The sequence below is a fragment of the Papaver somniferum genome, chromosome 3, assembly GCF_003573695.1.
Source record: "Papaver somniferum cultivar HN1 chromosome 3, ASM357369v1, whole genome shotgun sequence".
Classification (NCBI taxonomy): Eukaryota; Viridiplantae; Streptophyta; class Magnoliopsida; order Ranunculales; family Papaveraceae; genus Papaver; species Papaver somniferum.
In genome coordinates, this window is record NC_039360.1 from 199,087,957 (window position 1) to 199,160,045 (window position 72,089).

The 72,089-nt window shown below is 36.0% G+C and overlaps 1 protein-coding gene across 2 annotated transcripts; it reads left to right on the top strand.

Annotated features, from left to right (window-relative positions):
- Window positions 1–29,447: 29,447 nt before the first annotated feature.
- LOC113358401 (WD repeat-containing protein 91-like) lies at window positions 29,448–36,859 on the top strand. Of its 2 annotated transcripts, XM_026601960.1 has the most exons (17): window positions 29,448–29,699; window positions 30,447–30,764; window positions 30,945–31,336; window positions 31,453–31,575; window positions 32,183–32,324; window positions 32,415–32,692; window positions 33,144–33,202; window positions 33,303–33,397; window positions 33,983–34,085; window positions 34,177–34,271; window positions 34,352–34,414; window positions 34,553–34,628; window positions 34,732–34,840; window positions 35,016–35,128; window positions 35,495–35,553; window positions 36,181–36,289; window positions 36,532–36,859. In XM_026601960.1, exons 3-17 carry the CDS (start codon window positions 30,946–30,948, stop codon window positions 36,664–36,666), a joined length of 1,950 nt encoding a protein of 649 aa, XP_026457745.1. In that variant the 5' UTR covers window positions 29,448–29,699; window positions 30,447–30,764; window position 30,945; the 3' UTR covers window positions 36,667–36,859. The 2 variants fall into 2 exon arrangements, with proteins under 2 accessions (XP_026457745.1, XP_026457744.1); XM_026601959.1 differs by lacking the exon at window positions 30,447–30,764.
- Window positions 36,860–72,089: the final 35,230 nt, after the last annotated feature.

Genomic DNA, 72,089 nt, shown 5'->3' on the forward strand with positions numbered 1-72,089 from the left:
TAGCGAAACAAGATGTTGCGGAATCACAAACAATGAGACGAAGATGCTTGTGATTACTTTTTATATCTTGCCTATCGGAGATATCAATCTCAAGCCAATCAATCTGATTGTACTCGGACGATAGAAGATGCAAGATCAGATCATACGACTACGATAAAAGTAGTATCGGTCTGGATTCACAATCCCGATGAAGTCTTTAAGTCGTTAACCTGGTTTTAGAAGAATAAAACCAAAGGTTAAATGAGAATCGACTCTAGCACACAAACTAGTATAACACGTAAGGTGTGGGGATTAGTTTTGCATGATACTAGATTTCTTCTTTATATAGTCTTTTAAATCAGGGTTTGCAATCAATGTTAGCTTAGTAACAAAGCATTCAATATTCACTGTTAGATGAAAACCTGATTTAGATTCAAGCTAATATTTCTCAACCGTTAGATCAAAAACTTAGCTTGTTACATACACTTGACAATGCACGCTTCTAGGTTTGTTAACCGTACCCAAACGTATGCACTTGTTGGTTCAATAACAGTTAACCAAAAGGTTATCCATATGAGAATTTCATATTAACCATGTTCTTCTTCACCATAACTAGTTCAAATGACTTCAAAATGAACTAGTTAGAGAGTTGTTCAATTGCAAGGAAATCTCATGTACCACACAAGACACAATTGAAGCAAAGATGATTTGATTCACTTGAATTGGTAGTGGAGTGCGGTATAATTTTTCCAACAGGCGACCATTGCTGTTAGGGTGAAATTTAGTTTTATTGGAGGTGTTGAAGAATCTGAAATGGCGGAGGATTCTTTGTCTACCTCAAAAGATTCTTCGGTAACTTTCTTCTGAACATATATAACCAAGTTGACGTAGAACTCTACGAGGATTATACATCACAAACCCTGTATGATGATACAACGGTCCGTTGTAGGTTGACACACTTGAAATTTCGCGTTCGTCAACATCATTATCGTTGAGCCTTAGGTATGGGTCAAACACCACCTTTTCCTCTGTCATAACATCCAACTCTTCCCTAATCTTAGCAACGAACGACTCTTTATGCTTTTGTTGAACTCCAGTGTAAGGGTATCTCCTTTCAGTATGTAAACGATTATGCCATTTTGAATCCTCACTTGTCCTCAACGTAGGAAAATGGTCATAAACCCATGACTACACAAAAGTGAATGATACATACTTGGTTATGCTACCTGGACAGTCGAATTATAAATGAAATTTGAAAAATCAGCGAAAATTACTTGGACAATCAAAACATTTCCTCCAACTTGAAAGCAATTCCATCTTGCAGCTTTACCAAGATTATCAAACAAATAAGAAAGGGTTGTAGTGGCCCATGAGTAATGCGGTACCTCGTTATTCATATCAAGATAAGGTGTCTTCAACAATTGGAGATAAGAAGCTTTGACCCAGTTACCCTTAAAATCGGGAAAAATGTTGGTGCCAAGACCATACAACAAATAAGCAATAGTTGTATGCCTAATGCTATCTTCGTCCATCAATACATCTTGTTCCTTGTTTTTGGATCCTTCGAACATTTGCCTCAAATTATTCAATTTAATATTTCTTGCAATGTTGACTGCTACATTTGTTTCATTCCTCTTTCTTACCCTTTTTGCTCTAGGTTTGTCTCCAACTGCAAGTTTAAACTGCACTTCCGCCATTCCCTTGTCCCACCCAAGGCACTCTTTAGCCAAGTCACAGAGCTTGTAAAAAGGCACTGAGTTGTTAAAACCTTCAAAAACAGCTTTACCTTCCGCGGGAAGCCCAATAATTTGATTAACATCGTCAGGGGTGATGGTCATCTCGCCGAACGAGAGATGAAAGGTGGTGGTTTCGGCCCAAAACCTTTCTCTGAATCCAGAAAAAGTGACAATATCGAAGTCCTTTTGAGAATACTCAAATGCAGGCCATAAACACGAACCTTCTACCAAGGCTTTAACAACATCACATTCATCATCCAATGGCCAATAAAGAGTTGTTTGACGCTTCAGTTTAGGAACCGCTTTTGTATGATCCTAGACAAAACATGAAATTATTAAAGAAAGATTAAATAATGGTAAAAAAATTTGAGAATCAACAAAGTTAAGGAGAGATCTTTACCTCTGCTACACAAACTCTTGTACCCCATGAAGTTTCATAACTAAATAAGACTTCGCCCCCATCTCTAGGCAAACCCCAAGCACTTCCGCCCGCCTTGGGCGGCATTAACACCATAGCCTCGATCACTTCTTTTGCTGAAGGTGGAGCTTTATACTTCTTCTTTACTTTGCCTTTGTCATCATTTGTAGGTGGAAGATCACCTTCATTTGTAGGTGAAAGATCACCATGTTCTTCAATTTCAGGATTGCTTTGTTGAGAAACCGCAAGTGCACGTTCAGTCACTTCTTCTCTTGGTCCACCAATGACGATACCTTTGTTCCTTTGTTGAGAACCCAATGCAATCTTGTTACGAAGCGTTAAAGTCCACTCATGAGATGATGTTACTTCTTGCATTCTCTTCTTCTTTTCATTATTCTTATCCTTATCCTTTGGTTGTCGATTCCTAAAAAATGTCAACAACTATGTTTAATACATACATAAACAAAGCTGAAAATTCAGGTGAACTTACGGTTTGGAAAACCAACATACAGTCTAGAAATTAGTTAACCTACGGTTTGAAAACCAAACTGTATGCAAACACAGTCAAATATACGGTTTGAAAACCAAACAGTATGCGAACTCAGTCCAACCTACGGTTTGGATCTAGCAACCTACGGCAGGGAAAAAATTTACAAAATTTCCACCTACAGTTTGAAAACGAAACCGTACACAAACCCAGTTAAACCTGCGGATTGGAATAAAAAACTTACGGATGGGAATCTAGGTTTCACAGCTAGTACGCAAACTCAGATGCCTTTACGATTTGGAAATTACACCCTACGGATGGGAATCTAGGTTTTTAATTTTTTGCTTACTGGTTAACATACGGTTTGAAAATAAAACCGTACGCAGAAGCAGTTAAACCTACGGTTTGAAAGCTTGATTTTTTTCAAACCGTATGCAGTGTCTATGGATTGGAAATTAAGAACTCCAAACCGTAGACAGTTCTGAAACTGTTTTTTTTAAACCTAAGTGGATCGATTCTATCTATTCTTGCAACAAAGACCAATGAAAGAAGATGGATTTTTTTATTCTTACCTTATTGAAATCATTGCGGGTGTTTGAGATCTTTCATTGTTCAAATATTCATCTTCATCTAATTCCTCACTTGGTGTTGCATGTGATTCATTCACTGATTTTGGCTTCTTATTGCTCTTAGGATCGTTTGTCCGTCCCATAATCTTTATGGAAGTTTTAATCGACAATGAATAATATTGAGAATCGGCGATTAATCGAAAAATAGGCGATGGAGGTGATGGAGGATATGGAGAGGAGATGGAGAGTTAGAGAAGAGAAACTGATTTTGGTTTAGGTTCAAGTATCTAAGGGGGAAAGGATATTTTGGTATTTTTGAATATGGTTTAGATCCCTCTTTATCATCTTTTAGGACGCTAGAATTCTTAGGAGCCCTCAAAATCTTTTTCTTGGAGCCCCTATAATAAGTTTCAATTACAATACTCTAATTTCGTTAACTCTTTGCAATATTCTAATTTCGTAAATTGTAATATTTTAGTTTTGTTGATCGGTATCTCTTTGCAACTTGCGTTTCCCCAAAGTCTTTCACAGTTGAGAGATGACCGGCATAAAAAGGACCGTGGAGAGGTTAATTCGTGAGTGTAAAAATAAATTCCATTATAGCTTATCGTTAGGTGTTACTACTACCCACGCTCCGAGTTCAAATTCATCTGCATTCCTATTCCTACTCATCGAATAGGAACTTGGTCTTTGAATGAGATTTGATACATCCTACAACCTTTGACCAAGTTGAACGAATTGAATGTGGAATGGGAACCAAAATCTATTTAGGACGAGGGATGTTCAAGTGGAATGATAGTGATGTCACTCTGCTAATCAAATGCGAGGGTCATTCTACTGATTCGGCTACTTGGGAGGATACAAAAGACGTCCTTCTCCATTTTTTCAGAACTTCAGGCTTGAGGAAAAGCCACGTTTGGAGGAGAGCGGGATGGTGGCACACCAATACTAGAGTTTTCTCTTTTGCTGTTACATCAAACTTGATCTAGCAGCATCATGGACGGCCATTTGACTATTTTTTATGTCAGTAAATTCTTAGCTGACGAAAGTTATATTCTTTTTCATAGTAGCCAATGAAATTGGTTGGTCGTATTTACAAGAACAAATCATCTAAAATGTTTTATATTCTCATTTAAAAAACTAAGTCATACGAGCCCTTACATTGAACGGTGACTTCACAAGTTTTTTCAACTGTGAACAAAACCTACCTTTCATATTGAGTCTCACAAATTTTACACTCTCTTACATTAAAACTTAAGTGTCTCGCTTATACAAACTGATATACACGTTTAGTTGTCTTATATGATCTCATATTGATATATTGTTAGTCTTTATATTGTACTTATAGTGTTATTTTATGTGTTTTTAGGTATTTTTGAATAATAAACTTTTTGTGGAAAATTGGCTTAAAAAGTGTTAAAGGCATCCGAGAAAATTGATAAAGAAACCTTCAGTTGCTAAAGGCACCCATGTTTTTGATAAGTGGCGCCCCTTCTTTTTTTCCTGGGAAAACAAAATTTTATGAGAATTTTGTTTAAGCAGAGATAGATATCACGTGTAATAAAAGACAATATCTTGTGTAATAAAAGAGATATTTATGTAATAAGAGTGAATATCTTTCCAAGATTTGATTTATCAATTAACAGAGTTTAAGTTGGAGAAGGAAATGTTGTGAAGAATAAAAAAAATTTAGGGGAATAGGTTAAACTGTCCCCAAATTAGTAACCGACATACTAATATGTGTGGTAAGGCTCAAGACACCATGGAGCATATTCTTTGGCATCGTGTTTTTAGTGAAACTGTATGGCACTGGCTGTGTGGGATTTTTCAATGCTCTTGTCCTCAAAGTTTTGATGAGATTCTAAACTTTGCAAAAGGGAAAAGTCCAGTTGTTAAAGAAGTGTGGTTCATATGTTCTTTCAGTGTGATGGTTGAATTGTGGTTTACAAGAAATTCTGTGATTTATGAAGATGCAATTCCGTTTGTGGATAAAATGAAAATGAGAATCAATAGATGTGAAAAGGAAGGAAGATGCGGAATGAGGGGTAAGATGTGGGGTACTATGTTTGATCTGCATGTAATGCTTCATTTTGGCATCTCAGGAGTGAAAACAAAGATTGTCAGAGTGAAGCAATGTTTCTTTACATTTCCTAATCTGAACCAAACACTAACTTGTTGTGATGGGGCTTCTAAAGGTAATCCAGGAATGGCAGGAATTGGATTTATTTCCACAAATCATTATGGTGATTGTATGGGTGCAGCTTTAGGGGGTCTGAGGATTACCACAAATTACTTGGCAGAGGTGATGACACTGATAATTGCAGGTGAGTGGGTTGTAACCAAAAATTTGGTGGATGTGTGTTTCAGTTTGGACTCTAAGGTTGTGATAATGGCATTCTTAAATGAAAAAGTACCTTGGATAGTGAAGAACAGATGGATTAAAATTAGAAGATCTATTCCTGAAATCACTTTTAGACACTCATATAGAGAGATCAATTTATTTGCTGTTAAAATGACCAAGAAAGGAGTACTGTTGAGCAGAGGTGAAGTGTATTAATTTGAAGAAAAGCCTCAATTTCTGGGAAGACTTGAAAATGAAGATGATGCTTACTTTATATTTTAAAGAACTGGCTTCAGTGGTTAGCTGCTTTGCCTTTGGCTATCTCTACATTCTTTGTAAAAATGTCGGGCTTAACATGATGGGCTTATAGTTAATTTTCCTGTTTTGTTTCTTATTTGAGTTTTATACCTGAAAATGTGTGGGCTTTCTGTAACTTGTAAATGAAAATTTTTAGCAATAAAATTTCATGATTAAGCAAAAAAAAAAGTAACCGACAAACTAATCAATACCCGTTTTTCCAAACTTTTGAAACTAGCATTGCCGTCACAACTCCCGTTCATAAAACGTTAACTTGGTGGGTCCATGTTGGAAACTCTAAAAGGTCGACAACTAAGTGCTACGTGGATCTAGCATGATAGACAAATTATCACATTTACTCTCAAGTCAAAAGGGAAAAACGTGGGATACGAATCAAACCAATCTTCTTCCCATTTTTCTTCTTACACAGTTCCTTCTTCTTCCCCTTTTATTCGCTCATGAATCCACGAACTGTAGTGGCGGGAATGAAGATTCGAGATGCTAAATGTTAGAGTACCGCTCGGTCTACCTCGCATGCGTTGCTATCTCAAGCATGTTTGTCAATGTTAGTGATCAAAACTATAAGTCTTGATTTCTAGTCTATTGTAGCTAAGGTCTCGGACTAGGATAGAAAGTGTAGTTGAGCTCAAGAAATCCATCGTGATCATCATACAAGACGAAGGACTACTCAAGGAAATGGTGGATCTTCATCGACTAAAAGGTATGTGGAGACTTGAACTTATCTATCACTCAAAAGTCTATCTACTCTATCTCCTATCTTGAGACAAAAGTCGTTGCACTATATAGAATTTGATTATACACATTTGCTATTTCGAGCCGAGTTTATCTCGCCTATCTATTTCTCGAAATATGTGTTGGTAAGCTTTCTGTAAAGACCCTCAAACTTGTCAACGCTATTAGACCAGTCAAGTGGCGAATTAGCCGATACGAATTAGCCGATAATAACTCGATCAGTTTAACACGAACGTTAATTAATAGAAATTAATCTAACAACGATCTAAATACGAAATTAGTACTGACAAATAGGTCTCGAAAAGTTATGCGAGATGGACTACTCGAACGTGTCGTTCGGATACTGGATGAAGAAGAAATCATCAGATTAGCATAAAGGGTAAATTAGTCTTTTTTCATAACACCGACCTGGGATTTCCTTGTCATCGGATAGTGGGTGTTTAGTATTCCCCGTTGGTATTATCTACCAAAACCAAATCGAAGAAAAATAATTTCTTCTTAATTTTTATCTTCTTTTTCTTCTCGTTTCTCTTTCTTCTTTTGCTCCTCCATGTTCTTCCTCTTTCCTTTCTGATAATCTTAATTCAAGGATTGAGTTTGATCTTAGTAGAGTGGATCTTAGTCAGCGTAGTATGTAGATGATACGAGAATAAAGATGGAAGTATTGGAAGTTGATTTACCGCTGGAAGATGAAGTAAAGATGAATTAAATTAGGGTTGTAAAGTTAATTTAGGTTCTGAAGTTAAGAGATGAAATTACAGCTACGGCTGGATGAAGAATCATGGGTGTTGGTTCAATTGAGGATCTGAAGTTGTTTTAGAGAAGATTCATGGAATTCGTGTTTCATAGAAGTTGCAGAATAGATTGAGAAGATGAAATGGATGGGTAGTTGAGTTTCTGATAGTCAAAGAATGAAGGGGTTATCGTTTAATTGATGATGTGAGTCCGTGTTGTTGATGAATCAGGAAGTTAAGGTTTGGTTCTATTTTAATGAAGGTTTGGGAATTGAATTAGATTTTGATTGAGAAGTAGTGTTGCTGATGAAGGATAGGGATCGATTAATCAGTAAGAATATGTTGAAGCTATTGTTGGTGTTGATTAATCAGTAAGAATATGTTAAAATCATGTTTATATAAACTAAGGAATGCAAGTTTGCAAACCGTGGCTATACAGTTCATAAACCAATTCGAGTAAATCAAATCGTTTTTGCTTCAATTATGTCTTGTGTAGTTACATAATATTTCCTTGCAATTGAACAACTCTCTAACTAGATCATTTGAGTCATATGAACTAGTTATGGTGAAGAAGAGATTGGTTGATATGAAAGTGCTCATATGGCTAACCATTTGGTTAACTACTATTGAACCAACAAATGTACATGTTTGGGTACGGTTACACAAATCTAAAATCGTACATTTCATTTGTGTGTAACTGATAGACGCATTTATGTGTCTAATTTGTCCTCAATGTTTCGTATTGTTGGTACTCGTTTTCGTCCTTATTATGGTGTTTTGTGTATTTTTTAGGTATTTTTGGAAAATAAATATTGTTGGAAAAATCGGCTCGAAAAAAATCACTCGGAACACCCCCGGAGGACACTTGTTATACGGAGCCCAGATTTGGCTAAGGGGCACCCCAAAAAGGAAGTTGCTATTCGCACCCCAAAGCTGGTTAGGGGGACACCATCTTCTTCATTTGAAACTTAGAAATTGGCGGGAAAAATGTGGCAGCTCTCTGAGAATGTTTCGATCGAAATTTGAAGATGTTCTAGGTGGACTAAAGGGATGAAACTTCATGGGTAGTTGTGATATGTCATAAAAGAGCTGGTATGGGTGTTTGTTTCGATCAAATTTGGCTGGAAAATCCGTGACAAGGAATCAGCGCAGCCCGTGCATGAGAAGAATAGTTCACGGGTTTTGGAAGATTTATGCATGTTCTGCTCGTGTATGATGACTCTAGCAACACTCTGGACCGTGAAGAAGATAAATGAGGATATTTTGCAGCTGTAGAAACACGTGAGAAGCTAAAACAGGGAAGAAAATATTCCTAGAATATTTTTCTTCACTGCCGAGTTTAATGAAATTTATGAGAGTTATGGCGTGATATTTTGCTGCTGTTGAGTATATATAGGGTGAGGGGATCATAGAGAAAGGAGGGGGAGAGATTGGGAGAAGTTTAGAGCACCACAGAGTAAAAAAAATCGAATTTGCAGAGAGACCACCTGCTGCTGCTGCCATTGAAGAACACTGAAGAACACGAAGAATGGACCTGCACCAATAGTCGTTTTCCTACAGTAATAACGACTCACACCTGTGGGTCGTACATCAGGCAGACTTATTTGCTACAACGTTTGCGACACAGCTGCAACAGTCTTATTTTGTGACTGAGGGTCGTAGCTCTCAGGTTTGTAACAAATATAATTGTAACAAACCCGGTTTTATTGAATTTCTCATATTCTTATCATTTGTAAACCATTTTTGAGCATCAATGAAATTCTTTGAGAGGTTTTCCAACATGATGAACGGCTAATTCTCTCGTAACCAAGGAAATGGATGAAACTATTCACACATGAACAATGGGTAACTATTTCATTTTCTCTAATATTTAATTATAATTCACTCAATCACTGCTTTTGCAGAGTTCTTAAAAGTTTACATAATTTTCTTTATTAGTTGTGATTCAATTAGATAGGTTATGCTTTGGTTAGATAATCTATGCTTAAGGGATACAATTAATGTTTGAGAATACGTTTGATTATTTGTGGATTAAGAAATAAAGGATTAAAAGGATAATTAGAGTTATGAAATATTTGACATCATTCATGTGTAATAGTGGATTCTAGTGTCTTGGTTACCTCTCGCCCACTTTGTTAATATTTTTGTATATAATTTTATTAAATCTTTAAATTTAATCTTCACAAGTCCGAGAGTTTGAACCTCATTACTACAACAACAATCAAAATTAATAACAGTAACAAGCTAGGTTTTTCGATCTAACGGTTGAAAGATATTAGCTTGAATCTAAATCAGGTTTTCATCTAACGGTGAATATTGAATGCTTTGTTACCAAGCTAACATTGATTGCAAACCCTGATTTGAAAGGCTATATAAAGGAGAACTCTAGCAACTGGGAAACCTAATCCCCGCACCTTCTCTGTGATACTAGTTGCATAGCTAGAGTCGATTCTCCTTTAACCTTTGGTTTCTTCTTCTAAACCAGGTTAACGAATTAAAGACTTCATTGGGATTGTAAAGCCAGACCGATACTACTTTCTCGTAGTTGTGTGATCTGATCTTGCATATTCTATCGTACGAGTACAATCGCAAGGATTGGCTTGAGATTAATATCTCTGATATGCAAGATCTAAAAAGTAAGCACAAACATCTTCGTCTCATCGTTTGTGATTCCACAACATCTTCTTTCGCCACGTCGATTAAGATTGTTGTGAGGTGATTTATAGTACTAGGCTGTTCTTCGGGAATATAAGTATGGATTATCAATTGGTTCTTGTTCACCTTGATTTATCAAAAAATGGAACAAAAACTCATAGGTATTTCCGTGGGAGACAGATTTATCTATTACTATAGACTTTTTTGTGTGATACAGATTTGTTTATTAAAATCTTCGAATTTGGGTTGTAGCAACTCTTAGTTGTGGGTGAGATCATCTAAGGGAATCAAGTGCGTAGCATCCTGCTGGGATCAGAGACATAGGAACATAATTGTACCTGCTGGGATCAGAGGCGTAGGAACATAACTGTACCTTGGATCAATGTGAGATTGATTGGGGTTCAACTACAGTCTAGACCGAAGTTAGTTTGAAGTAGGCTAGTATCTGTAGCGGCTTAATACAGTGTGTGTTCAATCTGGACTAGGTCCCCGGGTTTTTCTGTATTTGCGGTTTCCTCGTTAACAAAATTCTAGTGTATGTGTTATTTCTATTTCCACATTATATTGTTTATCTTTATAATTGAAATATCACAGGTTGTGCGTTAGGATCAATCAATTAGAATATCCAACCTTTGGTTGTTGATTTAAATTGATTGACACTTGAATATTGGTATTTGGTACCATCCAAGTTATCTCTCGTTGATAAAGACTCGCAGATTTCTATTTGCTTGAGTATAGATCAAATCGAGAGATTGTGATATTAACTCTTTGATGTACTTTTATCTAGATTGAGTCTGACTGTCTAATTGATTCTCTAGAAAGTATATTGGAGTTTGTCCATACAGATTTCTAAGAGAAATATTGGATGTGGTTGTTAGACCACCGCTTTTTCACTAAATCCCACGTATTACCCACTAATTCAGTATCTAATCCATTTCCCCTATTTCCCTATTATCAGTTTTTTCCCCAAAATTTATTCCTTATAAATAAGGGATTGTTGGTGAATTTTTATTGCACTCGATTTTAGTTCATCAGCAAGTCGTAGTGCTGAAAATGGTGAAGAAAAAACAAAGGAACTTCAATTAAGGTATTACATCCAAATTTTGTATGTTTATATTGCTGATTTTTTCTTTGATTTAGAGTGTTTTTTGATTTGTTATATACTAAAATGGGTTTTTGTTGTTGTTGATCTATATGTTTGTATGTAATTTGTTGGTTTATTAGCATTCATGTTTGGTTATTGTAATTGATGGAAATTGTTGGAATCTTCTTACTCTTTTTTGCATGTTCATGTGAAATCCTACTGTGTACTTGCAACATATCTTATTTCCTTATTTTAATCATAAATATAGGAGTTCAATACTAAATAAGTTGGCTAAAGCACAACCAGAGCCAAACGTTACTCCGAAAAAAAGCCCAAGACTTATTGCTAAAGCTACGAATAATCTGAATTCAAGTACTAGAAAGGTAGTCCTAGATTTTGGTGATGATCCTAAGCCAACACAGCCAACTCAAGCAAGTTTATCTCTCTTGTATTTAAATTGAGACTCGCAGTTTGCTTGAGTAAGACTTAAATCGAGAGATAGAGATATAAACTCTTTGATGTACTTTTGTCTAGATTGAGTATGACTGTCTATTTGATTCTCTAGAAAGTATATTGGAGTTTGTCCATACAGATTGCTAAGCGAAATATTAGGTGTGGTTTTTAGACCCCCGCTTTTTAAATTGGTATTAGAGCAGGCAAACACGTTCAAGACCTCAAAAGTCTGTGTTTATAGCGATCTGACTCTATGGACAAGAGTATTATCTCTGATAACGCAACATCAGTTCAGATTCTCACGCATAAGTTTCAAAGTCCTGAAACTTTTGAGAAAAACTCTGACTCGTGTCCTCTGACTGAATCTGCATTCAACTGGGAGAAATACCTTGATGAACAGTTGGATGAGCTTTCGGATGACAGTGATCCAGAAGAAGGACAAAGTATTGATGAGGAAATCTCTCAATATATCGAGCTGTTTGACGATGCTCTGAAAGAAAATAAGTCAACAGCTTGCTTGAGAAAATACATGGCTCCTCTTTGTCAAGAAAACGGAAAGTTGATAAAACTCTTTAAAGGATATGATGGTGGGTATAAACTCTTACAACCTATCGTTAAAGATCGTGAAGAAGATGTACGCACAAAAAGGTCCGAATGTGATAATGTTCTTCGAAATATCTTCATGTTGAAAGAAAGATTTACAGAAGCTGAAGCAAGATATGAATCTCAACAAAAATGTTTTGACGACAAAGAACTCAGTCTTCTCGCCAAAGAAAAATCCTTGGAGACTGACCTTGCAGCTGCCCTTGATAAAGTAAAATCACTAGAAGAGAGTCTGGGTAGATTCAATTCTATCTCTATAAAATTATCTTCTATGCTTGGAGCATGTAAAGAACATCGTGATACACGTGGTCTGGGATATAAAGGAATAGACGCTCCAAAAACTAGTAAGATCAATTTCGTTAAAGCTATTTCTCCAGGTGAAAAATAATTGTCAGCTTGTAATGGTCCTAAAAACAAGGATTTTTCTCCTTCTAAATCTACTCACACGAGAACGGTTAAGAATAATTCCTTCAACTGCTATTATTGCGGAAATAAAGGACATTCCGAGAGAAGATGTCGTTATCGTCTGAGGAATGAAAAACTTCATAACATTCTTGCATGGATGTCTAAAGAAGTTATCAAATCCGTCTCTCGCATTGTTGGAGTAAAAGGGATTTTCAACAATCAAGAAAAATACTGTGATAAGTCTTTTCTTAATTGTTTTTTTGAAACGAAAAATGCCTACAATGTTAGACGGAAGAAAGACATAAGAGTAACTGACTTCTTAAATAACTCTGAAAAGAGAAAAAGGCATAGGAGAAAGAAAGAGAGGTCGAGTTCCTTGTCTCACCCTGAAAAAGGCTGCAAATCCAAGACACCTGCTCCAGATTTCATACATATCAATAATCGAGTCTCAGAACTTAAAATCAGCATAAACGGACTCAAAGTGGAGCATCAAGAAAACATGGAAAGCGGTTGGCTCAGGTACTCCTAGTTATTCTCTTGATGAAACTCCTTCAACTATGTCAAGTAAATTGTCTATAAATCCCCTTGAAGGAGACAAAGAAGAAGTCAATATTGATGAGCAAAATACTCATCTGGATACACCATGACTGCTCAATAAAGCATCCCTCTTTTAGATAAATAAAGATGCTCATAGATCTCAAGAAGTTTGTCTTGAGAAAGCTGTCAAGGTTGTATTATATATGACCTTAAAAATCTGTTGAGTCTCACTCCAGTTTTTGTCTTCTTGAAGAAAAGTCTGATCATCCTCTCTAGAGAAAAATTCCCTATTTAATCGTCCTCCCTCCAAGTAGTTGTTTCCTCTGCAACTGTTTCTCTTGGAATTAAGAAGTTCTTCCTTGCTCTTCCATTCTGTTTGGTCATGAAAAGTTTTGACCACAAGTACATGTATACCTGAACCACACGAACGTTTGTTTCCTAGGGTTTCCTAAGAAAATTGTATATATATACACATGTACCATACTAAGCTTTAGTACATATACGCTCTGTAACGTCAAGGTTCATCTACTTTTTGTACTTACAATGGATGGATGCAACAAGGAAGACAATGATAAGAAGGACAGACCTATCGAGTTTCACAAGAACCCTGTTTTCATAACCTGCTTTCATGTTGTTGATCATGAAAACAAGCTACCAGTTCAGATGTCATCACAACTGGTAGGAAATCTTCTTCGGGATTTTGAGGTCGTTCGTGAACAACTCGGAATTGCAACAAGGAATCTTGATTTTCTGAAAAATGAACTGAATAAAGCAACTGAGGAGTTCATCCATGTTCAAGCTCTAGTTGCTAACCGGGTTTAGCGTTTTTCAAATCATGTTCTCTTAAGAGACAGTTTTTCCTATTAAATCCTCTATTTTTCTTGTTTTATTTAGAAGAATAACTATAGTTTGGAACAGCCATTACTGTGATTACACATAGTTATGTCCAACGTTTTCATCTTCATGTTTTTAGGTTTATTTGTTTAAATTCTAAAAAAAAATATGTTTGGAAGATGATTTTTGCAGTATTAATCTTTATGGTTTTATATATTGCAATGTGTTATGGGATATGTGTACTTGTGTCCGTGACCTATGATTGTCCCATACTTTCTCAAAAGTAAAGTCTTTCATAAGTCGATATTCACATATTGATAAAAGAATAAATGGACTTTTGACAAATAACAAAAGTTAAGCCTATTATGTCAATTATTGATGGAAGATAGCTTAAAATATTTTGTTTACAAGTATTATGTCTATTGTATGTCATTGTGCAAATAGTGATGGAAAATAGAATGAATCCTTGTGTATTCAGCAGTATTGATCTTCTCTGATCCATAATATTTTATGTATTACTGTGAGGCTCCGTAAGGTGTCTTATGTTGAGCACTATCGACTGAGTTGATTATTTTCTTATTATTAGCTTAGTTGTTGCTCCGTGAGGTATTTTATGTCGAGCATTTTCAACTAAATTAATCATCTTGTTTGGTTATTTATTTGTTGCTCCGTAAGTTTTCTTATGTCGAGCATGACCAACTAAATTGATTATTTTTGTGATTAGTTTGGTTGTGTATTCTGATTAGATTAATTATGGGATCTCTTGTGATTAATCTAATTTAGTATTTTTTGAGTCTCTATAAGATTCGCTTATGTTGAGCACTTCCGATTAAATTAATCATAGGTTCTCTTTTGGTTAATTTAATTGAGTATTTTTTGGATTCAAATTCATACTTGTATGTAATTTGTTATGTCCAAAGAAATCCTTCTTTTCCTTCGAAATTAAGTTCACTCTTGTTGTTCTTTCGGGAATGACATCAAATGGGGGAGAGTTCTTTTGAACTTGTGCTTATTTGCCAAATTTTTGTGGGGAGTGCGGCTGTGGAATATTATAGGGGATATCTTGTATCTTTATAAACTCCTTGATGAATGCATTTAGCTTCGGATTTATGATTGCATCTAAACAATTTGATATATGCTTTCTTTGGTCATGAAATATCTCTTTCGGAAATTTCATTAGGATCCCGTTCTTGTACCTTTGTCAATTTTATTGACAAAAGGGGGAGAATTAATATATAGTTCACACTACAAATACATATGGTTTTCGGATCATTATGTAAGGGGGAGTGGTTTCCAAGTGAGATGGAGTATTGACTAAGGGGGAGTAATAATATCACCATAGTATTGTTGTCAAAGTTGTGATACAATTGAACTTTGATACTGTGTAATGATATTATGACATTGTATAACAATGACCGAGAACTTTGTTTTCTCATTGTTATAGCTATGGATTTTCAACAACGATGATGATGAACTTACAACCTTTGGGATCATTGGAGTACTTGGAAATGACGAATATTTCGAGTAATGTTGAAGATTAGGTATGTGGAATAGGAGCTACAAAAGTTTATGTATTTATTTTTGTATTCCATATGTATTAATAGTTTTGTCACTAAAATTGACAAAGGGGGACATTTTTAGAGCATTGATCGGTCGACCTCGCATGCGTTGCTATCTCAAGCATGTTTGTCAATGTTAGTAATCAAAACTATAAGTCTTGATTTCTAGTCTACTACAGCTAAGGTCTCGGACTAGGATAGAAAGTGTAGTTGAGCTCAAGAACTCCATGGCGATCATCATACAAGACGAAGGACTACTCAAGGAACTGGTGGATCTTCATCGACTAAAAGGTATGTGGAGACTTGAACTTATCTATCACTCAAAAGTTTATCTATTCTATCTCCTATATTGAGACAAAAGTCGTTGTGCTATATAGACTTTGATTATACACATTTGTTATTTCGAGCCGAGTTTATCTCGCCTATCTATTTCTCGAAATATGTGTTGGTAAGCTTTCGTTTTAGCCAAAATTATCTTTACCTAGTGACGAAAGTCATGTTATGTTTCACTCACTTTGAAAATGGCTTTGATGACGATAGTCGATTCTTTATGTCTAACGACTATTATAACATTATAGAAGAATGTTTCAGTGATTGAAATGAGAGTTTAGATTATATAACCAATGGTGGATATAAGCATTATTGTGGAAACACATATATGTATAAGTACTTATTCCTTGAACCTAAGTTTGCTAACTTTGTTGATCAAGAGAAGCGGAACTAAAGCCGTGAACTCAGTCCGCGAACTTAGTCTGCGAACCCAGTTCGCGAACTGGCGGAAGTTTTCGACCCGAGAAAATCTGCTGGAGTTTGAGAACTCTTTTTGTGAACTTAAGTCCGCGAACCCAATATGCGAACTTGAGTTAGGTTATATCTAAAGACGATTGTTTGTGAACTCATGTTTATATAAACTAAGGAATGCAAGTTTGTAAACCATGGCTATACAGTTCATAAACCGATTCCAGTGAATCAAATCGTTTTTGCTTCAATTGTGTCTTGTGTAGTTACATAAGATTTCCTTGTAATTGAACAACTCTATAACTAGTTCATTTGAGTAATTTGAACTAGTTATGGTGAAGAAGAGATTGGTTGATATGAAAGTGTTCATATGGATAACCATTTGGTTAACTACTATTGAACCAACAAATGTACATGTTTGGGTACGGTTACACAATCCTAAAATCGTACATTTCATTTGTGTGTAACAAGATAGGTTTTTCGATCTAACGGTTGAAAGATATTAGCTTGAATCCAAATCAGGTTTTCATCTAACAGTGAATATTGAATGCTTTGTTACCAAGCTAACATTGATTGCAAACCCTGATTTGAAAGGCTATATGAAGGAGAACTCTGGAAACTGGGAAACCTAATCCCCACACCTTCTGTGTGATACTAGTTGCATAGCTAGAGTCGATTCTCCTTTAACCTTTGGTTTCTTCTTCTAAACCAGGTTAACGACTTAAAGACTTCATTGGGTTTGTGAGGCCAGACCGATACTTTCTCGTAGTTGTGTGATCTGATCTTGCATATTCTATCGTACGAGTACAATCGCAAGGATTTGCTTGATATTAATATCTCCGATAGGCAAGATATAAAAAGTAATCACAAACATCTTCGTCTCATCGTTTGTGATTCCACAACATCTTCTTTCGCCGCGTCGATTAAGATTGTTGTGAGGTGATTGATAATACTAGGCTGTTCTTCGGGAATATAAGTCCGGATTATCAATTGGTTCCTGTTCACCTTGATTTATCAAAAAACGAAACAAAAACTCATAGGTATTTATGTGGGAGACAGATTTATCTGTTACTATAGACTTTTCCGTGTGATACAAATTTATTTATTAAAGTCTTCGACTTTGGGTCGTAGCAACTCTTAGTTGTGGGTGAGATCAGCTAAGGGAGTCAAGTGCGTAACATCCTGCTGGGATCAGAGACGTAAGAGCATAATTGTACCTTGGATCAGTGTGAGATTGATTGGGGTTCAACTACAATCCATACCGAAGTTAGTTTGAAGTAGGCTAGTGTCTGTAGTGGCTTAATACAGTGTGTGTTCAATCTGGACTAGGTCCCGGGGTTTTTCTGCATTTGCGGTTTCCTCGTTAACAAAATTCTGGTGTCTGTGTTATTTCTATTTCCGCATTATATTGTTTATCTTTATAATTGAATATCACGGGTTGTGCGTTGGGATCAATCAATTAGAATATCCAACCTTTGGTTGTTGATTTAAATTGATTGACACTTGAATATTGGTCTTTGGTACCATCCAAGTTATCTCTCGTTGATAAAGACTCGCAGATTTCTATTTGCTTGAGTATAGATCAAATCGAGAGATTGAGATATTAACTCTTTGATGTACTTTTATCTAGATTGAGTCTGACTGTCTAGTTGATTGTCTAGAAAGTATATTGGAGTTTATCCATACAGATTGCTAAGCGAAATATTGGGTGTGGTTGTTAGACCACCGCTTTTTCACTAAATCCCACGTATTACCCACTAATTCAGTATCTAATCCATTTCCCCTATTTCCATATTATCAGTTTTCCCCCCAAAATTTCTTCCTTATAAACCAGGGATTGTTGGTGAATTTTTTATTGCACTCGATTTTAGTTCATCAGCAAGTAGTGGTGCTGAAAATGGTGAAGAAAAAAACAAAGGAACTTCAATTAAGGTATTACATGATTTTGTATGTTTATATTGCTGATTTTTTCTTTGATTTAGTATGTTTTTTGATTTGTTATATACTAAAATGGGTTTTTGTTGTTGTTGATCTATATGTTTGTATGTAATTTGTTAGTTTATTAGCATTCATGTTTGGTTTTTGTAATTGATGGAAATTGTTGGAATCTTCTTACTCTTTTTTGCATGTTCATGTGAATTCCTACTGTGTACTTGCAACATATCTGATTTCGTTATTTAATCATAAATATAGAAGTTCAACACCAAAGAAGTTGGCTAAAGCACCACCAGAGCCAAATGTTACTCCGAGAAAAAGCCCAAGACTTATTTCTAAAGCTACGAATAATCTGAATTCAAGTTCTAGAAAGGTAGTCCTAGATTTTGGTGATGATCCTAAGCCAACACAGCCAACTCAAGCAAGTGTTGGTGATAATTTACATGTGCGTGGCAGTCAAGGCATTGTTGATCTTGAAAATGATGAGGAACAAGCTCGTTTCTGGACAAAAGCTTCAAAAAAAGTCACTAATTTAGAGGAAGCATTTAAGGCAACGCAGGAGTCAGTTTGTAATCTAGACAATTGGGCAGAGGACGAATGTCATCCTGAAGATGCACCATGGACTCAACCACTTATGTAGTGACGGTGAAGATGCTACGGCGTGGACTGAGTTTTGTAACAACTTTAAGGAAGTTAGTGGTGCTGGTCCTTCTATACGAGGTGGTCATTCTGAATATGGTGACCAAGAAGACAATAGTGAAGGTTATGTGTCTGAACTTGTGATTTAATTTTATCTTGATTGTTTATTGATATATTTAACTAATAATGGTTGGCGTGCAGATGATGGATACGAGCAGTTGTTGGAGACGGACGATGAAGCTGAAGGTAATGTCAATGAACTTATAGCCTGTGTATGTTACTTATATGGAGTCTTTATTCATGTTCAATTTGTCTCCTTCATTGCAGATAAACTAAAAATTGATGGACCAGTCATTGACCTTGGACCTGATTTTTTTACAAATGCACTGGAAGAGGATAATGGTCTTGAAGTGGTTAATGGGTCTCCAGTTGATGAGAGTCGACAGTGGTTTAATGACTATGAAGATATTTTTGGTGAAGACTCGTTAGATAATGGAGAGTTATTTCCTGAAGATGCAGGGGTTGAACAAGTTGTAGAACCAGGTTTAGTTGAGGTGGGCACACAATTTAGTGATAAGTTGGCATTAAAAGACACCTCAGATCTTACTATGTGCAACATGGAACTCAGTATAAGTTGAAGAAGAGTGGCAACTTTAGAATCAGAGCTGTATGCAAGTTCTCTGGACCGCCTGTCAATTGTCAATGGTTTATGTATGCCACAAAGCTTCCTAATGAACCTACATTCAACATTAAGGGTTTCTGTTTGGAGCACACCTGTATTGGAGACCCACTAGGGAGAAATTCTTCGGCTAATCCTGAATTTATAGCTCAATGTGTTATCGAGAAGTTGAAGACTTCAACTGCATCTGTTTTACCTAAGCCTGTTGAGATACCAAATGACTTTTGGAAAAGCCACAACACTCTAATTCCATATCATGTTGCTTGGAAAGCTAGAAACATTGTGTTGGAGAAGATCAATGGAAGCTATGATGAGAGTTTCAAACTTGTTCCAAGTTTGTGTGAGATGATTAAAAGGACTAACCCCGGGTCCATAGCAAAATTCACATATGGAAGGTAATTTGCTGAATTAGAAATTTGAAGTTTTGTTTTACCTTATATGGATAAACATTCCTTAAACTATTATTTTGTCTGTTCGCAGGAATGATAATTGCTTTGATTCTGTTACGATATCCTTCGATGCACCTATGAGGGGTTTTATAAATGGGTGTAGACCAATAGTAGGCTTGGATGGCTGCTACCTCAAGGGAAAGTATGGAGGTTGTTTACTTTCGGCTACTTCTCTAGATGCTCAGAATGGTTTGGTGTCTTTAGGCATAATGATCTGTAGAAATGAATGTTTTGAGAACTGGTATTTCTTTTTGAAAGATCTGAAACCCAAATTAGTTGATCATAGGTTGCAACTGAACTTCATCTCTGACAGACAAAAAGGTCTGTTAAAAGCAGTGGCTCTACTCTTTCCTGGTGCCCCACACAGGTTTTGTATTAGGTAAATTATTAACCAAGGCAATTAGTAGCATTCTAGTTTTGGTCCATGGTGTGTGTTTTACTAAATCACTGACTTCATTGCAGGCACTTATCTAAGAACTTCAAAACACACTACAAGGGGTCTAAGTTGCACAATCATTTCTGGAATGCCGCTAGAGCTTACAAAGCGAAACATTTCAGGTATAACATTATTTTAGTTGCATTATACTTTCTACCAACTTAGTTATGAATATTTTTGAAGATGTTTTAACCATTCAATGTGTTTTCCAACCATTCAATATGTTTTTCAGGCTCATATGGACAGTTTGCTTGCAGAGAATGCTGATGATATTTTGTATCTGACTGAAGCAGACCCTAACTGTTGGGCAAGGGCCTTTTTTTGACCGTAACAGCTGTTGTGAACATTTGAACAATAACTTTTCCGAGAGTTTTATCAACATGATATCAAGGATTAGGGAGAAATCTGTGTGCAAGATGGTATTAATGTATGGACAGTTAGTTATGGGTATGTTTTATAAGAGGAGGAATGCATGTCTAGGTTGGGAAGATGGAGATTTAGTTCCTACAGGTAAGAAGTTGATTGGAAAGATGTTAAAGCTGACTGGTGAATACAAAGTAGAGGGCTCTGTGGCTGGTAAATTGTATGAAGTTACACGCAACACAGTGTTTACTATAGATCTTGTTCAGAAAACATGTAGTTGTATCCAATGGCAGATGAGGGGATTCCCTTGTCAGCATGCCTTTTGTGCTCTTAAGATGATAAGACCCAATTGGGCAGAGTAAGTCTAATACATCACTAACACTTCTTCCATTTTTATATGCTTGTAGTTATTAAACAATCTTTTTTGTTGGACAGATATTGTAGTAATTTCTACACTGTTGACAACTTCAGAACCACTTATGCACCTGCAATTGCACCTTTACTGGGTCCTGATGATTGGGAAGAGGTATTTTTTCAAATTTTCTCTTTTATTTCTTTACAAAATTTTTGCATTATTCAGTGTCTGTATTCTGAACTCTAGCTTTTCTGTTTGTGCCTTACAAAATTTGTGCATTGAATAATTTCTGTTTAACATTCTTCTTTTTTGAAGCCAACCGTGGAGATTAATTCTCCAATACTCATGAGGAAACCAGGAAGGCCTAGAGTAATAGGAGAAGGGGCTACGATGAACCACAAACTGAGAAGAAACCTAGGGCTTGTAGCAAAAGTAAGCAGACTGGTCATAACAAAACTACTTGTGGAGGTGGCGCAATTGGTTCTAATCCGAAAGCAAAGAGACCTAGAACCGAGGTACATGGTCATACCTTCACAAGCATTTTTTATAATCGTGGTCAAAGCAGCACCAGAAAACGTAAGAAGAATGACACCAACAACATTAGTCTTGCTGAATCTTCACAAGCAGGAGGATCACAACCAAAGACTAAAAAGGCCAAAAAAGCTACTTAACTTCAGTAGTTGATTAATGGGGAAGGGGTTTATCATTAGTTTCAGTTTTTTATTTTAGTAGGAAATTCGTAAGACTTTTGTTTGCTTTCATTTCATGTTTTACTTAGTTGTTTTAAGCTTTCTATTAGAGGGTCTTGAAGAGTTTTTTTTCTTCGGCTTTTTCTCGATCAAGTCCTCTTTTAGGAATTAGGTTTTGTATTTTTATTATCTCATGACAGTATATTTATTTCAGAACTACTTGTTTTACAATGTATTTATTACTTTTACTTTGAACTTTTAACCGAGTTTCGTTCATTAAACAGTTCTAAGGTTCTTAAGAGATTTCTGAACACAGAGCAGGAAGACGACGACTACGAATTGTTTTTTTTTTTTTTATATTGGAGTTAGGGGTTTTGTGGTCTTTTTGTTCAGAGCACTTTCTAATACGTGGACAAAAAAGACGGTTTTCTTTTGAAACATAAAAACGGGAAGGAGGATGGATGGAAAAGGTAGTTTCAGGATATTTTCTAAAGTTTGCAATGTAACGGGATAGAAATATATATATTTTAAAAAATGGGGGCATCTCAATAAATGACCCTCATGCTTCAAAAATAAATGACCCTAGACATTATTCCCAAAATGGTTTCCATTAAAAAGAAGATTTTGGAATCATTTAAGGAGATATTCGAGAAAATATGAGGTGTTGTTATAAATAGGAGTTGGGAGAGGGTCACTTGAAGGGGAAGCGAGGTTTAACTAAAAATAAGTTGAAGTTCGTTGTTTTTTCTTCTTCTTTTCTTCTTTGTAAGCACTTTTGAGCTATGTTAATATATTTTAAGAGAGTGTTTACTATGAGGAGCAAAAACCCATCGATGGGACAATAGAGGAAGCCATATTTCACAATTGTTTGGTAACTACTATTGATTCTTTATCGGTGGTGCTATTCACAGCTCTAAAATATCCCTTTACTCATAGCTCAACAACATCTAAGCCCTACATCTTTCAAATGGTGAAACCTTTTACTTAATGGTGGGTCCTGGATGAATATCCCTGAACCACTACTCTTGTGACACCTAACATTGAGTGGTAGGGATGCACAAGACCCGTCCATGATACCCAAACCCGCCCGTACCCGCTACATCAGTGGGTTTTTTGTCCAAACCCGCCCGTTGTGGGTGCGGGGTTGGTTAAGAAAAAAAACCCGCTGTCTGCGGGTGCGAAGTTGGTTTTAGCTAATACCCGCCCATATCCGCCCAAAAAACCCGCAAAATATATACCATTAGATAAAACGAATCCTTCTTCCCACAAGCTTATGAAAATCAAAGACTTTTAATACCAGCTAGCCAAGGCCACTACAAGATTAATTATTCTTATTTCCTTTTTCGTGTTGATTGCTTCCCTCCTGCAATATCATGTTCAAACTAAATCTGATAATTCAAAACTCCCCTCACCTCAATATCCCTTTTCTCTTAAATCCTCCTCCCAGCTCTTCTTCTGCATTTCAAATTCAAATATTCTCTAAACTCTCGATTTAGATGACCCACATCACAGTAAGTATTCTAATTTAAGTGTGTTATGTGTTTGATAAATTTCCTCACTGAACTGAACACAAAGTTTGTTTGTCAATCTAATTAATAAAGTTGAATCACTAATTAAATTTGTAACTTTTATTGTAAGAATTATATAGTTATTGTTTTTATTGTAAGACATTAAGACTTATGTAGTTATATTAGTTTTTTTTAAGTTATTAAGAACTTAAGTAAAACACGTGTGTGTGTGAATGATTATTGCGGGTTTAAACCCAAACCCACCCTATCCGCAGCGGGTGGGTAACAAAACTCGCCCGCTGTTTGTGGGTGCGGGGTTGGTTACGAAAAAAAGAACCCGCAATCTGTGCGTGGGAGGTTGGTTTTAGCTTATACCCGCCCATACCTGCTCATGTGCAGCCCTATTGAGTGGTGAATAGAGCTATAAGTGGAGAGCTGAATATCATTTCCGATTCTTTATGACTTTTTGCACTTATTTTAATTGATTTATGATTTTCACTAATTAGTTGTGATTTTATTTGATGGTGTATGCTTAGACTTATAGTTTTATGATGCGCAAAGCTTATAATTTACAATTAATATTTTAAAAATCTACTATTGGCAAAGAAATAGAGTCAATAAAAGAGTTAAAATTGTTAAGAATCGATATATGCATCACTCAAATATGATTTATGGTGGAATTCTGAATCCCAATTTCTTTTAATATTGTTATTATATTTTACTTATTTGCTAGCCTGAATTAAAACCAGGTTTTAAATCAAATCTTAATAAGTCCGAATGAACGACTTCTATTTACCACTTTAACAAAAACATCAATTTTTGGAGCCGCCGACGAAAACTTGTTTTTAAGTATAGTTTTTGTTTTTAGTAGTAAGTTTTTTTTTTTGTTTTTTTAAAGATTTTATTCTTTTGTTATATTTTTACGTTTTTGGGTATTTGTTTACGTTTTAGGAAGAGAAGATTTCTGCTCATGTTGTTTATGATTTTCTTAAACAATTGAAGAAGCAAAGATTAAGTTTGTCGAAACGTTGAAAAGTCAAGACATGCTAAGGACTGAGTTGGAAAAGGTTTCGTCTGACCTTGTTCTCATGAAATCGTATGTTAATTATCTTCTCAATGAAGAGATTTTCTCTTAAGAGTTCGTGGATGTTGTTGATGACAAACTCAAAGGTCTCAGAACCAATGACGTTTTCTCCGGTATTTAATTAATATTTTTCTTCTTTTCTTTTACTAGTTAACTCCTTGTAGGAATTTTTTTCTTATTGTTTAAGGAGGAACAATAGTTTTTGGAGTAGTTTTTATGTGTTACATTAGCTATTCCAAATATTATCATCTTGCATACTCAAAGTTTATTAATCAAATTTTATTTTGGAAGATGACTTGCAATGCCCAATCCTCATGGTTATATATATATACTGTATTGCTTATGTTGTGAGATTTGTTCTTTGCTATCATTATTGGTGATTAGAATATATATCTCATATCTTCTCATAGGTTAAGCTCTTTCACTATTGCAAAAGAGAAATAAACTATTTTGAGAACGACAATTTTTGATCTTTATATGATTACACAAGATTCTGTAAGATGTTCTTTAGGGATCGTCTTACTTCCTTGATGTGTCTCCACCAGGGAATAAGTGGTGAACTTTAATCTCTACATTCGTACATGGCTAGAAAAGTTATAATTATTATGTTGAATCGTATCACACGAATTGTTCTCTTGTTCGTAACTGGCGTAGAGAATAACTTATGTTGATGATTTTTCTCACGAAATATTGTATCTTAGTGTATCTCTAACATTAAGATCGCTATTTTTAATTTTATTGTTCGTAACTAGCGAGAAGAGATAAAAACATTGGATACAAATTTATTTTGTTCGTAACTGGCGAGTAAATTTAAAGTCCAAGAAAATCCTTCGATTAGAGTAAAGGTCACATTATCGTTCTTTCGGGAATGACTTTAACGAGGGAGAGTTCTTTTTGAACATGTGCTTAATGATACATCTTTATGGGGAATGCGGATATGGAATTGTAGGAGATGCTTGTGCCTTATGTCTCCTTGATGCAAAACGAGATTTCTTGGTTGAAATCGTCTAAACTAAAGGTTGATATGTATTCTATAGTATCGAAACTCTTTTGATTAATTCATGATTATCTCAATTTTCCACCTTTTCCAATTTGGTTGACAAAAAGGGCGAGAATTATTAAGTAGTATCTTACTTTATTACATATGGCTTTACGAAGCATCATGTAGAGGGGACTGAATTATTATCTATAGGTTTTACCTATTTTGAAAAAGTAGTATGTATTTACTAAGGGGGAGAACATATCACCGTAGTATTGCTTCAAAATTGTGGTGTAATTGAATTTTGAAGAAGGTAACAATACTATGTTTCTGTATAACGACTAATGAGTAGAGTGTGTTTACCTCATTCTATAAAAGCTCCAAATGAGTATTCTCATAAGTTGTTATCGCTACGGATATTCAACAACAAAGTGCTAAACGAACACATGCAGAACATTAGAAGAACTTGAAGTATGAAGAATTCAAGACGTGTGTTGAAGAGTCAAAGAAATCAAGCATAATGGATTGAGATGAAAAGTTTATTTATTATATCCATATGTACCGAATATTTTTCTCACTAAAATTGACAAATGGGGAGATTGTTAGAGCATTGCTCGGTTGAACCCAAAAGTTTGTTATCTCAAACTTGTTGTCAATGTTAGGTGATCAAAACTATATCTTTATTTCTAGTCTACGAAGTCAAGTTTCGGATAGGTTGGAATTGTAGTTGAGTATCAGCGATCGCCCTTGAAGACTAAAGATCGAAGAAGACATTTGGATAACTTTTGTATCAGGTATGTGAAGACTGAACCATTCTACTTTACTCACTGTACCATCATTCTATCTATTGAGACTATGTCGTATGACTTATAGTAGATTCACAAAGAAGATGTTTCGAATCAAGCTTTCCTTGTGAAAAATATTGAAATATGATTTAGCGATTATATGTTCAAAGGTACTTAATAAAAATAATAGTTATATGAATTAATTTGTGGATCAATCGAAAATTCCCCATGCAAATGATTATGTCACTTGGGAATGTTTCAAACATCATAAGAGAGAAATATGAACTTACTGAAATTTCTACTCAGGGTAGGTTGGCGAACCAGTTCTCAAACCATACATATATGAGATATAGAAATACAGGAAAGTTGACGAACTAGTTCGCGAACCGCAAGTTCAGTTGGGAACAGTTCACGAACTCGGTTGGCGAACCATGGTGAACTGAATTTACTAGTTGGATAAATTAGCTAGCAGTTGGTGAACCCGGTTCACGAACTGTGGTCAACTGAGTTCGCTAGCCTAATAGGGTTGACGAACTCGGTTCACGAACCGTAGCACCTGAACAAGCCATACGGTTGGAAAACCGTTGTACCGACTGTCCCGACAATGTTTAGCAGATGCTTAAAGATTTATTGATTAATATGTTTAACATTTCTAGAACTCCCTTAAACACTTATAAGACTTCATTTATTACTTAACACACTTATATGTTTGTATCATGATTAATTTCTTAGGTGTTTTAATGAACATCAAATAGCCTTCAGTTCTTTGGCTAACTTGCTAAACCAAGCAGTCATCGTACATGGTTCCGTAAATGAATCTATGTGTATAGTCTTCTATTGTATTCCGAAGACCTAATTTGTTTTCTTGATTATCAAGTTATCTTAGCTTGAATTCTAAGCTAACCCTGATCTTTGAAAACTATAAATTGAACATCTCTGTCACCTGGGAAAATCAATCCCTGACACTTTGTGTCCTAGTTGATTCTAGAGTCGTCCTCTATTGACCTAGGTTTCCTTTGTGAAACTTTATTAGATCTACGACTAAAAGAATTCGCTTGAGGATTTGGGAATCCAGGTCCGACTATCTTTACCTTGATAGTTCGTGTATCTTGATCTTGCTTTTCTGTTGCCGACATTCTTGTTATCTCTTTCAGGCAAGATAGATAGTAATCGCAAAGTTCTCTTCATCTCAGACTTCGTGATTCCTCAAGGTAGATATCTAAAGACTGATCTTAGTTGATCTTTCGACGATTATTCTTGAGAGGTGGTTCAAAATCTAGGATGCTCTTCGAGAGTCGTAAGTTCCGAATTTGTGAGGTTTGCTAGGTTTGTCTATTGAAAATAGATTTCCACACCTTGATCTTTGATTTAAACAAAAATCAAGTAAGCTTATCTGTTAGAGGAAGATTGGTATCAAAAGTCTTCACTTCGGCTGAAGCAACTCTTAGGTTGTAAAGGTTGATATATTAACTCTATATACATATTTTCAAGGATCATTAAGTTGTTCTACTTGCAATTGTATTAAGTTTTGTCTATACGTGTAGCCGAACGAAAAAGTTGGGTGTATTTGGTATCCCCTGCGTTTTCAACCACCACCTAAGCCAAATTCCGCATTTGCACTTGTACCACCGAAATAACTATCTGTCAATCTTCTAGCGTAACCACAAACAACTTCTTCATACAATTTATACAAGTTTCAGTGTCGACTTGTATCAAATTATTTCGCCGCCATGATCACTCATTATTCCACCTTGTGTAAGACATTTCTTCTTTAGCACATGTCTAATACTTGACTTCACCATCTCCAAGAACCAATAATCTTGAGTTATTCTTCATGTAGACAAAACCTGCTACAATCTTCATATGTTGTGTATGAACGATTGTCACTTAGCACCACCATGGTTCAAAACATTCTCCTGACAATATTTGCAGACGCCAGTAAAACCAACGTACTATCTTCTCTTGTAGAGAAAACACCTTCAACAAGAATCATAGTCACATCAACCAAGATTGTCGAATCTTTCTTGATGTCATCCAATTCTTTCTTCGACCTTGATCGACTCATCATCTTTACGAACTATATCCTTATGTTACAAACCAAGACTTTATCTTATTTGAAACCTCTTGTTCTACTGAATCACTGCTATCTTTATCCAAGCTCATCGCACCACTTGTCGGGAAACCGAGGTTACATTAATCTCGAACCAGCATGTTCCCGTAGAAGTAAATTCTATGAAACATCTGAATTTAGATAACTTAGCTCGAATCCTTTACTTACATGGTCGATAATACTAGCATGGATATAACGTGTGCGGTAATAGATATCATACACGACACAAAAGTTACATACACGGTCAAAACCACCTCGAGAATCTTTCATTATCATAACAAGTTATTACATCGACACACGTCATATAATCAACTAGTTATATAACCCACTAGCGCTAAACGACTTAGAAACAACAAGACATATTACAAAGAATTTACCTCTTTATTTTTTCTTGTTCTTGTTCTTCTTCCATAAACCTCCGCTCCATGGTTGCTTCGAATTTAGATAAGAACATGAAGAACATCATGAATTCTAGCTTCTCCCGTATTCCCATCTAAAAACAAGTGAATCAGACCTAATTATTAAAACCAACAAAAAGCGCACAAATAAAAGATACATCCATGTAATTCTTCATATTAACATCTAAAGAAAACACAGTTAGCAAGATTAGAAAACCCATTATTCTTTCTAAAATCTCTAATTAAGCAACAACAATCTTCTCAGCATACAAATTCAGAAAGAAGAGAGTAATCGAATAATGACACAAATAAATCAAATCAAAGCAAAAGAAGAGAGTAATTATCAAAAACCCAACCTTATGTTATCGAAGAATCTCTGAAATTGAGAAGAAGATTAATAATCAAACCTAAAATTCCTTCCTTTCAGATAAAGATTGACGAGAATAACTCCATTGAGAAGAACGATCAGTAATCAATCATGGTCAATCTAGAATAACGATCTCCATTCCCACATTGAGAAGAAGAATTTAATTTGTTGATTCTAAAATCCACTTTTTTGAGATGAGTTTTTTCAGCTGAAGAACTAAAATTCAACTTAGATTTAGGGATTTATCCATTCCTTTTCCCTGAAAGATCTAAATTATCCTCATTCTTCGCTTAAAATGCCTAAAATATCCTCATATCGGAAATTTCGGTTGACTCATCGAGGTATAATCGGCTGATATTGTCGGGAATATTCCATATATAGTGGTTTTCGTACCGCTCAAGTGCCGATACCGGTAATATCGGTGACAGCGGATATGGCCGTTATTGGCTACATTGGTTCAGAGGCGAGTTGTTAATAAACGAGTCGAGTTGTTTTCACTAACCGATTACTCCACGCAACCCCTAATTTCACACAACCTACGAATAATTGAAAGAGTGCATTTCCGGTTCTTTCACTAACAGATTACTCCACGCCGGACGCAACCGATTATTCAATCCCGAAAGACGTCTCTCACATACCTATGTTAGCACAGATTTTCCGTAATTTCAGATTCTAGAAAGAGGTTTTAGTATTGACGATCAGCCTATGTACAGTACATATCTACTTCTCTAACACTAAAAGGTACTAAATGTCTCACTCCTTAATGTCTTCTCTTTCATTATTATGTTAGTTGGATAAATCAAAAGAATCAAGAATGTTATTAGGTAAACCCTAGATCTGTTTGATATTGTTGCGTCTTGACTTGGTTTTTGTGGGCTTCATATGTCCGGGTTAGGTCTTACAATTTCAGCTTGCTTTACCAACTAAGCATTATTTTCTGCTCAAATTCCCAGTGTTATTTGTTTTCTGAATGTGGAATTGAATTATACGGAGCAAGAAGTTGCATAATTTGATGTTTTTTTACATGTCTGGCACAGTATCTTGCAAAATAAGATGCTGATGGCCTCTTTGCATTTAGAGATATCCCGTTTGTTATCAACTACGTAGAAATGTTTCACAATGCAAATCAGCTTTTGCTTTCTGATTTCGATTAAAAGTTTAGTACCATGAACTATAAATTCCCATAACCTTTTTTTAATAAGTGGATTATCAATATTATTAGACATATCTGCATGAACTTACAAGCAAGGTCTTCGAGTGGACTGTTAAAGACCATATAAATATTCACCTTCTTCTTGCACATTGTTTCGTTAGTACTAAATACCTAAAGCCCACTGATATTAGCTCATCGCATGTAGGAAGTTTGATGGTGCATGAGTTTAAGATTGGGTCTACCACATGAGACTTATCTGTTAGGGTCTCTTCAACTCAAGAAGTCAATGTGCAGAGCCTTAGACAAATTATAACTCTTTTTTATCCCGTCTGCAGTGTTATGTTGATCTTCAAGAAGGAATTGTCAAACAAACTATTGATGGTTGCGAGCTTTAGAATTTAGGATGTCATGATATGTAATAAGATTAAGGCAGTCACAAAGTTATAGTCTTTGAATCTTTGAGAAACCACATGCAATCTGAACCTTTCAAAATATAAACATATAGCTGGTGTTTTAAATTAGTGGGTTTTAGGGAGTCTGGCCGAGGGAAATAGTCGGTGTACAGGTAAATGAAAGTTCCTTCCATCCTGCAGTTGCCACTTGACAGAAGAAAATGCCCTTCAAGTCCTGCATTCATTCTCAGCCAATCCGAGGTCTTGTGCAATATTTTTCTTCTAGACTGGTGCATATATCTAAAAAACATAGCATTTTGGATATCTCTCCCTCTCTCTCTCTCACTCTTGGCAAATAAATGGCAATTTGAAACTGCATAGTTTTGTAATTATTACTCAATGCCTGAATTAGGCTTCCTTTTCCCGTGACTCGTTCCACAGGATGGAGAACATGCAATATGCAGAGGAACTCATAAGGCAGTTTTTGGTTTTCAGAGGGTTTACAAATACTCTTCAAACTTTCGAAACAGAGTTATCCACTGATATTGCTAAAGGGTTTCAGGTTGATAAGATATTGGAATTAATATTTTCTGTGTATGTACCCAAATTCCAGATTGAAAAATTAGTTTGTCTATTAAGTTTTTTCAAGCAGTGCTTTTCTACTTCCACCGAGACGGTACTTGTATCCACGCTTTCAAAGTTGGAGGCTTCAGTTCTACGATATTACGTTGTTCATGCTATTAAATCAGGGAAAAGGGACAAAGTTATAGACTTTTTTGGAGCATATGGTAACGATTTGCTGCAAAGAAGCCAGGATTGGGGTCCATGGTTTGGTCAGTGCCTCTCTCTCTCTCTATTTATCTACGTCTCTCTCCACCGTAGTCGTGCACTCTCTTCTTCTTTTTTCCTTGTTAATCTTTTCATTTCTTAGTTTATACTTTCTGTGCAGCTATTCCATATCTGAAGAATCCAAGTTTGGAACCTCAGTTTCGCATTTACTTCTCGAAAGAGTGGTTTGACGCTTTGCAACTCTCATTGAGGAATTTTCTGAGTGAGATATTCAATGATACTCATATCCTTCTATAAGGTGTTAACCTTATGTACATAATATTGATCTTACATCTATAAGCGTGTAATTAGATGGTTCTCATTCTCTGAATTCAGTTTAGAGCAGTAAACTATATTTTCTGCATTTTATATGTGGAAAATCCCCTAGGAAGCATTATGTCCTCTCATCATCTATGCTCTATTCAGATACTGGGTTGGCAAACAAAAACACTTTTTCACTTCTGTGTTTCAGCTAACAGTAGTCCAGGCATGTACCTTCATATCAACTCTCAAACTGAGGCTGTGTTTGAACTTCATTTTGTAGAACTATGCTCCTTCCGTTAATTTTGTGATTCAAACTGCTTCCAAAGTATGAAATGTGTGTTGTTTCTCAGCAACTAACTGAATTTTTATCGCGATTGATATTATCGTGTTTAAATCTGCAACTCTTTAAGATGACTTAGATAAAGGAAATTTCTGCAAGGAATTGTATTTTATTTTGGTACATATGATGGAATATATCTGGGTGAGTGAATAATAAAATGAATACTTCACTTAACTCTTGCGGGCTAAGTTGATAAGAAAAATTCACAGTTTTTGTTTATTCCAATGCGATCCCTTAACCGTCACACGTATTCCTGGTCTGTTAAAGATCAGTGCTGACAATAATACAGTTAAACATCTCAAGAGAGACAATAAGCAGTTAAATCTCAAGTTATCGCAACTCCAAGCTTTATTGGAAGAAAAGGAAGCTCGAATATACCAGTTAAAGAGGTAATCATCTTTCTTGGATTCATATGTAAGTAGCTTAATTCTGAGTTTGGTGTATATTATGATTAAAGTTACTGTTGCTTTTTGATTCAGTAATTCATCTACAGCAGAAGTAAACATGCTTCAGAAGAACAATCCCACATACAGTGAATCAGGGGCTGCGGGAGAATGTGCCACACAAAGTAATTATTTATCGTCAAGGGTCATGAGTGAGTCAAGTACATCACGTTCTACATCCTCTCGGGATGATAAAAAGGAACCAGAGTTTCAAGATCTGGATTCTGCTGAACGTGCAAAGAGATCAGAGAATTTGACCCAATCGGGATCAGAAATTGATTCAAGCTGTTTGCATGAGCTTCCTACTCGAGATGGTGGGTGTAAAATTGGTGATTCTGTTTTGGCAGTTCATTTACTGTCTTCTTCTGTTTGAGCTTTGTTGTGAAAATATACTTCTTATGAGGTATCAGGAGTTCCAATGTGCAGTTAACTGGTAAATTAATTAGCAATTGATTAAGTCTATCTTTCAAAGTGAGGAAGTTATCTAACATCTTCCCTATTAAACTGGAAAGAGGAGAAGATTCATGATGCAAATCTCATATCAGAAACCGAGTGTGTGTTGGTGCCATAAAATATAATATTGAGTATTCTGGAGTTCTGAAGCTAAATGGATGAGAAATATAAAAATTAAAATCAGGCTCATACAGGAGTTATCAGTCTGGATGAAGCTTTCCTATAATCAAGTGTAGGGGATTAGGGGGGCAAAATATGTCTGTGATCTGTGCCATTATGTCTTATTACCTGATGCTCTTCTAAATGTAACAGAGAATGGCGCGGAAATGCAGAGACAGGAAGACTTTCCAGAAGTAAAAGCAGAATTTCAGGTAATTCGATGATATCTCGTATTGCTTTGCATATCCTGAACTCTACTCCAGGTTAAATGTTTGCGAGTTCAAATCATTTCCTGATCTTTGTGACTTTCAGGAAACATTCTTAGGGCACACCAGTCCAATCAGCAGGTGCCGCTTTTCTGCATCTGGAAACAATATTGCAAGTGCTTCAGTGGATGGAACAGTCAGGTAAGTTTTATGTTAATTTAAATTGTTTAATTACAGAGTTAAATAAAACACTGCTGTGAGTCCACATTATATATACATATATAATACATATGTTCCATGTTCCCTCTTTTAGGCACCTGCTATTGTATTTACAGTCAATTAATAACCCAAACGGTGGGCAGGACTTTGATATGGATAGGCTTCGTCCGCTCCTCAGAATATATGCCGTCATGTGATGTTATCACATGAATCTCAAGGTTACAGGCTCATGCACCTGGGGAGGGTGCGGACGGAACCCTGTCCCTGTCAAACTCTTACCCCGAATCAGGACCATGTAATTCATAGGTTTATGTGGAATAGTTGATAAATTTAGTCACTACTGCCTATTATAGTTCCAACTTCCAACAACTTAAAGAAAATGAATCTGGTGAAAATTTAGTGAGCTGACAGTATATATATATATATATAAAACATAAAAATCAAGGTTATGGCTTGTACTGAATTAAACTTCTCGCATCATAAACTTCTCCAAATGTTGTACTTGCTCTTATATGCTGTTTGTGCCTCTAATTTGGAATTATATATGCTATTTGTTTCGGAATGAAGGATATGGACATATGACTCGTCATCCCCAACAACTCGAAATGCAACTATATATTGCGGTTCTGAGATCATGTCACTTGACTGGGAGTGCAAATCTGATCGCCTGGTAAGCAGAACATATTGTCTGAGAGAGCTAGGCTTTATAGGTTTTTGCCTTTCGTCTCGTTTTCCAGTTTCCTCATTCTTCTTGACAATAGCTTCTCATAGGTACAGCTGATGGGGGGATTAAAGCCTGGAATGTTGATGCAAAGAGAGTTGTCTGCGATCTCAGCACGTCAGCATCATTTCCTAGGTCCTCACCAAAAAAAGGATATCTTCTTTTTGATCATGTATTTTGTTTCGTCACATATCTTACGTAGTTCCTCTCTGCAGTGTCTTGGATTTGAAATGCAGCCCTGTGGAACCAATTTTTGTTTCTGCAGCCGCATCTAGAGGGTACTCGCCTGGGCATGTTACTTCTCCTTTTCAAAAGAATTAAGTAGTTTGATTTCGATTGTTTAATTTTAGCATTCATTTCTCTCTACATGGTTCATATCCATGCCTAAATTGTTTAGGATGTGCATATTCTTGTAGGCACGGCTCGAGTAATCTTGACAGGATGGGGTTTGCTTCACTTACTGTTTGGAACATGAAGACGTGGAAGGCAATGGTATATTTTCAGTTCTCTATGAATACCATATTTTCACTTTCGAATTGGTTATATTTTTGAGCTGGTGTTACAATTTTTTAATGAAGTTCTGCTATTCTTGAAGTCAGTCCTTCCTCTCGGCGAAGATCCACCAGCAATTACGTCTCTTTGTTTCAATCACAATGGGAAAATTTTAGCTGCTTCTGCAACTGATGGAATGATTCACATGTTTGGTATCCTTGACTGTTTATCTTACTTTTGTGTATCTGGGAATAAATTTAATTTAATCCTGCTATGCAGTCGCATGGTTTGTTTGTTTTTAAATTGGTCGGATCAGTATAATTGGAAATTTGCTAGTTTTGTTGTTTACGGATTAAGGCACATGAACTTATACTTAACTTGCTGTAGATATGGCTGCGGGTCTTCAAATTACAGGCTGGCCTGCCCATGACACTGCCATAAGCTCTGTTCTGTTCGGACCTGATGAAACAAGCATCTTCAGCCTAGGTTCTGATGGAAAGGCAAGTATCTTCCCGGCTGTAACTTTGAAGTTGGGCAAGAGAGTAATATGGTACTAATCACCACGTAGGTGTCCAACAGTTGAGTTGGTCAGATACTTGGTGGTCGCACAAAGGTTGCATCAGGGTGGGGGAGATTTTTCTTTCTATTTTTACGTGGCTACCTGGGCTTGTAGGTGGCAGACCTCTTCTTATACAAGAAGTTTTAAATAAAAAAAGAAAAGAAAAAGAAAGTCTAATCACCTTTCAAGCTTCAATTTCACATATTCTCTTAAGCCTGTCTTTGAGAGATTTGAAGCTTGTACACTTATTCATTTTTCTATGAATAATGGCGAAACTTGATAATATTACTGATTTGTGTTTGTCCAGATATTTGAATGGAGCCTACAGAATCATGGACAGATTCTTTGGTCGAGAGACAATAGCAGGTATGTGCAAATTGACCTCAACCTCATACGTTGAGCTTTCCTATTAGTCTTTGCAGAAATTTATATTTTACTCGACAGTTTCTAATTGTTATTGCTTATTACAATATATTTAAGCTTTAAATATTGTAACCAAGTCACATACTTGTGAACGCTGCTTTTGGTCATTAAGGTAAATGTAATTCGAAATGAACACTGGGTAGTTATTTCTCCTCCTTGGATGTTGTTGAAAATGTAGAATCCCATTAGAAGTGTTAAAACAAGTCTTTTCTCCAAGTACTGATCTTCCGACACCGTCTTCCTTCGATCTCATCCGTTTTTGCTTTCTCTCTAACCTTAATAAGACGGACAATCTTCATGTTGCCTAGTTCCAACAAAATCAGTTTCCCTTTACCCATAAGTTCAGTGTTTCGCGAGTGCATCCCTCGGTCATCTGTATGTTCTAGATTTTGTTTTGCTAAATTGCATTTCTTTTTTCTTTACGTCAGTGTTGCTGAAAGGTCAAAGTACTGTTTTATGCTTTCCAAATTCAGAATGATAACATGATTACATTCTGATTTTATGTGACTTTCATCCATACTAGCAGAGAATGACTTAGTACTATCCTTTTCTTATTCCTATACTTCATAGGTTCTTCAATCAGGAGAGCACGAAGATCTGTAGGCATGAAACAGCATTGGATGCTCATGGTAGGAGACTGATAGTAACTTCTGATTCGGTCAGATCACCCATATACCAGGTCACCTTCTTTGCATTATCTTTGTGGTTTGTTTCATCATATTTGATGGTATTAAATATTACAAGCTCGATTAGTATGTTTCCATAGATGAAAAGAGTTCATTTAATTTCCCCGTTTCTTGATAACATCACATTCGAGTTTGTGTTTTCATTTACAAAGAGTGGTGACAAACAATTTGTTTTCTAAACTCCAAGATTCATCTTTTATCTTAAAGCAAAAATCCTGCGCACTTCCTTTTGCAGGTTCAAGGTCACATGAGCGGTTTTAGAACGCTTCCCCATACTGCAGCTGTAACAACTGTAGACTGGCATCCAACCTTACCCATTTACTTGACTGGTTCAGCTGATCATTCAGTTCGAGTCACGTCGATACTTTAAAAACTTCCCTGGATTCATTTATATTATGTTTTCAGGTTAAAATCCAAATCCATTTGAGGTTATAATCTTGGAGGGCGATGTTAATGCCAACTTATTGATGTAATCATATGGAAAGGAGAACGAGTTTCTGTATCATATCTGAAATATCAATTAAAAACAACATTTTTATTGATGATATAACCAATTTGTTGTATGTATTGAGTTACATTTGTCAAATTTATGCAATTCAAACTGAAATGGTAATCATACCTCATAAACCTGCCTTTCCGGTCAACCAACATATGATTTTTCCAGTTTTTTCCCATAACCACAATGTCTGACCACTTGGGTTTGGTTTGGGATTTGTTAAGAGAATTTCAGGCATTTTGGTTACTAGGAATTACTGGTTAATCCAGTTAGGAATACCCGTTTAACGGTTAATCTACCATCAAAACAGTTTAATCGCTGGTCCAAAAAGATGTTTTTGGACCCGATCTTTTACTCTCTAATCAAGCACACTTGCGGGTAACTGAAGACTTTTCAAATATATCCCGATCCACCATTCTGCAATTTGAAAATAATTAAAGCTGGCGCTGGTTTTTTGACAATTCAAAGAAAGTTGTGGACGACCGTCGTATCAGTTTTATGACTGACCGAGCTGAAGGGTTGTTGAAACATATTTCCGAAGTTTTTCCTAATTCTTATATATTAAGATATAAAAAATCAAGGTGATATTCTTTGAGTTACACAAACACCAACCATATTGTTTGGGCTAAATGAAAATCGTATCCAGGAAAAATGAAACAAAAACCTCATTCCCATTTAAAATTGTTAAATTTAGTTTTTATTACTTTATGTATTTTCAAACCTTCCCTTTACTGTATATATGTTTATAAATCTTTCTTCTTCTCGTGATTTCATTTTTTTTTTGCCTCCTTCCCTTAAGACTACCACCACTTCCTACCGCCGCACCACCACCAAAGCACTACCACTTCCAGGTCCGATACCAACACTCATCATTTTCTTCCTCCTCCTTATCCACCAACACCTCCTTTTTTTTTTTCGCCTATTACCATTTTGCATCGCCACGAACAACACCCTCTGCTTCCACCAAACTGGTTATGATGTTCAGATCTAACATCAACACCACCTCCTTCATCGCCTCCCCCCCCAACCACCAGCAACATCACCTAAGCCCTAAAATGAGAAATCATCTATTCTCATTCGATTTTCCCATAATTAGTTAGCTGCAGCTGAGAGCTCAGATTGGATCTGAGATTGAGACTGGCGATTTATCGATGAAGGAGATTAAATGGGTTATTTATGGAACTGGTGGTGGAATTGATTGTTGCAGTAGACATAGATCGATGTAGCTGAGATTTTGATGAATTTGGTTGATTTTTGTTGTTTAAATTCATGGGTTTAACAGAAAGAAGAGCGGTGGTGTTTGATGCTGGAAATTATAAAGAAAAATGAAAGGTTTAATGGTTTAGCTGGAAATTATAAAGAAGAGATGGTTTTGCTGGTGGATTTGATAGATTTGCAGCAACATCAGTGTGGGTATGGTGATGAATGTTGGAGCTGAAAGATGAGTTTAATGGTGGTAGTGAGTGATTGAAGTTGCAGTGGTTGAGTTTGTGCCTGTAAAATAAGTTGAGGAATGAAGGGAACGAACCCGCTGATGTTTTTTTGGTTCATGACTGAGATGCATTTGTAGTTGCTTCAAATGGAGGATACTGGCAATGAAGATAATCACCAGCAATATGTTGGAACCTTTTTTGGTTTCATCAATTCTACTGTTATTTTGGAACCAAAATAGATTGGAACCCTTTTTGGTTTCATCATTGGTTTTCTAACTATGCACTATTGAGTTGTTCAAGTATATCGGAATTGGCTTGGCTTGTTGTGTTATTAATTATATATTATCATAACTTGATAACATTGTGTTGAATGTCGATCGCCAAAAAACGGTCCTTGGTGTGTTTCCTGTTATAGTTTAATATTTCGTTGTAATTAGACTTCTCCGTTGGAACATGAGAATGTTCCACACATTGAAATATATCAAAATTTTGTGTTTAAAACAAGCTGTGATACGATCCTTTTCTTTTTGGTTTCACATGCAATATGTTGGAACCCTTTTTGGTTCATCATTTTACTGCTACAGTGGAATCAAAATATGCTGGAATCCATTTTGGTTTCATCAAAAAACAGACATAACATTACGCGACAATATGTTTTGGATTAAACATAAATAAACCGTTACAAACATTGTTTACAACTAGTTGACAATACACTAATTGAAACCATTCATGAACCATTTAAACTTTTTATAAACTATTATAATCATTTAAGTTTACAACTAGTTGACAGTATACTAATTTTTATGTCTTTCTTTATGATTATTTTAGTGGGTTGTCCATCAGGATCTTGTAGCATAATTTTGCTCTCACATTTTCCACCTTTTCTGAAATATCCCTTTCATGAGACTCCATGTTTCCCTTCAAGAGGCTCTTCATGTAATAGCAAACATGAAAACCACAATCTACCCTGAAATTACAAAACAAATTTCTCAATGGTTAGCACTTGCAAAAGAAAATTGTTGGTATGAAATGACAAACATTACTACCAAGAAGGGAATCTTCACGTCTTTTCCCTACAAAACAAAACTTATTTTAGCATCCAAAACAAGAATAAACTAACAATACTAACACCGCCGTACCAATACCGGTAGAACCAAGAAGGGAAGAATGATGAAACCAAAATTGGTTTCATCAAACTACCAGAATTAACCAACACCACCAACTAGTATTGGTGAAACCAAATTCGACAAGGGAAGAATCATGGTTTCATCAAAAACTACCAGAATTAACCAACACCATCAATTGGTGGAACCAAATTCGACAAGGGAATAATGATGAAACCATTTTTGGTTTCATTATAACTACCAGAGTTACTAAATGCACAAACAGAGTTTTGGTGGAACCAAATTATATGAATTGAAAATAGTGCAACCAACAATGGTTTCATCAACACTACAAAGTTAATCAACACAACAACAGATTTTTGGTGGAACCAAATTTGACAAAAGTGAAAATACTGTAACCAAATTTTACTAGAGTTACTTTCTCAAAAAATAGTTTCAGTCTAAATAAGATCAACACGAGTAATTATTTTACTAAGCAATTCACAACTATTTATTAGTTTACGAAGAACAGATAAAACGGTGATGAATCCAAACAGATAAAACGTCGATCCATGTTAGTTCAAACGCTTAATAATTTACGAAGAACATGAAACAAAAGATTCAATTTACCTTTTGGAGTATTTTTGATCGTTTTACATAGCAATTCATCTTTCTTTTTCACTTGTTGAGCATTTTTCTTCACCATTTTACCAGCTTTTCTGATTTTAGGTCATAATTTGTTTCAATTTTGATTTCTAATCTCAGGTTTCAGGAGAATCAATTGATTTCTAATCTTAGGTTTCCAATCGATTGTTTATCAGGCGAATCTTATTTTTTTCATAGATCTGTTTCTGATTTTGAGAAGAAAAGGAAAAAGAATAGTAGAAAGAGAACGTGGAACGAGGAAATACTCGTTTTGGTATGAAAAGAAAAGGGTATTTCAGACAGTTCTGGGATCTTGGGGTTTCCTTATATTATTTGTTTCGTTGGGCCTATCTTACACCGACAGTGACATCCCTGGGGCTGTAACGCGCACGCTATAATTCTTATCATAGCTATTACTTCTTCCGCTAGAAAAATAACTTACCAATCGGCATGTGATGAAAAGTTAATGAAGTGGTTGATTGTTTCCAAAAGTCTACATATGTGCTTTCTCTTACAACATATGAGGAAGGTCTTCAAGAAATGGTTTATTTGGGCAGGCCTTGTGTTGCTGAATACGGCCGCAACATTCCAAAGGAAAAGCGGTCAAGTGCATTCTTCCAGGGGCGTAGGTATGGTCAGATTTCTTCAAGCGTTGCCGAATCGTTTAATAATTGTATTCTCCGCGAGAAGAAGTTACTTGCCAGTGCTCTTGCTTACAAGATCAGGTTTTTATTAGATTCTTTTTGTCACAGTACAAGCTTATATGTACTGTTAGGGTTTTATTAGTTTCATTTTGACAATACAAGCATTATATGTATTGTTTTAAGCATTCTCCACTAATCTAATTTTGTAGTATAATACAGTTGCTGTTTTTTATCATGTAGGTTACATATAATGGAGTTGAGTTGATGTCAGAACATGGAGAAAATCTTTTGATGAACCCAGAACTCTTAACCCCTGTATATCAAGCCTTGCTTGAACTACACATTCAAATTGCCCGTCCACGGAAAGCTAGTCGGTCACATTCTCACCTCTTTGAAGTGCACCAAGGTTAGCATTGACCCTTAGTATCTTAGGGGTATTGCAGATAACATACCAATATGTACCGTGTAGATATACGGTAGATAATATGCTTGGTTTGTATCAGCAGGTCGCATATGGTAGATCTACAACAAGAAAGTTGTACTTGCCAAATATGGCGGGTATATGGTTTCCCATGATCGCATGATATTGTAGCTTGTTGCAGCTGGGGGAAAGTTCCTTGATTACATTGATGTGTACTACAAAGTTAGCTGTTATCATGAGTTATATCAATAACTATTAGACCCGTTCCTAATCACGAAAGTTATGTGTTTTAAGTACTACACATTATTATGTACTTTAGGGTAGGATCATACAGTATAATGGATTAAGAAAGAATATACTGTGTACATATCGATATGTACTGATGAGTATACCGAAGACTATACCATTCTTCCACCAGCTGTAGTTAGGGATCCGCCAGGAAGGAAAAAGAAGAATCACATTAAAAGTACATATGACAAGAGTATGTTCAAATTGTAATTTGAAAGCTCATCACAACAAGGTAACATGCAACCTTATCCGTCAATACGAATGTTCCGATTCCTAATTATGACAAGTATGTGTTTCAAGCAGTATGTAATAATATATACCTTAGGTAGATCAAACAGTATAACGGATTTAGGCAACATATATACTATGTACATACTGATATGTACTGTTGACATCTTATTTTTTTTTCACATGCTTGATGATTATACCGATGATGGTACCATTCTTTCATCAGCTGTAATTTGCAAGCTCACCACAACAAGGCTATTTGCAATATTTTGATCCGTCTGAATTTGCTTCAGAACAGTTTCTTTAGTTTTCACAAATACAAACATTTTTTCTTAGTGTAATGTTTTGTCTGAGTTTTTTAAGTTTGATTTTTAAAACTTTTGTTTTTGTGTCCCAACTAAATTGTGTTCTGAATGACAGAATGAGATCTTTGATGGATTTATGAATATGTCGTTTAGTGTCATTCACCATGTACGGGAGTCGAGGGGGCAGCGCCCCTCGTTATTAGTAATTTCTCAATACCAATACATAATGTGAGTACTAACAATACACGTTGATATGCTCTCTCAGACTAACAAGTGATAGTGTTAACAAACAAGGTTATTAATATAAGAATTCAAGAAAGGAACTAAACACAATAATGCTACTGTCATAAAATAGTAACACATATATATCTGAAATATGCATAGACATTTGTTCTTATCAGTTTAAAGCTAGTTACTTTTTAATACATATTGATATGTTCTGTCAAATAAAGCTAGTTACATATATATGTTATGTCAGACTAGTTTTAGCAATTAGGATTCTTTTTTGTCAGTTTCCAACTGATTTCTGGTGGAGATGTTGTCAACAATGTGCATGCTAATTTGACTTTTTTTTTTTCCTTTAGAATCTTCACTTGCAATTGCTCGTCATCTCCAAAAATTATCTCCTCATATATAGTTTGTGTTCTTTATTCGACATTATTGGCATCTCAAAAATGACTTCTATTTCTTCTGGTGTGGATGTCAGCTCATGTGTTATGTCATGCCTTACAAAGTGAAATTTAAGCTGGTTTGGCTCTCGACCTCTCTTGTAACAACGTAACAGTTTGTTGACAACTTATTCATTCTTAAACCAATGTTCTAAATCAAAACTTGTATACCAAAACATCAAGAACAAGTTGATATATGAAGCTTCACTGATCATCTATAACTTCTCCTCGCTCAATTTAAGGTCTTATTTCTTAATCTTCTTTACAAGCATATATAAGCCACTGAAACCGAATCGGTATAAACTTCTAGGTTTTCCAAGTGCTTGTTTTCCATATACTTGCTTATGCTTAACATTACCTGCATAATAACAAGTGTCAGAAACCAATAACATAACATATCAATATGTAGTGTTAGATATTCAACAAACATATCAATATGTAGTACATAGAATATGTAATCCAAAACAGAACATATCAGTATGTACTGGTGCTTACTAAAGCATTAAATAGGATAATGTAACTAACTATCTAACACTGTAATGGTGCTTATTTAAGCATAAAACAACATAATGTAGGTATCTAACACTACATATTAATATGTAGTGGTGCTTACTCAAGCATAAACCAGGTTTTCACATAGTGCATGTGTACTGATGCTTTTTAGGCATAAATATAGGGAGTACAATTGATTAGAACTATACCTTTTTTCAGGGGTACAATTACTTTCTTCCCCTTTGTTGTCGGTGAAGGAGTAACAAATTTTCTCATCCTTCTTGTTGTTGGTGAATTAGCTACTACTGCCTTTTATTTGGTTTTTATTGTTGGTGAATTAGAAGTGTAAGTATCAATAGTGGTGCTTATCCAAGCATAAAGTAATATATATTAATATATAAGTATCTAACACTACATATTGATATGTAGTGGTGCTTATTCAAGCATAAAGCAGGCTTTTACGTTGTGCATGTCAATATGTAGTGTTTGATCATTGACACTGAAAAGGAGAGGGTACCCAAATATACCTCAAGCAAAAAAAATTCCTACCTATAAGTCCTTTCTCCGAAAGTGTTTGTCTATGGATTGAGTCGAGACAATGCAACTAATCGGTTCACACTTCGTGTGATCGTCTATGGATACGAGATCGAGAAAATACAACAACGAAGTATGTTTACTTGATAAAAAGGTTCGGACTTAACCAAACACAATAGGATTTATTATCAAGTAAATAGGAATTAACGTGTGTGTAATTTACTTAATTATAATAAAACAATTATATTGCGCAAAATAAAAGTAAATGACACAGCAAGGTTTTGTTAACGAGGAAACCGCAAATGCAGAAAAACCCTGGGACCTTGTCCAGAATTGAATACTCTCAGTATTAAGCCGCTACACAAAATTAAACCAACTTCGTATAGTTGAGACCAACCAACTAAACCTATAGTTCACCTAGTTCCGTCTGTATTCCCACGCCTCCAACTTATGAATAAGTCACGTACCTGGAACAATTCCTTTGGTTCGTATTCCAAACAGTAAAGGAACAACAAATCTGTTTGGTAGCAACTCTCTTCAACCAAGTGATGTGAGTTCGACAAAGGCTCTTCTGTTTATCTCAATAAACTCCTTCGTCAGGTTCTTAGATCTATCTTATTCTCAACTACCAAAGGTAATTTTTAAGATTTTGCAATCAATATTTTTAATCACAAATAATTGTATTGATTCCGATATACACAACTAATCAATCCAATCTACCACAAGGATAAACCGATTATAGTTGGATCCTCTATACTAAAACAAGTATTGTGCACACCAAAGATTATGAACCCCAAATCAGAAATCTTCAATATCTTCTTTGTATTCAAATCTTCTTAGATCTTCAATAAACGCCTGCATACAACAACTTGAATCTCTTGTGATCAATCACGCACAGAACGGAGTCTGTTAAAAATGGATTATCACAAGACGTCTTTAGATCTACAAAAAATCTAAATATCCCTGTCGAAACTTCGATCTAGTTTGAGTGAATCTTATATCAGAAGAGAAGATTCTCAAGCATAAACAAACTAGGTGCAATCAAAGTTCAACCGTCGTTAGTCAATCAAATCAATCGAAAACACAAGAGAAACCCCAATTATATAGTTTCCCACCAACGGTACTAATAGATCTTCTCAATCCCAAAGAATACTTTAAACTGAGCGGCCGTAAGAGTTTTCACCTAATTAGGTTACTCTCCTCTCCGAATAGACGGCTTTCACCAGTAACAACACAATCGAGGAATTTTGATGTCACGAAGGATTAGTTTGCTAGAAATACAAACTTCAAGTATTTATAGACAAGGAAGTTTGGACACCGAGGAATTTACAAAACCGAAAATATTCTCAATATATGCAATATATTCCCAACTCGGTTTTCCAAAATTCCTGGAAATGCTCTGTCCAAAATAATGACCGAAAATCTCTTTGGAAAATCTTCAACTTGTAAATGCACATTACTAATTCTCGTTTTCCTAAAATAAAATTAAAAACCTTAAATAAAAGATTCTTAACTTATTTATGTTTCGATCCTGGGATTCTCTTCCTTTAGCTATTAAGGAATAACTTTGAACAATTAAAGATAAGTGTTACTGCACACGTTCAAAGTATGTCGACATCCTTACTCTGTAAGTCGTACTTCATACTTACAATCTTGAAACCGATTTTCCACACTTCCAAACAAGTTTAGAATTGGTTCATCTGACTTTCAAGAACTATGTGATTGATCAAGAACACTCAATCACCAATCATGGATTTAACGGTTCTACCAAAACAAGTTTCGGTTCTACCTCCATGTGAGTACTGTGCATAGTCACACTAGCTTTCCAAAATTCGGTTGACTAGGTACTTGAATCGGTTCCCCACATATATATGGTATCTAACTTGAATGTGTTGCACATGCCCATAGGATCGGTTCCCCTTTCTGCTAAAAACTTGTTGCACCTCATACAAGGATCGATTCCCCTTTGTGATAGGTTGGACCACTTACTAGGATCGGTTCCCCTTTACCCAGAGTCGGTCTTACACAAAATCACAAACTCGATTATACCATATCAGGTGATTACTTAAGATCGGTTTCACTAATAAAAGCCATACCAATACATAAGTCAGGACTTTGTGAATAGTTTTACCAAGAACACAAACAAGTCATGAGCGGTTATACTAATCACACATATTGGTTGTTCACAAGATATGCAACGAATAAAAATACCAATAACGCCTGGCGATTTCCTTTTCGATTCTCAAAACAAGTTCATGAATTTACTTCCTTAAAACACATGTAAAACATTCCCATACAAAATCACAATATCATTTAAACGATTATGTCGATGTCTTATCTACAAAGTTTACTAGTTAAGCAGTAAACCTCGTATTGTATTCCTTAATACTATGTCTATCTAGAGTGTTCATGCTTCGCAGTTTTATTTTCAATATGCACGGCTTGAAAGATACGTTAGGGAATGAAACGGTTCAAGTCAAATATCACTAACCTCAAGTGGAAGGATGATGTTGTCGTTGTAGCTCTTTACTTCTTCACTCCTTCAAGTCTTCGCAATACTTGTAATGTCTCATATCCTAATACTTTCAAGCTAACCTATACGAAGTTGACTCTAGTACATAATCAAACGACTATTTAAATGAGTTTTGATTCACTAAAATATGAACAACCAAACTTGACATACCAACGCTTGGTAGGTTCAACCGAGCTATGCTATAACAATCTCCCCCTTTGTCAATTTTAGTGACAAAACTCTTACATCATATAGATAAACAAGTTACAAGAATTCATTACACATACGCTTGATTCCCTAATTCAAAAACACAATAACCTGTATACATTCAATCCTTAAATGCCGCTGTTGACATTATAATGACAAAGAATATTACTCCCCATAAAGGTAAGTGTTTGAGGGTGAAAACGATTTCTGCTGATTTTGGTAATTTTGGGTGTGTAGGTAAGAAACGAGTTTAAACCCTAAACAATGTACTGCAAGGGAGTACCTTAGATTCGAGAGATCAATCTGTACAAATCTAGCATAAACCAAGAAATGGCCGTTCCAGACTTGCTTCGGTCACAAAGTGAAGGAGAAGGGTTGGTTTTGGGGAGGGAAGCGAAGAGAGTATTGAGACCAGAATAGTTGATTCTGGAAGAGTAGTTGTTTCATGACTTGTTATCAGAAAGTGGGAAGCTAACATATGGAAAGCTAGCAAATATTTTCTGAGTGTTGTATCCTCCTAACCTGAACTTGTTGTTCGGTGGAAATAGGTAATGCTTATTTATACCAGTCGAAGTGAAACGTACTCTGGTCTCATTAAGAAATGGGAAACGGGTGAGTAAATGGGAGGAGGTGGTAACCGGTAACGCATGGAATTGATGTTTCATAAAAGAAAGCGTTTCACCATTACTCCCTGTATTTACTAACCGCCTCATCCTTATGACACTATCTTATAACGGGCGTAGTGTACACCGCACGCTGTAAACCGCCAAACCAATACCCAATGAGCATCCCCCAGTTTGTGACATGTGTTGATGTCTCGAGCGTTTTCGTGGAAAACATGTATCATGTTGTTGTTGTCAGGCAAGTTGAGCTTGGGAGACTTGACGACTCGGTGGTGACCTTCAACGGTCGAGATTTTGCATCTTAAGAGGAAAGGTAGCCGTTGATTATTGTAACCCTTCGTTTGGTAGCCAGTGGCATGAAAGCATGATCAGTATGGCTTTAATATGGCCTAGTTTAGGCGCGTCCAAAAGTTAAGGTTTTGGGTTTGTTTAGGCGCGACCAAACTAGGGCCAAAGGTTGCCATGCATTAGTTGGTAACCTTGGACGGATAAGATCTGCATCTTAGATGAAAAGTGGACGTTGAATGTTGCATTCCTTCGTTTTGGTAGCCGCATAGGGAAGTCCTGCATGGTATGGCGCGTCAAGGTGGCTGGCATGCCATTGGCACATGTGGCATGGCCGACATGCCTTGGTGCGGTTTGGCATGGACAAAATTAGGGTTTTGGCGTTGGGCCAAAAGTTACCATGCGTTGGTTGGCGACCTTGGACGGCTAAGATTTGCATCTAAGATGGAAGGGTGGCCGCTGATTGTTGCACACCTTCATTTTAGCAGCCGTGAAGGGGAAGGCTGGCATGGCATGGCGCGACAAGGTGGATGGCATGCCATTGGCACATGTGGTATGGCCGGCATGTCTTGGCGCAGTTTGGCGTGGCCAAAACTAGGGTTTTGGCGTTGGGCCAAAGGTTTCCATGCGTTGGTTGGCGACCTTGGACGGCTAAGATTTGCATCTAAGATGGAAGGGTGGTCGTTGATCATCGCACGCCTTCGTTTTGGTAGCCGCATAGGGAAGGCCGGCATGGTATGGCGCGACAAGGTGGTTGGCGTGCCATTGACATATGTGGCATGGCATGCCTTGGCGCGGTTTGGCATTGCCAAAACTAGGGTTTTGGGCCAAAGGTTACCATGCGTTGTTTGGCGACCTTGGACGACTAAGATTTGCATCTAAGATGGAAGGATTGTCGTTGATCATCGCACACCTTTGTTTTGGTACCTGCATAGGGAAGTCCGGCATGGTATGGCGCGGCAAGGTGGTTGGCATGCCATTGGCACATGTGGCATGACATGCTTTGGCGCGGAGGTGCGGCTGGCATGGTTGGCATGCCTTGGCGCGGAGATGTGGCTGGCATGGTTGGCATACCTTGGCGCGGAGACGTGGATGGCATGGTATGCCATTGGCACAGTGGTGAGGCTGGCATGGTTGGCATGCCTTGGCGCAGAGAAGTGGCTGGCATGGTTGGCATGCCTTGGCGCGGAGACGTGGATGGCATGGTATGCCATTGGCACAGTGGTGCGGCTGGCATGGTTGGCATTCCTTGGCGTGGAGACGTGGCTGGCATGGTCTTCCATTGACACAGTGGTGCGGCTGGCATGGTTGGCATGCCTTGGCGCGGTAGCATGAGAATTAGGGTTTGGCATAGATGATGTCAGTTAGTGTTAAGGATTCTGCCGTGGAACATGACCCACGTAAAAAAAAGGTACCCCGGTAATTCTTACGTAGGCATGCTGATTGATTCAATAAATGCGCTAATGGTCATAGTGACGTCATGTCATATGTACAGTTTTACGATTTTGATCCTAAGCTAAAAACCACCATCAACAGTAGGCATGTTGATTGATTCAATAAATATGATAATGGTCATAGTGACGTCATGTCAGATGTACAGTTTTACGATTTTGACCCTAATCTAAAAACCACCATCAACAGTAAGATAGGTAGATTTTATCAATCCGCACGTCTTTATTATTCCTTTGTAATGATATGTTACTCCCCCTTAGTCTATGCTTTCAATCTTTCGTTAGATAAATGTTTAAGCACCAATGTTCTTTTCCTTTAGTGATACCAATCAATATAAAATCAATACCAGTATCACTTGTTTACTCCATATATTTCTCCCCCTTTTTGTCACAAAATGACAAAGAAACGAAAAAATAAAGGACAAACCTAAAAGAATCTTACAAATCTCAAAACAGACTTGCAACCTATAGAGTTAAGCACGAGGGTTCCACACACCATTTTTGATAACCAATATCGAAACCGAGACTACAAGTAATTTGTTTTGATATGTTATCAAGGAAATAATTTCCCGAAGAAATTTCCCTTAATAGTTTAGCAAACCAAAAATCAACTAGGCACCTTAGTTCCTTTGGTAAACTCGAATACATTCGCTTGTTCGATAAGACCAAAATAAAGATAACTCTATTTTTCTCATCAGGCTCTAATTATCCATATAACTTAGACCTTTCAGTTTTAAACAAGACAAGTACTAGGTTAGTTAACTAGCATTTCTTGTTAAGGCATTCGATTAGACTTGAATAACCGAAACCTCCACTTTGATAAGTCTAACTAAGATCATAATTAACTTAGTTTTTATTATCCGGAATCGAATTGGACTAAACAATTCATCCCGTAAACCTTTTCTTTCGTTAAGCCATAAATAATTCATACAAACCAAATAAATCAACTTGCATAATTATTCACCTCAACCGGAAGCAATTGAATCAACATAGACATTATAACACCCCAATTGCACCGAAATTTTGTAAGCCTAAACAATTGATACCACACAATAAAGCAAGATAACAATAGTTTTTCTTAACCGGAAACAATTGAATCACACACACATCATGGAATAAAAAATCAATTGTACCAAAATTTTGTTAAGCAAAAGCAATAAATATATGAAATAAAAATCGGGCTTTTCTTAAACAGGAAAACAATTAACTAACACGATTGTTACCTCAAATTTCGCATCCTTTTCTCCAATATGTTTGCATCTTCTTCCAAGAGAATTGGTAATATCATTATGTTGCCGTCCTTATGCAAAACAAAAGAATAACAACAACCAACCTTTACCAGGGAAAGGTTGAAAATCGATTTTTAACTATTGCAAGCAAAAGTTGAAAACCCTCGAAACACATATTCTTTTATGCTAAACCAAAACCGATTCAACTTATTGGGACTTTTTCACATATTGTTTCTATCAGAACCCCTCATGATCCTTTGATAAAACCTACCAACATGGGATAGAACTTAATCCTGCTAAATCAAAAGGTCACCCAAATCATAAGGGTTCACAACATTATGAGATCGAATATCAAGGTAATAAAACCGAAATCAAACATCCAATAAACATACATAGCAATAAGATAAAACATTCAAGCACAGGATATGTAAATCAAAAAACTATCACAAGAAAAATTATAAATCAAATAATTTTATTCATAATAAAACTAGACTTAATAAAATCATTGAAATAAATCAAAAATTGATGCCTATTTCCTTTTGCAACTCAGTCCTTCATATCAGTGCTAAATGAAGGCGGATTACTACTTTCAGACTTCAGCTTGTGAATTTCTTCAAGTAGAAAACCTTGTTGCTTGACCTGAACTTCTTGCAGGTGAGAAATCTTTATGAAGGACTCTGCAAGAGCATGTAATTCTGTCTTTGATTGAACACAAAAGTGTGTCAATGCTTCAATACACTGGTCTTTTCTCAGCGTATTCTCTCTTTCCTTCTTGTTAAGCCAATCTCCCTTTTTGATTTTACTCTTAATATCAAGAGAAGATCCAGACTTAATCTTAAGTTGATCTTTCTGATCTAGCATCTTGCCATACAAAGATGTTGGATCCAGACTCATGATTCGAACAAGGAATGACCAAAAAATGAAAAGGATCTTTTTATAATTTTCATCCGAAAATATAATATTCCTATAAATACGAATATATCAAATATTTTCAAATACTAGATTTTATTCCCATAATCTACACATAAGTGCCTTTATTTTCCTTCTTCTTCACTCAATTCGGCACACAAGGTGAGGAAAGAATTCTAATACCGATCGTGGTATTAGTATGAGATTTTCTCTCATTATGGGATTTCGAACAACTAGAGTGTCGTTGATCTAGTATCGTATGAGAAATTCTCTTCTTGTTACCTCGAACCAGCGAAGTATCTTGAGATTGACTTGGGTTGCCTATGCAACTTTTAGCAATTCTGTTTTTAAGACAGTTTTTGCATCTTGTCTTATTTTTCCCTTTACCATTAGATGATTTAATAACATCGGAAGACATGTCCATTTTTAAAATGGGTAAGTCATTAATGGAGGAGGAAGAAATAAGATTGACAACTAATGCAATATTAGCTGTTTCCTCTTCTTCAAAATCGTATGAATCAGAGGTCTCATCTAGAGTTACAGCCAAAGGCTTGCTTCCAGTGTATTTCTTAAGATTGGGATAGTCTTTAGAAATATGACCAAACCCTTTACACTAAAAGCATTGCGGCTGATATTCATCATCTTCTTCATGATCCTTTTTGACAGGAACTCGATCATGTGGACGAGAAGATCGACGAGTATCCTTTATGAATCTCTTTTTTTTCTTTCTTTAAGAGATATCGAAACTATCTGGTAATCAATGATAATGATTGTTCAATTTCATCATCAGAATTTTCTGCAATATGTTCATCTGAATCATCCATCTATCTATTCCTCTCTATTGGAGCTTTCGGAATTTTTCCAGCTTTAAAAGCAATTCCTTTATTTTGAATAGACTGTGACTCATGATCAAAGATCTTTAACTTTCCAACTAGTGTGCTTCGTGAGAGAGTTGAGAGATCATTAGCTTCTATGATTGCATGCTTCTTAGAATCGTATCTTGGTGACAACGATCTGGGAATTTTGCACACTATATCTTTTTCAGAGATAGTCTTTCCAAGAGAGAAAGAGGTATTAATTATCTCAGAGAGTTTAAGATGAAACTCTTCAAAAGTGTTGTTGTCATCCATTCGAAGGTTTTCCCAAACGGACGTAAGAGCTTGAATTCTAGCTTCTTTCTCTGAAGTGTTTCTTTCGAATATGATCTGAAGATTATACCAAGCTTCTTTCGAAGTTTGACATGTTGATACATGATGTTGTAGATCACGACTTACAACATGTATTATAGCATTCAAACCATCTGAATTCTGCAATGCAAGCGCCTTTTCTTCGTTTGAAAAATCTACTAAGCGTTTAAACTCAGTTTCTGATTTTTTTTTAACTTTGGACGAATATAACCATCGACGACTAATAGCCAAGTATTAAAGTCTCGTGATCGAAGAAAAGATCTCATAGCATATTTCCACCATAGATAGTTTGTTCCGTAAAATCTTGGCGGTACGTTAATTGAAGTCTATTAATGAGAACTCGAGTTCATTCTTATAGGTTGGATCGCACCAAACACAGATTGTTAGATCTTTTGGTGTTTGCCTGCTTTGATACCAATTGAAAAGGCGAGGGTACCCAAATATACCTCAAGAAAAAACTTTTCCTACCTACAAGTCCTTTCCCTGAAAGTGATTGTCTATGGACTGAGTCGAGACAATGCATATAATCGGTTCACACTTCGTGTGATCGTCTATGGATACGAGATCGAGACAATACAACAACGAAGTATGTTTACTTGATAAAATGGTTCGGACTTAACCAAACACAATAGGATTGCTTATCAAGTAAATGGGAATTAACGTTTGTGTAATTTACTTTAATTATAATAAAACAATTATAATGCGGAAAATAAAAGTAAATGACACAAAAATATTTTGTTAACGAGGAAACCGCAAATGCAGAAAAACTCCGGGACCTTGTCCAGAATTGAATACTCTCAGGATTAATCCGCTACAAAAAATTAAACCAACTTCGTATAGTTGAGACCAAGCAACTAAACCTATAGTTCACCTAGTTCCGTATGTATTCCCACGCCTCCAACTTATGAATAAGTCACGTACTTGAAACAATTACTTTGGTTCGTATTCCATACAGTAAAGGAACAACAAATCTGTTTGGTAGCAACTCTCTTCAACCAAGTGATGTGAGTTCGACAAAGGCTCTTCTATTTATCTCAATAAACTCGTTCGCCAGGTTCTTAGATCTATCTTATTCTCAACTACCAAAGGTGATTATTAAGATTTTGCAATCAATACTTTTAATCACAAAGAATTATATTGATGCCGATCTACACAATTAATCAATCCAATCTACCACAAGGATAAACCGATTATAGTTGGATCCTCTATACCGAAACAAGTATTGTGCACACCAAAGATTATGAACCCCAAATCAGAAATCTTCAATATCTTCTTTGTCTTCAAATCTTCTTAGATCTTCAATAAACGTCTGCACACAACAACTTGAATCTCTTGTAATCAATCACGCACAGAATGGAGTCTGTTAACAATGGATTATCACAAGACGTCTTTAGATCTACAAACAGTCTAAAGATCCATATCGAAACTTCGATCTAGTTTGAGTGAATCTTATATTAGAAGAGAAGATTATCAAGCATAAACAAACTAGGTGCAATCAAAGTTCAACCACCGTTAGTCAATCAAATCAATCGAAAACACAAGATAAACTGCAATTATATAATTTCCCACCAACGGTACTAATAAAGCTTCTCAATCCCAAAGAAGAATTTAAACTGAGAGGCTGTAAGAGATTTCTCCTAATTAGGTTACTCTCCTCTCCGAATAGGCGGCTTTCACCAGTAAAAACACAACCAAGGAAGTTTGATGTCACGAAGGATTAGTTTGCTAAAAATGCAAACTTCAAGTATTTATAGACAAGAAAGTTTGGACACCAAGGAATTTAAAAAACCGAAAATATTATCAAGATATGAAATATATTTCAAATTCGGTTTCCATAATTCCTGGAAATGCTCTGTCCAAAATAATGACCGAAAATCTCTTTGGAAAATCTTCAACTTGTAAATGCACATTACTAATTCTCATTTTCCTAAAATAAAATTAAAAACCTTAAATAAAAGATTCTTAAGTTATTTATGTTTCGATCCTGGGATTCTCTTCCTTTAGCTATTAAGGAATAACTTTGAACAATTAAAGATAAGCGTTACTGCACATGTTCAAAGTATGTCGACATCCTTACTCTGTAAGTTCTCTTTCATACTTACAATCTTGAAACCGGTTTGCCACACTTCTAAACAAGTTTAGAATTGGTTCATCTGACTTTCAAGAACTATGTGATTGATTAAGAACACTCAATCACCAATCATGGATTTAACGGTTCTACCAAAACAAGTTTCGGTTCTACCTCCATGTGAGTACTGTGCATAGTCACACTAGCTTTCCAAAATTCGTTTGACTAGGTACTAGGATCGGTTCCCCACATATATATATTATCTAACTTCAATGTGTTGCACATGCCTATAGGATCGGTTCCCTTTTCTGCTAAAAACTTGTTGCACCTCATACAAGGATCGATTCCCCTTTGTGATAGGTTGCACCTCTTACTAGGATCGGTTCCCCTTTACCCAGAGTCGGTCTTACACAAAATCACAAACTCGATCATACCATCTCAGGTGATTTCTTAAGTTCGGTTTCACTAATAAAAGTCATACCAATACATAAGTCAGACCTTTGTGAATAGTTTTACCAAGAAAACAAACAAGTCATGAGCGGTTATACTAATCGCACATATTGGTTGTTCACAAGATATGCAATGAATAACAATACCAATAACGCCTGGCGATTTTATTTTCGATTCAAGAAACAAGTTCATGAATTTACTTCCTTAAAACACATGTAAAACATTATTTCCTAGGATGAAATCCTCACATCATACCCATACATAATCACAATAGCATTTAAACAATTATGTCGATGTCTTATCTACAAAGTTTAATGGTGAAGCAATAAACCTCGTATTGTATTCCTTAATACTATGTCTATCTAGAGTGTTCATGCTTCGCAGTTTTGTTTTCAATATGCACGACTTGAAAGATACGTTATGGAATGAAACAGTTCAAGTCAAATATCACTAACCTCGAGTGGAAGGATGATGTTGTCGTTGTAGCTTCTTACTTCTTCACTTATTCAAGTCTTCGCAATAATTGTAATGTCTCATATCCTAATTCTTTCAAGCTAACCTATACGAAGTTGACTCTAGTACATAATCAAGCGTATCTTTAAATGAGTTTTGATTCACTAAAATATGACAACCAAAATTTACATACCAAAGCTTGGTGGGTTCAACCGAGCTATGTTCTAACAGACACAACAATAATCTAAGTAAGACACTACGTATGGATATGTACTGACGCTTTTTAGGCATAAAAATAGAGTACAATTTCTTAGAAGTTTACCTTTTGTACATTTTCTTTCATCCCCTTTACTGCTGGTGAAAGAGTAACAGTGTTTCTATTTGTTTTTGTTGGTGAAGGAGTAACAACTTTACTCGTACTTCTTGTTGTTGGTGAATTAGCAGCATGTTTTTCTTTGGTTTTTGCTGTTAGTGAATCAACAGCAGTTTTTCTTCTGGTTTTTGCTGGTGAAGGACTTTGTTCAACTATTACTTCGGTAATTCTTCTTTTAATAGTTTTAATTTAACCATTTTTTTCTTCAAAATTGAATGTAATTTGAATGTAATGAAAAACATATCTGAAACTGATGATGTTGATTTTGATGATTTTTGATTTGATTGAAACTGACCTAGATTTCCATATTTGAAACTATAAAATCTGAAACTGAAATATGTATAAAATCTGAAACTGAAACCAGATTTCCAGATGCTGAAGAAGAAGAATAAAATTGTAGATGAAAACAATGAAAACTGAAAAAGGAAATTGAAATCTTCGTTTTTGTGCCCATAACTCTGACATGCGTGTTTGGTTATGGGTAGCTTGGTAATTTTTATTTTTTTTTCAAACTTTTTTGAACCAGTGGTTAAACCATTTCTCCCGCTGGACTATAGGATAAGTAGGGTCGTTTTTTTTGGATTAATCAACAATTTTCCCTTTTGGTTAATCATTCTACCTATCGGATTTCTGGTCCTTGTTAGTCTAGTCTGTAGGTTGTACTCGTTACTTTAGCTCTCCCTAGAATTTATGGAGTTGTTTATCACATCTACTTACTTAAGACAATGGTACCAAAATATAACATATGCTAGTGAGTTTGCGGATGTCGAAAATAATGGATACAAAGATGCTAGACTTACCGAGGAAAATTCCAAATTGAGATCCGACGGCGGTCGAGCCGTCTCTCTATCATTGGATAGGTAATAGGCAAAATGGACCCAATTTCTCTATGTAAGGCTAGCATTTTTTATAGTAGAAATAAAAATCAATGGACAACTCTAGCATCAAGAGAACAAAAATATGGCGTGTCCATGTTACCACTCTAAAAAATGGAATAAAATAAACTGTAGTCTTCGGTAAGCAGACCTCTAAAAGAAGAAGCTATTGGACCCGTTTTTATGCACAATGGAAAAAATATTGATTTGCTATACCAGGTGGCCTTAAAAATTAGTCGCGGCTCTATGAGAAAAGGTATAGCAGTGTACTTTCTATCGAGTAGTCACCTGGATAGCGCCAGCAACAAAGAATTGATCGTTGGCGTTGGAGATTCAATCGCTCGATGGTTTATTCTGTCATACAACTATTTCCCCAACTTCATTTCTATACGTTCGCCCGCCACTTCATCAATTTGCCCACACCTACGTTTACATAAATTTTACACTATTTTCTTATTTATTTTAACTGCATTCTCAATTTACTTAGTTCAATTTCATAATCAATGTCTTATTATGATAAAGAGATGTAATTCGTATTGATCGGTTTAAATCACAATAATAAAAGCATGTTCGGATATTGTAACGACTTGATGATAAGGCACATGAAGATAGGGAATTACAAAACACTATGATGCTGATACATTCCAGCAAAATACCTTGAGCTCCAAACCTAAAAGAAGTATTCAAAAGAAGATATACGTATCGGGGGAGGGAATGGTTCCATTAGAAGCTGATGCACGATTTTTTTCTTCCCAATTGTGTGTACTCTAATCAAAATTCAAACGTCGGTCCTGCAATGCACCAGTCCTTTCCAATTTAATTATCATTTTGATGCACTGAATATTAGAGGTCATAGTCATGAACAAAAGTTACTTCGTCCCTAAGGATTCAAAGCTATGGGTGTCCAGCAGATTCGAACGGTGAGTACCTTCGTATGGGAAAAACAACTTCATGCAAATATCTCGGGGCTTACTCGGTGGTGGTCCAGATGCCCATACGTTGAATATTTATTAGTAACTCATGGAATTCTTCTGGGGAAAGCCATGAATTGAAGTAACGAAACATTATGATTAACGTAGAATTTTTTCTAGGAATTCAATTGATGAATCTTGCAACTAGAAATAATTAATTGATTAATCTATACTAGCAGGAACGCTGTCTAGGAGCATTATAATTATTCGAAAATCGAGATATGAGCTAGTAGAAGCGCCATACTCGTTCTGAATGTTTATTATGTATAATCAGGGAACATTGACATATCCTGAAGACGTTATTGCTCTATACTAGTGGTTAATACATCTAGGAGACGTCCAATCATTTTCGATTTTATACATAATTGATTACTGAATTTTCTCAGTATTGATGAAGTATGACGTGGTCTCAATTGAGAGACTGCATATTCATATATGCTTTGAGAGGCAATACACTCAGTCAGAGGTTCTTATAAATGTTCTGAGAGGCAATACACTCAGTCAGACATCATTATGGAATGAGCTTTCATGCTTAAGTGAGAGACATGAGTCTCAATACTGGTCTGATTACTGGATCAGGAATATGTAAGGTTATGATTTTATGATTTTAGCCTTTGTTAAAAATCCACCATCAACAACTAACCAAATCATAAAGTGCGCTTCACAAAGCATTTTGGGTTGGGACGCAAAAAACACACCCAGATACGCGCCCCTGAACGCTTTTTTAAACCATGATTTCAAGTACTTGTTGATTAGATACTAACAACTTTGTATTATATTTGGAAAACACTTTTAAAATACGGTAACAACTTTCGAATGAGAATATTTTTTCTCTGTTTGTGTTGCCAAGCTGCACGACACTTTCTTTCCATACAAACATCAAAATCACCACTATCCCGGCCTCTCTTAGATTGCATTAGCGCTACATCATATAAGGTTACTTCCTTATTGATTACAACGAAGCGGTCTGACAACCCATTTACATCATGACAATTGATGTTCATGGTATGTTCTTCATATTTGTGAAATATGTTTTCCCACATAGTGTTACCTTGTTGTTGTGCACCATTGATACAATCTTGCCTAAAATAAACATAATTTCGACAAATACATTCATCTTCGGCGACAGTGAAATTTGAACCTCGAATTTTGGTACTCTTGGCAGATTGAGATCGAGGTTGACATTGAGAAGTCATATTACATAAAATTAAAAAATTATGAAGTGTATAGAAAGTGTGATTAGTGTATCTTGTTTTAGATTAGAAGAAATGTGAGTGAAATATTAAGACATGATAGAGAAGATTTAGAAATTCATGTGTGAGTTGAAATGAATTTGAAGTTGATTATTTATAGGGGTGTATTTCTGATCGTTAGATGATGAACCACTCCAATGACCATACTGTCGATTGATAGTCTCTATATTTCTGGCGATATACTAACATCGAGCGATGGAGTGTCTATCGCTCATTGAGTCTATATATCACTTGGATAAGTGGTAAGTATACTACTTAGCCAGTTATTTTTCCACTTTGCCATTCCCATAATGGGTGCAAAAGTGGCAAATTAAGCAATAAACAGGTGCATAGGAACCGGACTCACAAAATATTTCTCCTCCATGTTCCCTGCTTCTAAAGATGCTAATAAATGATGACGTTTTTGAAAACGTCTCCTCTTGTAATTCTCTTCCAGAAAAACAAATATGATGGAATATCCTTTTACTTTAGAGATTTTTACAAGTGGTTAAAAAAAATGAAACCCAACAGGCAGTTCATGTTATTTTTTTCAAGTATAACTAGGACCTTGCGGGTCTACAAGTGCAAATTATTCAAGACTTTTTCAAGAAAAATAAATATGAATCTCAACCTTATTTAAAAAATTCTTTTCCTACTTCTAAAATATAACAATCCTGAAGGAATCTAGTGAATTTAGTTCGATATAACCATTAGTACGTCTTATAAAATGGTCGATTGTCATCCATGCAAAATTATTTTAAGTTCTTTCAGTTTACAATTATAAATAATTGTATAGTAATAAGAACATATTCGATCCACAGGGATATATGGGTTGTTATACATATTTAAGAACTTATACAAACAAGGGGGATTTTGTTGTTTAATGTAATTTGAGAAAAAACTTAAGCAATAAATATTTAAGAAAATACCAGAGAAGAAAGTTGGTTAAGGAATTTGTCTCCCGTCACTACGCATGTTACCCAGTCAAGCAATCAATATCATTATTCACGCTCTCATGTTACCTATAACTCTAAAGTATCCCAAATCGGTGTAGTACTTAGTTACACCTTTGTAGTTATCTAAAAATGGTGAGATGGTGAAAGTGGTATTTTGGATAAACATGCAGGATTCATACTAAATTTACCAGCCGTGAGCGTGTTTGAGAAGATGAAAAAGAGGCACGTGCCTTAGGTGAGACTTATGTCTAAGTTTTGTGACTGTGCAAGACCCTAAAATGAGCTTGTATTGCTCAGAGCTGGTGTTGTAGTATTAAGATTGCGGTAAATAAGAATTCGTTGCTCGGACTTGAAAAGATTTATAAATAAAAATATATACACAAAAATTTTTCACAGGATCAAGAGATACTGGGACACAGGATTCCACCATTAATCATTCACATGATTCATATATTTATTCCTAACAGTTATAGCTCAAATAATAAGGACTCTCATTCTTGCCAAGGTAGATTTTTAGAAGATTAATTGTAAATCGAAATCATGGCATATCAAAAGTACTAAGACCAAGCATAAACCATCAAATGAAATGACAATGAATTAAGAAAAATCTTAAAACGATTAATTATAAGTGCAAGTAGTCAAAAAAGGAATTAAATATAACTATCATATGCGTGAAATATGGCTTCCTCCATCATCTCAGTATTGGGGTTTAGCTACTCATATTAATCATGTTCTCAAAATACATTTTTATAGCTCAAAAAGTTGATTAAAAGATGAGAAAATGCTAAAACAAAGATTCGCAACAGTTATAAGCGTTACAATTGCGCTGTATAAAACAAAACTGAAGTGTAGCAAAGAGCGATACAAACTCAGCGTAAACAGCGACACAAGGAAACTGCTGCTGGTGATGTTGAAGAACGACGCTTCTGGAGCGTCAGTTCTTCGTCTTCTTCCTCTCCTCGAGCAGCAGCAGGAAGTTCTTCCTCCTCTCGGCTCCAAATCCTCCCAAACTCTTCTAACCTTTCCCAAACTGTTTTTCCTTGTATTTATAGTGAATTGGAGCCAAAAATCCGACCATTGATTGCATATATTCTCCATTTGATCCAAATATTCTCGGCTGCCAATAATAACGAAAATTTCCATTTTTAATCCCATGCACGCGTTAACTTTGATCCTGCACGCTCCCAAATGTCTTCTCCACGCCTCAACACTCTTCCAACGCTAGTAGGACTCTTCCATGCACACAAGAATTCCATTTTTGCTCGTGTTACAGTGCACGTGCTCTGTTTTGGGCTCAAGGATCATCACGCGTTTTCCAGCCACTTCTGATCGAACCCACTGCCCATAATGTGTTCCTCATGCCATATCACATCTTCCTACCAAGTTTGAGCGATTGAATCTCCCTAAAACACCTTCATTTTGTTGATTGAAACTCTAACAGTTGAGAACTTCATTTCCCGCCAAAAAAAAGTTTTTGAATTTAAAGAGATGAAGTGCCCCTAATCGTTTATGGAGTGTAAATATCAAATGCCCAACTGAGGTGCCCCTTAGTAATTGGGTTGCCCCTTAACCAAAATGAGAGTCCGAATAACAAATGTCCTCCGGGGATGCCCCGCATAATTTTTCGAGCAGATCTTTCCAAAAATGTTTATTTCCTAAAAATACATAAAAACACAATATTAGTACAAAAATAGAGTTCCAACAATACGGACATTGAGGACAAATTAGACACAAAAATGTGTCTATCAAATACCCCCAAACTTATTATTTGCTAGTCCTCGATCAAATCTAATCTAGAAAGTAAAATGACTACACTTAGCACGTGCAGCAAGCCGTTAAACCACTAGGTGGCCCTAGTGGCGGAGTGTTGTCTCCGGAGGGTTTACCAGAGGTGTACCCACAAAACCTTTACTCCAGACCCTAGCTATCTACAACGAACCTTGGAAGGCACTAAAGAATCTCCTTGGTTGGCTTACAATCACTGACTACAGGAGGAAGTACCCTGATGCGAAATTCCAATTGTTGTACACGAGTTTACACTCAAGCATACTAAAATTCATATAAAGTGACAGAGCTCTACTCAGATAGTTGCACTATGGACATCATATTCGGAGTCAAACTAATCATATGGATAGAAAAAGGAGATGGAAATAGAAAAATGTAGATGGTTTTGATGTTAACCAAATGATCGACGTTTCACATATCTGTCTGAAGGCCACTGCCAGAATGAACCTATCCTAATGGACTGAGATATCGATCTGACTAATATCAACACAACTGGCATATACTAGGGAACCAGTGGTCAATAACTTAAATCTAGATCAACAAACTGGCAAATACAAGGGAACCAGAAGTTGACTAAACAAAACAATAACCATTTTTTTTTTAACTTAACGGCATGAATAGATCTTTTTGATCCAAGCGCATGCTTCTTGTCAGCAGATTACACGATAGTTCCCACAGGTCCTGCATTCCACACTTGCTTAGGCGACGGAAACAGGGAGAACACACGCATATTGCTATCCAAGTGTTAATACTTATTCCGATTGGTCTAACTGGTCCGGTCTTTTTTTTTTAGTAACTCAGTCACTCTAATTCACCCTAGCAGTGGTAACAACTTGAATCGTGTGCCCCACCTAATCACTTAGAGAAACATAGTTTAAAATGAAAAAATAAAAAATAAATGAAAAGGAATCAACGAGATATGGTGCAACTATCATGTTATTTCTAACACCTGAGCTCTGTGCTTTTATGAATAGACTCTTTCGATGTTTCCATCTAATCAGATTGGTTCCTCAACTCCTATAACCAAGATGTTCCCATCCACTTAGATTGGTTAGTGCAAACCTTAATAGGCATAAATTTTTAGGCTCTGGAGTTTAATAATTGCAACTAAAAAGTTTCTCCCATACCCCGAAACTTAAATCTAACATTGTCCTCAATGTTCTAAAGATGAAACTAAAAGCATGAACAAGGAGAAACTGTTACCATTTGAAGCGAAAGAGTTAAGGAAAGATATTACCGTGTTGCATGAGCATGGGATACCTCCCAAGAAGTGCTAAGTTTAAAGTCTTCAGCCAAACTTAGAAAAGGATTAGTCAACTCGAACCATAAAGTAACAGTCGAAATAACTGTGGGTCTTCAAAACTAAATAGAGCTGACCAAAGGAAACTGCAATGAACCAAGAAAGTGAACAAGACTAGCATGCCCTTACTTAGTTTCCTGATTAAGAAATTTATATCTAATTGTGGTTCAGGTTCAGGTTCTATGAAAGGGTCTAAATAGAAAATTTTCATTGGTTTCGTTTCTTCATAGGTGGGATCCGAATCATTAGGTCCTAGAGTCTGGAAAAACTCAAATATGATCTTAGAAGCACACAATAATAACCTAAATAACTGAGGATTCTCTAAGTCTATAAGATTTGACTTACATAATTGACCACAATGAGAGTAGTGGTCACTCTTAAGCAAATGTGTCGATTCTAATTTCCTAAAGCATTTAGGTTTAGTCTCACAACTTAATATTCGACACATTTGAAATATAAACGTTCCCACAGTTGGAAGAAAACTATTTGGTGGGAAAACAAAGTCAATCTGGGGATCATATACTGGGCAAACCACATCAACCAGAGGATGGGTTTCTAACGATTGAACTTCTTCCTGGACATCATTAGGCTCGGGAAAACGAGTATGAAGGTAATCTTGTAAAATGGTCGAGGCACGGATATCAAGTCCTAAGTGTGGGGACTTTCTGAGAGTTAAAGGTAAGGCACTACGGAAGTGATAATCACCCCCAAACTTAGAGTTTTCAGTGTCTCTAGATAGACCTCTAATTATTTCTTGAATTTTCGTATCTTCAGAGTCCTTAAAATATTCAAGAGATTCTTCTAAGTTATTATCAGGTAGTGCATCTTTACTCATCTCTACGGGTCTATCTTCTTCTTCCAAGACTATTGTTTCTAAGTCGCTAGACTCTAAAACAGTATTTTCGAAATGAACCCGTTCCTCTAAACCACTATCGGCTTCGTAATCAAAAGGAAAAACTACATCGTCTAAAACGGTGGTATCCCTAATCAAATCCTCGTCCTTTTGAATAGGTAAATAATCATAAAAATTATTTGGATTTGAACTAGAAATAATATAATTACTATACAGCTAAATTGGATTACTAGACTCCTGATCACTATGCCTACATATTTCAGATTCTTCATTCCTGCTATCCTCATCATCATAGTACGAAGATGATTGAACCTTATCTAAATAAGTAGTGTCTTTTATTCTAACCTCGTCCTCTAAATTAGGCAAATATTCACTATTTACATCAAGGGTAAAATTGGAAACACTATTTTGGAAGTTTAGATCTTTTAGAGAAGTTCTATTATGGGTCTCTGACAAAAGCTTTTGGGCCGACTCACATGAATTCCTGACGTAATCTAGGAAATCAGGTAAAGAAAGTTCACTCATTGCATTATTTTCGTCCATAACTAAGTTATTCATTTCAGCGAACTTACATGCTGTCTCAGCTAACTTACGTGTCGACTCAAGTAAAGAGGAATTAACAGAATTTTTCTCGTATGAATGATGGTTGTGAGGATAGTGATTGGGCTCACCATGGTATGAACCATAACCTTGAAAAGTTTGGCGTTCCCAACCACTATTCCCACCATGGTAATAAAACTGATGATGTCCATATTCAAATTCAGGTCGATATTCATTGTATTGGCTTCTATCATACCAGCTAGACATTCTTAATTGCAAGGGAATTCTACGCAATCACAAAGAATGCCGACTCGACTCCACCAAAGCAAACCTAAAGATTTCTAGCAAACAAAAAGCATGATGGCTCCACTTAGATTGTTTCTAGACCAGCTTCTATCTCTCGAAGGGGAATTCGTTACAGTTTAAGCAAACCCCTCTGGAATCAATCCGAGTTAAAGTAAGTTGAATCAAGGCGAGGGAAGCTCGGTGGAGCTTTGATACCCAAGCGATATACAAGGAGGCGCAGTCACGCATTCAACTAACATAAACCATCAAGAACTTCGAAGTATGCTTAAAAGATGACCAATATCCTTCGAAATTTTTTCCTAATAAGCGCGTTACCCTATTGGTCTCGTTCTAATCAAGTTTTAAGGCTTAGGTTCGCGTTCGGTTTCGTTTTCCTAAGGAGGGAAAGAAGGGAGCGGTGATGAAATCCGAACCCTTATCTTGTCTAGGCCAGGCCTTGCCCTTTACTAGGAAAATAAAGACAGTCCAAATTCGTCCTCAATCAATGAATCACCTTAAGAGATACAGTAACTCGCTTACAAGAGATTCGCGAGTGTTTCGATGGACTTACCTCCCGTACCAGACGGGGGATGAATCGTTGAAGTCGACTCGGGCCACGACTCCTATGTCATGTACGAACCGGAGGGGCCGAGACGATATAGTAATCGTCGTCCTTCCCTGCACACAGTTTATATAATTTTTTTTTTTAATAATACCCTTCCGTAGGGTTAAAAAAGGAATAAAGTCCAATTGTTTAAAGTCCAAAGTCCAAAATAAATAAATAAAAAATTGCAGTTTTCCTCACACACTCTAAAAAAAATTAAAAATTAAATCCTAAAATTGTCCCTTTTTCTTCTCTTTTCGCTTTAAGCTTTTTCCTCTCCAAGTCCTTAGTGCTCCACTTCGAACCTGTAAATCAAAGAAAATAAATAAATCTATATACAAGTCCTCGGCTCGGACTTGAAAAGATTTATAAATAAAAATACACAAAAATTTGTCACAGGATCAAGAGATACTGGGACTCAGGATTCCACCATTAATCATTCACATGATTCATATATTTATTCCTAACAGTTATAACTCAAATAATAAGGACTCTCATTCTTGCCAAGGTAGATTTTTAGAAGATTAATTGTAAATCGAAAGCATGGCATATCAAAAGTACTAAGACCAAGCATAAACCATCAAATGAAATGACAATGAATTAAGAAAAATCTTAAAACGATTAATTATAAGTGCAAGTAGTCAAAAAAGGAATTAAATATAATTATCATATGCGTGAAATATGGCTTCCTACATCATCCCAGTATTGGGGTTTAGCTACTCATATTAATCATGTTCTCAAAATACATTTTTATAGCTCAAAAAGTTGATTAAAAGATGAGAAAATGCTAAAACTAAGATTCACAACAGTTATAAGCGTTACAATTGCGCTGTATAAAACAAAACTGAAGTGTAGCAAAGAGCGATACAAACTCAGCGTTGTAAACAGCGACACAAGGAAACTGCTGCTGCTGATGTTGAAGAACGACGCTTCTGGAGCGTCAGTTCTTCGTCTTCTTCCTCTCCTCGAGCAGCAGCAGGAAGTTCTTCCTCCTCTCGGCTCCAAATCCTCCCAAACTCTTCTAACCTTTCCCAAACTGTTTTTCCTTGTATTTATAGTGAATTGGAGCCAAAAATCCGACCATTGATTGCATATATTCTCCATTTAATCCAAATATTCTCGGCTGCCAATAATAACGAAAATTTCCATTTTTAATCCCATGCACGCGTTAACTTTGATCCTGCACGCTCCCAAATGTCTTCTCCACGCCTCAACACTCTTCCAACGCTAGTAGGACTCTTCCATGCACACAAGAATTCCATTTTTGCTCGTGTTACAGTGCACGTGCTCTGTTTTGGGCTCAAGGATCATCACGCGTTTTCCAGCCACTTCTGATCGAACCCACTGCCTATAATGTGTTCCTCATGCCATATCACATCTTCAGACCAAGTTTGAGCAATTGAATCTCCCTAAAACACCTTCATTTTTTTGATTGAAACTCTAACAGTTGAGAACTTCATTTCCCGCCAAAAAAAAGTTTTTGAATTTAAAAAGATGAAGTGCCCCTAATCGTCTGTGGAGTGTAAATAGCAAATGCCCAACTGAGGTGCCCCTTAGTAATCGGGTCGCCCCTTAACCAAAATGAGAGCCCAAATAACAAATGTCCTCCGGGGATGCCCCGCATAATTTTTCGAGCAGATCTTTCCAAAAATGTTTATTTCCTAAAAATACATAAAAACACAATATTAGTACAAAAATAGAGTTCCAACAATACGGACATTGAGGACAAATTAGACACAAAAATGTGTCTATCAGCTGGTCCGTCTGTCCGAGGATTTGCTCTATAGAGTTTGAGTCTCTTTCAGTTTGATGAACTAATAGCGAGGCTAATGATGTCTTTTGTCCTTATGGTATTGTTTAAATGAGACCTATGGAACATTTATCTTTGACCAGGGTATCTCGCGTGGATGTTCTAAGAGTCAATCGTGAATTTGTCCATATAATATGGCAGAAAAGACTAGTGTATATCGACAGGATGTTCTAGTAGTCTGTCATGAGGCCTAAGGGAGGAATGGTCAGTGTATCTCGCGGGGATGTTCTAAGAACCACTTGTGAGGCCCAGGTAAGATGAGTTGTGGCCTAGAGTAGACATGACCAGTTGTATCTCATGGGGATGTACTCGAAATCAGTTTCTGATCTCAGATATGGGCGAATGTCGTACTTACCAAAAAATTAAGTCTATGCTTATTCTCATGAGTTAGACGTGGACGTATGGTGAGTCTTTAGAGCCTACACGACTAATGTGTCTCGGGGGGACGTGTGCTAGGAACCTTGGTATCATGACCAGCATTTTTCATGGGTACGTGTGCTAGAAATCATGGCTATAAGTGCCTTGATCCATGATGGCTTAATTACGACTTTCTGAAACGAGGGCTGAAGCTAAGGCTAAGCTTGTTGTTTGACCACCAGGACTGAGGTTAGGGTCGAACTCGTCTTTTAGCGATCAGGGCTGAAATTAAGGAGAAATATCATCTTTTCATAGTGAGGGTTGAAGTCATGGATAAGCTTGTCTTTTAACAACGAGTGTTGAAATCAAGGCTGAACTTGACTTCAGACGATGAGTGATATAGTCAGGGCTGGACTTGACTTTCAACGATGAGGGCTACTGTCAGGGCTGAACTTTGGTCTTTTGACAGCGAGGGATGATGGCGAGGCTGAACTTCGTCTTTTAGCGACCAGAGCTGAGGCTAAGGTCGAACTTTGTTATTTTGCGACAAGATTTGTATAAGATCTTCGAAACCTTCCTTATGTGCTGAGCAGTATCTTTTGAACTTCACTTTTGTCATGGATACCGAGGGAGCTTCAGAATAACCGTTTTTGCCATTTTTTTCTCGACTTTCGGTAAAATAACCATTTTGCCCTGTATCCGAAACTTGATGAAAATGAATTTTCGCTTCTAGTTGTGAAAAACCTTTTTTCCCCTAATATGCCAAATTATCGTTTAACCCCTGGTCTCATTATTTTCTCAAAATGGCCATTTTACTCTTCACTCAAATTTCACCATCTACAGCCTCCTAATGTCAACATATAGTGTTCTCGTTAATAAATTAATTATTTTCTACCAAGTAACCTACTGCTCATTGCTAATAGGTTCAACTTGAAGAAATCATTAAGGTCTGTAACACGAGTTAATCATAGGTAATACAAACAAAATCGTAGTATATCCAACCCATGTTAAATTCTACTTATGATATCATTGACAATTCACATCGCTAGTAATCACAAATAAAAACGTGGGGGTACCAAAATACACCACCAACTTTTTCTTAGGCAACCTGTATGGATTAAACTCGAATACTATCAGAACTTCAGACTGGAATGTAGTTGAGACTGGATATACCGTCACAACGATTCAGTTAAAATTGCGCTCCTTACGTCTCTTGAGTCCCAGCAGGACTTCACGTAATAGATTCCCTTAGCTGGCGTCCTGTACAACCTAAGAATTGCTTCAACTCAATTGAAGACTTTAAACTAATCTTCCTCCCACAGATAAGCTTATATGTGATTTCCGTTCTGATCAAAGATCGAGGTGAGGTAGGAAATCTATGGCAAAAGACAAAGTCTAGTAAACCTTAAAATCTGGTCTTATGACTCCCAAAGAGCAGCCTAGATTATTATTCACCTCATAAGTATAAACTTGTAAAAACACAAAGTCCGAGACGAAGAAACTTTATGATTTTTATTTATCTTGTTTGTTGGATCAAATCTCAATAATCAAAGCAATATCAGTATACACGAACTATCAAGATAGAGATATGTAAGGACTCGTAAAGCACGTCAACGCTATTAGACCAGTCGGGAGACGATTTAGCCGCTAATGACATAATTAAATAAATATGAACATTAATTAATATAAATTAATCTAATAATAATTCAAAACTGAAACTAGTACCATTAGATAGGTCTCAAAAACAATCTTAATTCATTAAAACAACAGACGATTTGGCCAGTTAGTGAATTAATTTAGTGTAGAACTGGTTGCGTTTGTGATAGGCTCGGAAACCTAAAATAAAATACTGCAAGCGCACAACGTCTAACTAGTAGACAATGGCAAGTACAGGTCGTTCCCACGAGGAGTGTGAAATACTCTACCAACTAATACCAAGAATTAACTAATCAATATGATGATGTTTAGGGATTTTTCAGATATCCGGAACAAAATGAAATATTAAATAATCGTAACAAAATGGGTTATTAAGGTTTTCGATTTCCGCCAATTCAATCATGTAAACTCAACTAATCTCTATGTATTACTCAAGACAAATATTGAACTCAATCTCATGCCTCGGAAGATGGTATGTTAAATTCTAAAATATTGTTTCTCCGATGTAATCTCCTTCGCTTCATGGGTAGTGATTCTAAAGCATTACCTATCAATCCTAAAGCATATCACATCAATGGATTTAACCAGAACACGAAATATCAATTGAAAAGCATAGATAATCAAAACAACCACATGAACGATTAATCACCAAGCTATATGAAGAGAAATTACTAGTCAATGAATTATTATTAGAGATATCATCGTAGTGTTTAAACAATTAATTGGCTTCCATCTAGACCCTAACAAACGATTTAGCAAACCATGGAGAAAATTAAATCAAAATCACAAAACCCTTGTTTCTCCTCTGCGGCTATGCAGCCGCGCCTCCCCTCTCAAATATTCGACATCCTTCTTATACACCTTCCCTTTCTTTTATTTCATTAAACAAAGTATCAAAATAAGTTATTCTATGAAATACTTGCACAAAATTTGATGTCGTCATCAGTATCTTCTCCAAATAGTATTGTCACCTTGTTCTTCCAATGAAATAGTAAACTCTCCTTATTTCCAAAATCTCCCAAATGAAGAAAGAATTATTTTATTTCCAAAATAATCTCACGTGTAAATATTTCCCAATTAATTCTTCACATGGAAAATAAATTATCTTTCCCGGTGGAATATATTTGTAATAAAGTAAGAAAGATAAAATACTTCTCATTTTCAGTTTGCATGTGCCAACCCCATTTTGATTTCAATTCCTTTGTTGCGTTTGTGCCTCGCCTATGAAACAATTTTATGCTGCTGATATATATGGATATACTAGGCCAGCTACATTTTGTCATTTTTTTCATTGTGGTTGCTGATATATGGAAATATCAGGCCAACCTCGTTTCATCATTGTGGTTGCTGATATATGGAAATACCAGGCCAACCCCATTTCATAATTGTGGCTGCTGATACATGGAAATACCAGGCCAACCCGGCTGCTGATACATGGAAATACCAGGCCAGCATAATAAGTGCTGCTGATATATAGAAATACCATGCCAGCATAATTGATCATTGTGGTTGCTGATACACGGAAATACCAGGCCAACCACATTTCATCATTGTGGTTGCTGATATATGGAAGTACCAGGCCAACCACATTTTTCCATTTTCGTCGCAAACACCATTAAGTCTCACATTTTGTTGTTTATTCTCTGGATGATCGAATTCACTTGTACTTTCTATAAAATCACTAAAATAATATCAGTAACTAAAATATTGTATCGTAACTAATATAAATATGGGTATAAAATGTAGCATATACATGCTTATCAGTTTGTGAGATAAATCTTAATTCACTAAAAACAATGAATAACTAAAAGATGAATTGAATTGATTTGTATAACATGTTGATTGCTTGTTCTTTGATTTGCGTATGTATGTTATTTTATAAATATGAAGTAAAAATTGTAGGTTGAAACCAGTTAAATTTCAATAGAGAATTAGAGATTAATTAGTCTCAATTATTTAATACTTACAAATCCAGCACTGGGGAATAGAAAGGTTGGTAATTCTGATGTGTTCGTGTGATACTTGTTACGTAGGTAAGCATTGTCAGATGTCATGAACCTAGACAGGGCAATTGCATGCATGTATTTCTAGACATAGAAGGAAGATTTTCTTCTATTAGTAAACTAATAGATCCCGAAATTTATTTAGAAGCTTATTTTTAGAGCACTGCTCGGTCGAACTCGCATGCGTTGATATCTCAAGCATGTTTGTCAATGTTAGTGATAAAAACTATAAGTCTTGATTTCTAGTTTACTATTAGCTAAGTCTCGGACTAGGATAGAAAGTATAGTTGAGATCAAGACTCCATGGCGATCATCATACAAAGACGAAGAACTACTCAAGGAACTGGTGGAACTTCGTCGACTAAAAGTTATGTGGAGACTTGAACTTATCTATCACTCAAAAATTTATCTACTCTATCTCCTATCTTGAGACAAAAGTCGTTTTGCTATATAGACTATGATTATACACATTTGCTATTTCGAGCCGAGTTTATCTCGCTTATCTATTTCTCGAAATATGTGTTGGTAAGCTTTCGCTTTATCCAAGTTCATCTTAATTAGTGACGAAAGTCATGTTAAGTTTCAATCACTTGAAAATGGCTTTGACGAAAAATGGTTTATGAATAACAACTATATAACGTCCTCTAAGAATGTTTCAATGATTGAAATGAGAGTTTAGATTATATAACCATGGTTGGATATAAGCATTGTGTGGTAACTCATACATGTATAAGTCCTTATTCCTTGAACCAAAGTATGCGTACTTTGCTGCTCAGGAAAATCGGAACTAGAGTTCGCGTACCAAGTATGCTTACCCAGTCCGCATACTGACGGAGGTTCTCATCCCGAGAATTTCTGCCGGAGTTTGTGAATTGAAAACAAACTTATTCCGGGTACTTAAGTCCGCGTACCAGTCCGCGTACTTAAGTTGGTTATTTTCTAAAAACGATTATTCGTGAATTTAAACTTATATAAAGTAAGGAATGCAAGTTTGCAAACCGTGGCTATAAAGTTCATGAATCAATTCGAGTGAATCAAATCGTTTTTGTTTCAATTGTGTCTATTACAAAGATCTAATCAATTGAACAACTCTCTAACTAGTTCATTTGAGTCATTTGAACTAGTTGTGGTAAAGAAGAATATGATTGATATGAAAGTGCTCATATGGCTAACCATTTGGTTAACTACTGTTGAACCAACTATATGTACATGTTTGGGTACGATTACATAAACCTAGATAAACGTGCATTTCATTTGTGTGTAACAAGCTAAGTTTCGATCTAACGGTTGAAATATATTAGCTTGAATATAATCGGGTTTTCATCTAATGGTGAGTATTGAATGCTTTGTTACCAAGCTAATATTGATTGCAAACCCTGATTTGGAAGACTATATAAGGGAGAACTCTAGCAACTGGGAAACCTAATCCTCACACCTCCTGTGTGATACTAGTTGTATTAGCTAGAGTTGATTCTCCTTTAACCTTAGCTTTCTACCTAGACCCTGTAGGTTAACGACTTGAAGACTTCAGTGGGATTGTGAAGCCAGGCCGATACTACTTT

What these genes read in the sequence shown, in the direction of transcription:
- LOC113358401 (XM_026601960.1), top strand. Translation starts at nt 30,946, where the DNA reads ATGGAGAACATGCAATATGCAGAGGAACTCATAAGGCAGTTTTTGGTT. An exon ending in TCAGTGGATGGAACAGTCAG is followed by an intron (nt 33,398 to 33,982) that starts GTAAGTTTTATG and finishes TTCGGAATGAAG; the next exon opens with GATATGGACATATGACTCGT. An exon ending in TCTGCAGCCGCATCTAGAGG is followed by an intron (nt 34,415 to 34,552) that starts GTACTCGCCTGG and finishes ATATTCTTGTAG; the next exon opens with GCACGGCTCGAGTAATCTTG.